The sequence below is a fragment of the Labrus bergylta genome, chromosome 2, assembly GCF_963930695.1.
Source record: "Labrus bergylta chromosome 2, fLabBer1.1, whole genome shotgun sequence".
Taxonomy (NCBI): Eukaryota; Metazoa; Chordata; class Actinopteri; order Labriformes; family Labridae; genus Labrus; species Labrus bergylta.
This window is the reverse complement of record NC_089196.1, coordinates 5,705,148-5,761,793: the sequence shown is the minus strand read 5'-3', so window position 1 is coordinate 5,761,793 and position 56,646 is coordinate 5,705,148. Positions and strand designations below refer to the sequence as shown.

General features: G+C 40.8%; 3 protein-coding genes across 3 annotated transcripts in view; 2 read left to right on the top strand and 1 right to left on the bottom strand.

Moving 5' to 3' along the window:
• Positions 1–1,255, bottom strand: part of LOC109992743 (tripartite motif-containing protein 16-like) — a 2,416-nt gene extending 1,161 nt beyond the window's left edge. Inside the window, exon 1 of the mRNA XM_020645481.3 lies at positions 1–1,255. This exon is cut by the window's left edge and continues 1,161 nt beyond it. Coding sequence (XP_020501137.2) covers positions 1–1,150 — 1,150 coding nt within the window. The 5' untranslated portion in view covers positions 1,151–1,255.
• Positions 1,256–18,313: 17,058 nt separating this feature from the next.
• Positions 18,314–25,106, top strand: ccn1l2 (cellular communication network factor 1, like 2). The gene is made up of 5 exons (XM_020645484.3): positions 18,314–18,602; positions 18,713–18,926; positions 20,945–21,307; positions 22,311–22,513; positions 23,932–25,106. The coding sequence occupies exons 1-5, from the start codon at positions 18,534–18,536 to the stop codon at positions 24,232–24,234; spliced, it is 1,152 nt and encodes a 383-aa protein (XP_020501140.1). The 5' UTR covers positions 18,314–18,533; the 3' UTR covers positions 24,235–25,106.
• Positions 25,107–35,395: 10,289 nt separating this feature from the next.
• si:dkey-90l8.3 (LIM domain transcription factor LMO4.1) lies at positions 35,396–39,915 on the top strand. The gene is made up of 5 exons (XM_020645460.3): positions 35,396–35,705; positions 36,668–36,900; positions 36,991–37,087; positions 37,421–37,579; positions 38,778–39,915. The coding sequence occupies exons 2-5, from the start codon at positions 36,686–36,688 to the stop codon at positions 38,784–38,786; spliced, it is 480 nt and encodes a 159-aa protein (XP_020501116.1). The 5' UTR covers positions 35,396–35,705; positions 36,668–36,685; the 3' UTR covers positions 38,787–39,915.
• Positions 39,916–56,646: the final 16,731 nt, after the last annotated feature.

The window sequence follows — 56,646 nt, the reverse complement described above, 5'->3', positions numbered from 1 at the left end:
ATGAATATTGTAAGAAGTCAGCTCTGGTCATGTTCTCTGGTTGTGACAGTAAAACATCCACTTCAGTCACTCTCTGTGAGATGTTTGTCCATTTCTCTCTCAGGACGTCCTCTAGTTTATCTCTGACTTCTGACACAGCTGCTGTCACATCCTCAAAGTACCTCAGAGGACGGATATTGATGCTGGATGAGTGTGTAGTTTCACAGAGTGGTGACAGTGAGGGGTAGTCGTGTAGAAACTGGTTGTGGTCCTGTGTGTGTGAGAGCTTCTCCAGTTCAGCGTCTCTCCTCTTCAGCTCAGTGATCTCCTGCTCCAGCTTCTCCTGAAGCTCTCTGACTCGACTCACTTCAGTTTGCTGCTGAGATCTGACCTGCTGCTTCACATCAGAGCGTCTTTTCTCCATGAGACGAATCATCTCTGTGAAGATCTTCTCACTGCCCTCCACTGCTTTATCAGCGGAGCCATTGATATCCTCCACCTCCTGTTGAAGCAGCTTCACATCTTTCTCTCTGTCCTGGATTCTCTGCTGGATGTTTTGTCGACTCACCTCCAGCTCTCTCTGCTTCTCGGTCCTCTCTGCTGCAGCTGAGACTGTGTCGTGGCCTTTATGTTCATCCACAGAGCAGAGATAACAGATAGACTGCTGATCAGTACGACAGAACATCTTCATCACCTCATCATGACGAGAGCAGACGTTCTCCTGGAGCTTCTTGGAGGGCTCCACCAGCTTGTGTTTCTTCCATGAAGCCACTTCAAAATGAGGCTGCAGGTGTTTCTCACAGTAAGAAGCCAGACATTGTAGACAGGACTTACAGGCTTTCAGTTTTCTCTCGGTGCAGAAATCACAGGCCACATCTTCAGGTCCAGCATAGCAGTGATCAGCAGGAGCAGCTTGGTGTCCAGTCTTCTTCAGCTCCTCCACTAAAACTGCTAACATGGTGCTTTTCACCAGGACAGGCCTCACTGGGAAGGTCTGCCTACACTGAGGGCAGCTGTAGATTTTCTTCTCCTCCTCTTTATCCCAGTGGGTTTTAATACACTTCATACAGTAGCTGTGTCCACAGGGAACAGTCACCGGATCCTTCAGTAGATCCAGACAGATCGAACAAGAGAAGGTTTCCCGGTCCAGCTGAACTCCTTTCTGCGCCATTTCTCCTCTCAGTGACAACGACTGTCTGAGTTTCACTTCCTGAGAACTGAAACTATTTCACCACTGATCTACAAAACATGTGTTTGTGCTTCAGCTGGTGTTGCTCACACCCATCTGTAAACTGTAGATCTAAAGGGGAGGGAACCAGGAAATACTGGGTCAGAGTGGAGCTGGCTGTGTTTGAGAGCAGGCAGGAGAGGGAGGGGTTATCAAGCTCTTTGAACCAGAAAGAGGAGCAGCACTGTGAATCTTTAACTTTGTTTCCTCATTCCTCGTACATTTAATGGTCTTGTTTGCCTTCTTCTTATTGCAGGACATCAATGAAAAAAGTAGCTTGGCATGCGTTCTTGTTAAACTGTCAGTAGCAGTAGCCATACAGTCCATTTTTTATGATGAGAGGAAATGTTTTTAGACATTACTTTGGTTAGAGCATCAGAGTGGTGCATTTAAATATTTCAATGGTTTATTTCAAACCATCTACTATATATTTGAAGTGTAGAGTGTTAAACACAGATTAAATTAATGAAAACATTTTCCTCTTTCTCTGCAGAAAAAAACCTCTCCTCCTTAGACATGCCTGCTCATCTGGAAACAGGAAAACAAGACGATCAAGTCGTTACATGTTCATGAGGGATGATCGTGACTCAAACACAAATCTGTCATTACTGCTGTGTAAACATGTAACAGCTGAGTTTTCAAGAAAATTAATACATATTTTCTTTCTAGTCTGTAGCAGTTTTAAAAACAGAGAATGACATAAAAAAAATATAAGTGAAGTGATTTATTCTAAATGAAAAAAAATAAACAAAGGAGCAAACACAACTTGTTGGATTTGCAGCAGTTTCTGTTTTATGATTTGAAGGTTATGTTAACTTTGGAGTCCCCTGTGGATACAGTGCTGTAATTACATGATCTCTTTACAGATCTGCATGTCCATGTAGTTACATAGAGGCAGTTGTAAATAGTAATGAAAAACAACAATATATCTCCTTAGATAAACCTGGTGGCTCCATTACAAACACTTACTGTGCAAACAAATATTTTTCCCCAACACAAAATATTATTTTTTTTATGGATAGAAGCGTTTATATTGATTAATTGATTGAAGTTCATTTCGAACATGAAAAAGAGAGAAGAAAGAACACAGAGAAAACAAAGTATTATGTACAGATGATGAAAGACATCATACAAAAGGAGCTCTCAAATACTTTCTACTTTAATTTACACATCTGAACAGGAGTGGGAAGAAGTATAAATTTATTTAATCCCACCTCTTATGACGGAGGAACATGAAAAAATAAAACAGGAAATGAAATCAAAGCAGTGAAATAAATAAAATACAAAACTAAACAAGGACATATCTTGACATAAGGTATATTTCTTAAAGACAAACTATGATTTGTTTGTTTACTATTCAATCCAAACCAGTTTGATTTATAAATCACATTTTAAAAAAACACAAAAGTTCTGTACAATCAAATATAATAACACAATAAAACACAGAGACCAAAGTAAAAAGAGCCAGAAAGTTGAGGAACAAAAGTGTAAATGTGTTTTAAAGGTTTGATATAATAACAGGCAATGCTACATGCATGGCAGTTTGTCTCACTGATTTGTGTTTGAATTCTTGAAGGCACAGTGTTCGCTCTGCTACCCAGTCACAAAACATCTTTTTGTTTTTTGTTCCCAAAGTGCGTCTTGAAACGGGGAAAAGGTGTTTCAGGTACGCTGCGGCCTGGAATCTCCTGCAGGATGATGTGTGTCTGGGGGAGCTGGTCTCTATGAATCTTTTTAAAAAGTAGATTGAAGGTATTGGAGGAAGATGCGTCAGGTTTTCATTTGAATATCGACTTTTCTTCTCTGTGACTCAGGATGTGCTGATCAGTGTCTGTAATTGTTTTGTGTTTTATCTCTGTTACTTGTTTATTGTGCTGCTGCGTGTCTTGGAGGAGACGCTCTGTCTTAATCTCAATGAGGTTTTCCTGGTTAAATACATTTTAATAAAAATATACAAGCAAAATGAAATGAATCCTCTAGCCCATAATCTAATTCTGCCACCAGTTCTAGATAATTAATCAAAATTCTGATTATGTAAGGACACTCCTTGATCTACAGCTCCTTATAGAAGATGAAAATAGAATATAATGATATCAAATATGAACTGAAAGACGTGAAAAGACGGATGTGTTTAATGCCCATCAGCTGTTTGGCATACTGAGTGAAAGGTGATGAAAAGAGAGTCAAGAGGTTTTTTATAAAGACTGGCAGTCTGGCAGTGTGACGGAGGAGCGTGTGTGTATGTTTGTTTGTGTGTTGATGTTGTTGATGTGACGGTTGCTGTGGGTGGCACCATGATGTCACTTTCTCACTGCTGTCGTCTTCGTCTGTTTTGCTTCGCTCCTTTGCCAGGTGATGATGTTGTTATGTTTGATGTGTGCAGAACACAACTCCAGGTTTGTGTGCATGGTGTTATGCTGTTTTATCGTACTTACTGTTTTGTCATCAGGATATTATTTTTTAAACTCTTCTGTGTCGGAGTGTGGTGACTTTGATACTTTGAGTTGAACTGTGTCGCATGACTTAAATTTATTACCATTGCAATTTCAAATGTTGTGATGAACTCCTTTGCATCTAAAGAAGTCAGTTGAGGTGGTACGGGCATCTGATTAGGGTGACTCCTGGACGCTTTCCTTTGGAGGTTTTCCGGGCCACGCCAAACTGGGAGCAGACCCAGAGTTCACTGGAGGGATGATATATCCAGTCTGGCATGGGAACGCCTTGAAACCCCCCAGGAGGAGCGAGGAAAACATTGCTGGGGAGAGGGAAGTCTGGGTTGACTTACTGTGCTTGCTGCCACTATTACCTGACCTCGGATAAGTGCAACAAAATGGATGGATGGGCAATGACCATCACATTGAGACAGAGATACTGTTTATTGCCAGAAGTTATTGGAAGCCTTTTTCAAACCGCATGCATCTTTCTCATAGTTCTAGGAACTGTTTGAACCCTTCCCCTCTATTATTGATTCTGCACTGCTAGAACTATGAACTATTTTAGTTCCTAGAACCCCATTTAGAGGGGTTTTCAGCAACCTTTTTAACTCCTGCTTCAGAGTAGGTACCATGGCAGTGCGAATGCAGGGAGTAAAAAGTGATCTTCCTAGTGATTTTCTTGATCTAGAGAACCAGATTCATGTTGAACAGCTGTGTTGGGGTTAAGGGGGGATAGATGGTAAGGCCATAGACTGTTAATACACTGTGACGTCACCAATCTGTTACAGCAGGAGGCTCTGGAGGTTCATCAGCAGCAGCCGCCATGTTGGAAATCCTGTCTCACCCTAACTTTCAGTCAACCTAAAGACAGGCTGAGAGCTGGAGCTGAGGCGGGTTTTAAGCCTCTTGACGAACTGTTCAAGTCAGCTACACGTCTAACAATACGTTACATGTATCGTTCATAAAACACAAAACAGAGCTGTTTCTTTTAATCCACTGTACATTGTGTGTCCATGAGGACAATAACTAATCAGAACAATTTTCACATAATGTTCCTTTAACATCATCAACTATAATGGTGATGAAATGGGGAGGTCTGATAATGATAATCATAGCAGCTGAAGTTGAGCAGCTCTAAGATTCATGTGATGTTCATGGATGTAAGCAGATTTTATTGTTGGAGTTGGCCGGTACACAGCAGCAGGTCGTCCACCCTAACAATCCAGAAGAACCTATGAGACAATGGCGCTCATGAACTCCCAGGAAGATAGAACTATTAGCTAGCTCAAAGAACAATTTAGCTCGCTGTTGGTCAGAAGGCTAACGCTAGTCTGATTCAGATTATGTTACATTGCATATTGTGTACAGTTTAATCTGAGCGGTTTTAACAGAGAAAAGGTAACTCACGAGTAATGTAATTGTCTTAACAAACACCTTTAAATAGAGCTGTGTCGTCCAAAAATGGAAGATCTGCTCCGTGTACCCTTTGGTGTTATGTCAGACTCAAACAGCAGACACCGCATGTGCAGCCTGTGCACAGACCTACATACAAACAGCCATTTTAATTGAAATGATGAAGATTTTTCTATTACAGTCTGTTCTTGTCAGATTTTTACAAGCACTTCAGTTCAGGTTTATGTTATTGGGATTGCAGAAATGTTTCGAGCCTATAGTGAGCACAAATTGAGGATGTGACACATTATTAAGATTCATGGATAGTGAAGTGATGTTAAGTTGCCTAACCATGTTATTTACCTGACCTGAACCACACTGTGGTTGTCATGTACAAGTGTTGCACAAAATATGCTGTTGAAATGTTGCAATTTGATGTAATTTGGCAAAAAAGAAGATGTTTTTGGTGCGTTTACATGGACTTGAATATCCCGGTTTTAAGCCTTATCCCGGTTGTGACCATATACAGGGTATGGCGTTTACATGCACACTGAGAAACCTGGTTAATCATATCCCTGTATACATGATAAATACTAGTACTAGATATGCAACACAAACCACAGCAATTGAGAAATTTGAGAAAAATGAGACCACTGTGGTCTATATTGTGGACTATTACAACAACATCTTGCACATATGACATTACAGCTGGTTAAAAAAAAATCAATTAATCAATGCATTGCAATTATTATTTTCCCATTTCAACATCGATTCAGGGAAATCCTGAGATCGATTTTTGTTGTTGTAATGAAACCCCTCTCCACAAAGGGGCACTGTGGGTGCTGTGGTCAGGCACAATTGTGCACTTTAGATCATTCTGTACTTTAATGTGTTATTCTTTGTTTAGAATAATGCAATGATAAAATACATTTTTGAGTAAGTTTGTTTTAAACCTATACAAACAATGCACACACAATTATTTAGCCAATACCAGAAGGTTCTGTGGTGAGTCATCTGGGTACTTCTTACATCTGTATGAATTATTAAATCGATTTCGAAGCATATTGATCAATATCGAATCGTATTGTGACCCAAAGAATCAAAATCAAATCGAATTGTGAGGTTGTGGACAATATATGACGTACCCACCTCATTTCCAGCAACAGGAGAAGAGAGTGACAGCAAATATTAAAAATGTCCTCACCTCTGACTGGTGTCAGCCTGTCACTGTCACCTCGTAGGACAAGGGAGCAATGGGTGATGATACACAGTTGTGACTGGACATTACAGTAGTAATGTTTCTTTACTGTTCAGCGTGACCTGACTTGTTCCACTGTACGTGTTGGGAAACCGGCGTCCTGTAGCCTGTTCACCACAGACTTGAAAAGGTCAGCATGTCGATGCTTACAGCCATCTTAACCTCCAATTATATATATACTTTTTTTTATTAGTGAAAGACAAAACTCAGTTTCTTTGTCGTTTAAGAATGAGATGTTCTCGATGCCGCCGTCATGTTTGCTGTCAGAAACCCGGGGTAAGGCGTATACATGCTGCAGTATTCTGTTTTTTTTTCTGAGTTCTCCAGATTGCAAAATCAGGGTAAGGGCTTGTCCCGGTTTCTGAAATCAGGATATGTTTATATGCTCAAAGACAAAAACGGGATACCTAAAAAACCCGATCAAAACCATGTACTGTACTCAAGTCCATGTAACCGTACTCACTGTTGTCTTGGTGATAAAGTTTCTTTAATTGCTCATTCAGTCTAAACAATGGATGCGAGTGATATCAGGTTGCGGAGGCTTTATTATTATTTTCCTCTATCCTGATTTAATCCTGGCACAGACCGCTCTGTGACTAAAATCAGTCTCATTTACAGTTTAACTTCATTTTCATCAGTTGGTGTCATGTTCAGACTTTTATCTGGAGATAGCCTGTCTGTTCAGGTTGGTCCATGTATTCCACTTTGAAATGATTCAGACCTTTTGAAATACTTTTTTCACATCCCAAATCTTAAAGCGGTTTCAAAGAGCTCTTTGAATAAATGACCTCAATCCACTTAAAGATCAGCGAAAACACTCCCTGCCTAAATTTAGACGCCAATAACACTGAATATTTGTCATTGGTTATTGGTGCATGCAGCTCGCTGCTGAGCAAACAAATGATCTCTGCTAGTTAGCTAAAGGAAACTTCAATGAGCTACGTCAACGTTGAGCTTAGGCAGGCCTGTTTCACACTCACACACACAATAGCTTCTGTGCTGTCATTTCTATATTGAAAGTGGCTTAATTCCATTTACTGTATATTGGTTTTCCAGCAGCCTGGGGTACAGTGAGCTTTATGTGTTTGTGTCCCAGTTCTCGTAGGGGAGCCCTGGAACGTTTTCTGTTTACGGCTTTACTGTGATAACATTTTCCCCTCTGAATCACAGGCAGCGCTGTGTAGTGGTGCCACCTTTCCCCCTGCCAGCTAACAGGACACGCTCTGTCAGAGTGCAACGCCGCAAGCTCCCACACTAAAGTCCCTTTGAAATACCAGTTTGTTTATTCTAGTGTACTAAATATGCAGCGTACAGTTTAAGAAACCTCAGGTTCACGGGAGGGAAAGGCAGCGTCTGTGTTGATGGCTCTAGCCTCTGTCACTTTTAAGCTAAATCCTGCTCCCTCTTCAACTCTGCGCAGTGTGTTTTCATGCGAGCAGATTGTTTTGTATCACTGAACCTTTGTCACTCTTTTGTAATGTATCTTCATTTTTTTTTTAAATCTTGCATCATATTTTATGGAGGAAGAATCCTCCCATTGCACACCTTTTTACTTTTACCTTCTTTGAGGCCTTTTGGCATCAGCTTTTTGAAAACAACTGAATTCATATTTTGTTTCATAATGGAGAAGTAAGAGTTTTTATTGTTTTGCATTTCGACAGGAAAGTTGAAAGTTTGGGCAAAGTTAAAAAGTCAGTCACTGCCAATCAGTGGTTCAGGCCGAGTTTACGATCTACTTTTTTTTTTCTTTTATGTCAATCTGGCTGTTAACATCCGAGAACATATAGAATAACTACCGTACATAGGCTATGCTTTGAATATTTATATATGCCTAATAACTTACATTTGACAGCAATTCAATAAGGAGAGACTTAACTATGAGTGAAAAATGATTTATGGTAATTTATAACTTTGGAAAAAGAGAAAATGTGTAATGTCTTTGCCGATCAAAGCCCATCGTGATGTCTTCTTGTACTCTAAGGGGTAGTGAGGCCGACAGCAGGATAGGATATCCCCCTGATGGAGTTTGGACACTGATGGTGGTGGTGGTGTGCAGGATGGGATGAGGAGTGGACTTAAGAGGAGCTGGTCATGGACACTGTTGAAATGGATTGGAGGTGACTGCGGTGGTTGAGGGTTGCAGAAAACAAACTGAAACGACAAACTGTTAGCAACAAAGAGGAGAACAGACTTTTAAAATATGACAGCAGAAGGATGATTGGTCGATAGAGGTCATCATGGCAAAATCAAAGTACTTAAAGAGTAAACACCCCCAACCAGCTGATCACCTGTGCCAGAAGACAAAGAGAGAGGGCATGAATGAATGCTTGTTTGAAACAGTCTTTATTCTTTCACTGAGCTTCATCAAAAACATAGACTGTAAATATTACGAAATATGAACAAAGCCTGAGTAATGTCACTCATCTGATACTGCAGGGGGCTTTGGAGGCCATCGATGGCGGTCTCCATCGCTGGAAATGCTGTCTCACCCTAACTTTCAGTCAACCTATCAACAGGCTGAGAGCTTGAACTGAGGCGGGTCCTAAAAACCGCAACAACGCACGTACCTATAGTAAGAAACTGCATTTAATTTATGAACCAGATCCCATAATGGGGAGGGAGGAGTCTGAGACCACAGGTCGAACGGATTTACACTTACAGGAGGCAATACGAACCAATACGAGCTGATACACACTTATTATTTACTCTAAGTTTTCATCTCCCACTAACCACCCCTCATGATTAGTGATAGCCTTTTAAAATTGTCATATAAACTCAGCTGTAGACATCCATATCTTACACCGGTCACACCCGCCCTGTTCTCCACTGGTTCACTTCACACCACAGCTCAATTTCTCTCCTGTTATTTGTTGTTATTTCTTATAACCCTGCCCTGCACATGGTCTCTTTGATACCACACAGGCTCATGATTAAAAGCCTGTGGAAGGTTTAATGCATATAAATAAACATGTTTTTCCTCTTCACTGATAAGTCTGGCATTTAGAAGTCTGCTTATTGATGTTTAACATAACCTTAATCAGTGGGACTCCCCCATGTTGTGTCAGGTTGTCTGTTTTTATCCAGAAGTAAAAGAAAACGTCTAACATGATTCCATGATGATTTCATGAACATATTTTCCAAACCATTTTCCTGCACAGTGATTCTCTGGGGTCTCCAACCTGCAGGTTGCTCTTTAAATACACGTGCTGCATACCTCAAGCCTCTGTGTGGAAGGGATGTGTCCGTCAGTACCTGCAGCACACCTGCTCCTGCCAGACACACAATGGCCAGGTTATTGCTAGCACTGTGGCTAGTTATTGCTGCACTGTGCTCCCTGCTGTCATCACTCCTATTAGATGCCGTGGAGGAATGTGCAGGCCACAGCTTCCCGCTGCCTGGGCAGCTGCCAGCTCCAATCACGACTCTCTTTTGTATACAGCTGCAGGACAGCCACACCTGCAGACGCCACATATGCAGGACAGGCCCACTTTTTCATTAACTTTTATTCATCCTGAGAGTTTACGAGTTGGTGGCACTGCTTCAGTCTCCTAATGAAAACCCAACCAACAAAAACCTTGTTTCACAAAGCAACAAATGCTTCTTTTTTTTAAGTATCCATTGTCTGTTCGACTTGTTATTTCATCAACATTTAAAAACGTTATCCTCTGTCCTTCATGCAATGCTTTCACAATTCTCAAACACATTATGTTCACTGTAGTGATTTCAAAGCATGTATATAAATATGTAAAGATTTAACTTACAAAGTTTTATACCATCTACCTTTGAACAAAGTCTTCTAATGTATGTCACTATTATTTTTAGTACTATGCATCTAACTGCATCCTGACTGTTTTTCTCTTACCATAGGATATTTTTATAAAATAATAAAACCAAAAAAGTAAATTCTGTCGTACACTTCATCCTTTATTTTAGCTCTCTTTTCCAGGGGTGACCTGCAGCAACAAATATAAACTTAGAAACACAGTTAAAAATAGTGGCATATGAAACACATGAAGCTCTATCGTAAGTTCAGTCAGGAAGACTATGATTTCCTTCACGACCGGGACTTTCTCATTCATCCCTTTTTGCATGCTCACACTGTGAATTGTCACGTGGAACGGAACAATAGCCAATAAGGATTGGTGTTGTTGAGGACCAAGATGTTGGAAATTATACATTATCAAGTTATAGTTTATTCCCACAGTTATTGAAGATACATACCTACAGTGTCCTGCAGAATGTGCTTCTTTTGTTCTAGAAGCTAAACTGAACTAAACTGTTTATTCATCTGACTAAAGAAGCTAGGAGAGCCTGTGGACTGTAGTGGATCACTGCTTGTTAGACCATACTTCAGGTGGATGAGCAAACAGCAGGTGTACTGTGAAAAAGGCCCACTGTCCCACAACAACACTTGTTACATCCATATTCAGACTGCAACAAAGAAAATAATATATGCTATGTGATGCGATAAGTTAATAGCCCAGGTACAGTAAGGTACCAGATAGTGCTTAAGTGCTTATATATTAATAAAAATATTCAGGATTTGAAGTTACTGAAAAGTCAGCACAGACTCCCTGGACTGTAAAATAAACACAGTAATAACATAAAATAAATAATAATAAATAAAATAAAAATAAAATCAATCAATTAATCAATCAATCAATCATAACCACTCAGCGAGCCAAATGACTAAAATTTACATGAAAAAAGTTGGGAATGGGAATAATTCACTTTTAGACAGCCTCAAGTGGCCACTCAAGGAACTGCAGTTTTTTTACACTTCTACATTGGTTTCAAATTTCAGTCCTGGAGGTTGGTGCCTGCCCTTTACAACGACCAGCATGGATTAAAAAAAGCATTACAACTCATTTCAAAACTCAAATCCTTTAAAATATTGTATACAACTTTTGTTGGTCAAACTTCTGTTCTTTTTCAAATATTGTTTAAGTTTAAAGTTGTTGAGTTTAAATCATACATTAATACCACATGTTGTGTTAAAGTGTCATAAGAAACAAATTCAGAGGTGAACTCCATTGTGTAGATGACTTATTGAAGTGGATCATCAAGGCTGAGGCTTTATACCTGAGGGCACCACACAGCGGCTGTGCAGATGCCCGCTGCCAGTCATGGGCATCCGAATGCACCACAGCTCATGACATAATCTGCTCACACTCATCTATGAAATCTAATACTGGGCTGGTGCTCAGCTCCTGCAGCTCACTATATGAGTGTGTAGAGGACAGACAGTGTGTGAATGGAAGCAAAGTGGAACCCATTGGGTAACGGGGGGTTGAGTGATGACTGCAGTGTACCAGGAGCTTATTAAGGACACCAGCATGAGGAATGTGACGGAAACGTAACCTGTGGAGGCGGTGTCATGACTGGGGGCTTCACACACGTATACAGTTTAAACACACAGACACTCTCAGACAGCTGATTCCACGCTGAACGTGCATGTATACTTACAAAGCTGCATGTCAGCTGGCAATGATAAAATGTATACCTAGTGCCTAACATACACAGGAAGACTTTTGAAAAAAACTTTGAAAAGACTTTGAAGACTTCTATCTCAAATCTAAAAACAATGTGTCAGCCACTCAGAGTTTTTAGTCCCAGACTAAGACTGGGTCACTAACTGCAAGACAACAACTTTCTTCAGAGATCATTTCTTATCATATGGTTGTCTACATAAATACCATTTGGCAGAGTCATTTAAATGAAGCCTTTGTGCATGGGGGGTGCAAACTAGTCACTGGGCCACCAGCACAATGCATTTCTTATCTTTTTTTAACATCTCATTGTTTCAATCTGATGTTTATAAGCTGATTATTTTTTTAAATCCATCTAAATAAAAGCCACTTCACAGTCAAGTAATGTAATAAGTAATGTTTTCAAGACTGAAGAGTTGTTAATTAGATGAGGTAAACTTTTCACATTTTTCTGTATGAGGCTACTTTATTTTTATCTCATTTAGAGGCGTTTAGGTTTGTACCGGTTACAATGTGGAACTTTTATGTCCAGAGGGTCTACCATTATGTCAGGTGTTACATCTGTTAAATAAGCATGGGTCGGTATATACCAAGCGGCAACCACCCGTCTTGAAAAATGAAGCCATTGCGGAAGTGCATAATCCTGCAGTTCTTCGAGTGTCCGCTTGAGGCTGGCTCCAGGAACACCGGAAGTCACACACACATCACAGGAAAACAAGCAGTTTTTACAGCATAAATAAACATGTTTACAGTAGTTTATAGTACAAAAAACAAAACAGGTCTGATTAGTTACTGTCGTCACTGGCACACACTGTACGGGCGGTGAATTTTTTTCAAACAGCTCCGATTTGATTTTGAAAACTGTGTCCAGGCTGAGTCAGCATTTCCAGCATGGCAGTGGATGTGATGAGCCACCAGAGCCCCCTGCCGTAGCAGATGGCTGACGTCTCTTAGGCTTCGTCCAATAATATTTTCAGTCTATGGTGCAGACTCGCTGTTGAAGGACTTATAAGCCCCTCCCACTCTGCACTCAGAGGTTTTGCACGGCACTCAATGATGATTCCTCGCAGGTTTGAGAGTGAGAGGAGAAAAGTCAAATCACTGATATATACACAGGATCCATCCACATGGAGATTTAAACCCTTTACAACCTGCTTCTGTGTGAAAGTCAGTGAAAAAAAACTTATTTTTAAAAAGACTGAATTCTCAATGATTTGTACAGCGAGTCTCCATGGACACAATACTTAAATGTGTCTTCTTCAGTGAGACTCTGTACAGGTATTTAGCTACAGGACATTTATTTTACATGTTTCAACGATCTGTGGTATACATGGTCTGAACTGTCAGGGGTGATACAAATCCGTCGTTGCACAACTACCGATAACGATCTGAACTCTGAAAAAGAAAGAAAAACAATATATTTTATTCTTTTCTTTTTTTTGTAGACAGACCTGATAGAGAATAAGTTTATCAGAGAAGTCCTGGAACTGATCCTATCGCTAACAGGTCATCAAACTGGACATGTGTCAGCCTATAGCTGCTGGAAGCTGGACGAGCATTTATCCAGACACATTTAATGGAGAAGGGAGGCTGGATTAATAAAGCTGTGTGCACCTCAAGATGATGTTATGGGCCCATGTTTTTTTTTCCAACATATCTGTACAGGTGAATATTTCAGGTTGTGTTATACATAATATTCAATATTAGCTTCTCTGTTTGTATACAGCTTAACAGGTAACCTCAAGGCGTCACCTGCCATATAAGGAACAGAGCAGTCTTGGACTAATTTCTTAGACTAAAGTCTATCAACAATCTGGCCCCTGAATCTCTCTACAGATATGTTCAAAGACAGGACGGAAACAGGGAAACAAGAAGCACAGTGAATGGAAACTGTAGCGTACAACAACCTAGATCTACATTCAGTACCGATTCTAGAGTCTGGGGCCCTGAAAGGCAGAGATTATGGGGGGGCCCTCCAACTAGTGTTCATCACCATTATGTCTGCAAGTGTCCTAGCGCTTACTCCTCTTCCTCTAATGTTTCTTTTTTTCTCTCCTATAATAGACAGATCATTCCTCTTAATTTTTCTTTGTTTACTTTCATTGACAAACTTTGTTTTTCACTGCAATAATGCAACGCTTAGCAGGGCAACGAGAGTTAGTGCTGTCAGATGGGGCCCCTTAGGGAGGTCTTCTACTGTCTTTGGCAAATTTGCACATTTTGGGCCACTGCTTTAGTTTAAGTTTGTCAGCCCTGAGGGGCCCCCTATACTGGTCTGGGGCCCCAAGCTCTGTCTTCATTTGGACAATCAGCTTTCTCGATCAAAGGCTGTGAACTCTGGAACACATTACCACCTGAAATAAAATTAATCTCAGACTTAAAATCTGTTCCAAAAAAAGTGAAAAGCTGGCTGAAAGCAAACCAGATCTGTACCCACTTTTAAATTGTATCTCAAATCTGTAACTGGTTTATAGCATTTTGTATTGTCATATTTTTCTACATGTATTTTAATGTATCCTCATAGAGTGTTGTGGGGTTTTATGTGATCGAATGTTGTACATTTTTACTCTGTTTGTTTACCCAAAGGCCCAACTAGGAACAAGAGTTAAAAAAATAGCTAATCTTTATGCAGCACATCAGTATCATGCTTTGTATTGAAACTATGTTAAGTTGCATTGTCCCTATCAAACATTCAAATGCAATTCAAACAAGGACAAATTGGATGCCAGCATAATAAAACTAATCAGAAATCATCATCTGGGTACTTTCTTATATCAAGCCTTCATTTATCTTTTGTACATCCTGCAAGCACCATGATCCCCTAATCCCTAACCAGACTACAACAACAGCAAACATGTTTTAATTAGTCTGACTTGTAATGGCATATTCAGGCTGGGATCTCCTTGTTTATTTGTTGATTTTGTCTCACAGCTAAAAGCTACAATGTGGACACTGTGGAGACTTTCTTCTATGAACCAGTTAGCTCTTTGTGAGCGTCTTTTTAATATACAAACTCATACTCTGCCTTTCATGAGCTCTTATTTGAGTCCAATGTAAACTCTGTCTAATCCATTCACTGCTGTTGGTCCTGTCTGGTTCCTGTTGTGTCTTCTTAGCTCTCTGTGGTTGACCCAGGCGTTACTGCACTCTTCCTGCATGCTGCACACACTTCCTGTTTATCCTTTTGGATAGCTATGAAAGTGGGATTCAGAGTTGTTCATCTGGGTTTTGGTGCTACATATCATGGAAATTGTGTCATGTCTGTGGCTGAAAAAGAGCAGATTGAAGAAATGTTTGTTTGCTGCGTTTTCACGGACATTTGCAATACAATATGTTAGGAACACTTGATATGATGAACGTTTCAGGCTGATTTTAGGTGTCAGGTATCAAACTGAGAAAACAAACATGTTACAACAGCTTGATGAATCGCCCGACAACTCCTGACCTCCGTGTGTTTTGGAAATGTTTGCCGGGTCTGACAAACAATGGCTGGCACACTGCCAGGCAGGAGGCTGCCAAACTGGCAACCCCTCCAAACCCTCCCCGACTCCCCACTCCCCCCCACTCCTCCATCAGTGTCCGACGCAGCGTGGCCAGTACACACATCCTGCCTTTGTGGGCCAGGAATGTCAAGAATCCAGACTGCTGCCCTCCTCCCCGCCGCTGCCCAACAAGGTGCTCGCACCCTCACTCCCCCTCAGCCCCCGCCTCACCCCAGCGACCGCCCCACTGTAGCGTCCCGGTGGTTTTACAGCCCGCCGGATGGGTGTCTGGGTGGTTGTGTGTTGGTTTGATGTTGTATTTACTCTCTGGAGCTACAACACCTGCTCTCAGGAAGTGAGCTGTGTGTAAAGGGTTTGATGAGGTTTTTCACATCTTTAAATGCAACTTCTTTAATGCCAGAAATTGTTGAAAGACTTTGAAACCCCATGGCATCAATGTTTGAAATCCACAAAAGTATTCCTGCATGTCCCTGAAACGATGGTAATAATAGTTTTCTATTGACTTTGATCAATTGCTCCCAAGCTATCTGGTTTGCGGCTCCTTAAAAACGCTATGGTCTGTACTTTTATGATGGTGGTTCTTTCAGGGTTGCTAAGGTCCCTTTAGGCCACTCATTGATTTTTGGATTTATTTTGTGTGTTTCAGTTTTTCACTCTAATAAATCATGAAGAAATTGAAACTCCAGGATACCAAAAGCATGATGGTTCAGGAAATCAAATTATACATATGGGATGCTAAAGTGTTAGCTGTACCTTGTGCACTGGTTGCAACTGGAGGAACCCTAAAACTCAGGAAAGCAGAGTGCTGGTTTAGCTCAGTAGGGAGAGCAGTGCCCCATCTGCAGAAGCTACAGTCTGCGAGTCGTCACCAAGGTTTTAATAGTTTTCAATGTCAATTTCAGTTCAGTTTGAATTGGTTTTCAATGCTTAATGTCTGCTAGTTTTGTTTTTATTTTGAGAGAATCCTTTTAGTTTAGTTTTTAGTAGTTTTTGGTAATTGGCCCCTTGTGATACTTGTCAGGGTCGAGACCTATGAGGGCCACATCATATTATTTTCAACCCCCTGCATAAACTCATCCAAAACAGAAATCAGTGTGCCTGAGACAAACCATAAAGAATGTGACTCTCAGTTTGCTTGTTTTAAAGACTAAAACAAAGAATTGTACTTTACTTTTGTTAGCTTTTGTTAACACAAAGTACAGATTTTGATTTTGATTTTCAGTTAACTTAAATGTTTTTACATTTTAGATTTCCTTATTTCCTTATCTTTCATTAACGATGATAACCTTGCTCGTCGCCCCAGTGGACGCAGTCTCAGTGACGTTACCAAATGGGTTCTGAAGCTGAGTTTTGAAAGACGATTACAGACTACCGCCGCCTGCTGGTGGGGAGAGTTATTGCCTCTCACTCCAGACGCAGAACGTTGTTGTCCACAGGCAGCCTTCGTCACCACTAGTTCTTTGACGTCTGCTTGGTGTATCAGGGCCTCAACTCTCTGTAATCGTGTTTATTTCTGCTGTAACATTTTTGTAGTCTTTATAATAATTGGGTGTATATGTGACTTCCTTGCTTTTGCAGTTTTTTTTCCACTTCTGCATTGGCTTCATTTTTCAAAACTAAAGGTTGCCGATTGGACCTGATGCTATTTACTGCAAGTCCTCCCTGACTGTCTCTCCCTACATGTCCTGTCTCTCTACAGCTGCCCTACCAATGAAATACGAAAAGCCAAAAAAGTCATCTTAAAAAAAAACAAAAGAATTCAAGAAAACTCACTGGGCTCACAATTAGTAAAACCCCTGAGTCCTCAACATTTTAAAATCTTGTTTAAGTAAATCACAAACTTTAAGATAGCATTATAAGAGACTTCCTGTCATTGTTGGGCACAAACAAAGCATAGGTAAAGATTTATGCAAGGTGTGATTTAAAAGATCAATTAAACATCTATCTATCACCCTGATGCTCAAAGGAGCTTAAGTGGCTTTTTTAAGACAGAAGCTGAACTTTGTGCTGCTTAAGGGGACAGTATATGATTAATACACATTTTTTGACGGTGAAGAGCTGTCGATCATGCTAAGTTGATTTCGCATTGTAGCTGTTTTTTTCAATTATGCAGAAAAATGGTGCAACGGGAAAAATCTATTTGCTGGAGAAGAAAATATGATATAATGAAAAGCTGTGATGTTGTATTTGGAGGAGGTCAGTCTGTTTAATCACTTGGTACACTAGATTTTAATCACAGTTAGACCGATAATAAACTGCTATACAGAAAGCTACATTTATATATTTGTTGTGTCCAGTCTCAGTGGTCATACTGTACACATCGTGTTGTTTTCAGGGACCCAAGAGAGACCCTCTAAATAATGATATCAAATGCACTAAAATACATTTCCCATGTTTTGTAACAGCCGTGCCAAAGCTTAATGCGAGGACCTTCCTGCTCTCCAACAAAACACTTTCTACGTGCCCTTGGATGACAATGGGAATGCAGAGTTTTTCCTACCGATCATGGGAACCTGAGGACAGGCCCGTGTTTCCTGGAATGAGGCCCGTTAGGAAAGAGATGGAGGGAACACAGGATGTCCTGAGAAACTGTGTCCCAAAGAGCAGAGCAGGCCAGAGCTGGTGGAGGAGCTGTTCACAGGGATTTTCTCCACATCACCACTTCCCCTGATGGAGTGGGATTCCCTACTTTGGGTTTCCATTACACCTGTCCCTAATTGTTATTTTTCCTGACTTTTCTATAACCCCTTAAATATAATTCATGAATCACAACATGGTTGCCTGGTTTATCTAGTCATTTTTTATCCAATTTTTTCTCTTGCATACATTTAGACATTTTCCTGAAGGTCACATGTTCACTCTTTGAGTCATGTCTCTGTCACTATTTGACACCAACAAACAGCCCTCTCCTCCTCCTCCTCCTCCTCCCTCCTCTGGACACCCTCCAGCCGTCTTGAGAGGAGTTTTGATGATGTCACAGCGAGGGCGGGGGCATGTGTGTCTATAAGTACAGGCCCCTGCACAGGGAAACCTCTCAATGAAGTAGAGCTGAGCTTGAACTGACCTGTGCTGACACCAGAGCAGACGGGTGTACCTCTGCACGGTGCACAGACGCTGAACTGTGGATACCTTTTTATCCTGCAGCTGAAAATCAAGACTTCTCTCCTCTTTGGACCGTGGAATCCTATTTTTTATTTCTTTATTCTTTTAAAAAGTTTTTTCTATTTTTGTTAGTCTGCTGTTTTCAGGATGCTTGGCCCTGTTACTTTGCAGCAGATCATTTCCTACCTGTTCGTGCTCTGCAGCGCTGCAGTGATGGTGAGTTCTTTTTCTTCTCTGTATTAATTTTTGTCTGTGTAATTTCATACAGATAGGTATCATTACTTGATGAATTGACACACACCCTGACTTTTGACCCTGCTCCTCAGGCAGAGGGAGAGTGCCCTGCTGAGTGCTCCTGCGCAGCCTCACCCCCGATGTGCCCGCCGGGCGTCAGCTGGGTGACCGACCACTGCGGCTGCTGTAAAGTTTGTGCGAGGCAGTTCAATGAGGACTGCAGCGCCGCTGAACCCTGCGATCACATCAAGGGGCTACGCTGCCACCTGGGGGCCGGAGGGGACCCTGAGAGAGGACTGTGTCGAGGTGAGGCTGAGAGAGGGGCATTATCTAACTGAGCAAAATAAACATTATTAGGCTGACATTTACATTTAGGTGTATCTGGAGATGTTATAGTAAAGGGATTAGATATATAGTTATTTGTTTGGTTGTTGAGCATCTTGTGGATTTTATGACTGCATGTTGCAAAAATGTAAAATAAATGGAAATGATCAAACACCACGACAAAGATCGTTTGATTACCATTTTATTTTGAGAACAAAGTCCAGACATTAACGAAGACGTGTCGAAATCAAGATTCAATATTGAGAATAATGTAAAAAATAAGTATTGCTGCAGGAATAATAAATTACCAATCAGAGAAGGTCAATTTATTTCTGCATTAGAAAAAAAAACTAAATGTCAAGTAAAGTCTCCAATGTTTTAGTCAAACATTACAAAAAGTCATTTCTAAAGTGGTCATTCTCTTAAACAGATGATTTTTAATATTTTGATTTCATTCTCAAAAAGTGAACCTTTTCTCATATATACATATATCATGTTTATTTGTTTCAACCCCTTTCATATTGATTTGCGTTTGACAGTCATGACTCTTGCACAATATTGAAATTTATACTGATCATTTTAAACCTTTGCATTCGGACTCTATTCTTGAAATGATTTATTTATTACCACTCAAACTGAACTCATGCCCCTACTTGTCTTACTTTCTCTCAAAGATGTATTTCTTATCGCCAAACTTCTTTCAGACAGAGGCAAAATGAAATCGTCCTTGTGTGAGCAGCTTGATGAGGAGTGTCAGTGATTTTCATCATTTTTTAAAAGGTGTTGATACTGCTGGACCAAATACTGTCCCTCATTTACCATAATGAAACAGCTGGCAGCCTTTCAAAAGGCTGAGTCAAGTTGATGTTTGTAAAAATATTCTGGCCCAAATGAGAACAAATCTGGCCCCAACCCAGTATGAGTTTGACCCCCTTGTCTCAAAGGAAGGTAAAACAATGGCACCCGGTATATATTACACAAGTCATAACCTAAACGAAAGAAATATTAGATTTTAAAAAAATCATTGTGGGCAAACAGTGAATGCATTAAAGCTGTAAGCCTTCATCAGCAACAACAGAAGTCGGACATTACGCAGGCAAGTGAAATCCAGCCACCAACCAGGAGAGAGTAAACAATGACATAAGGGGATCCACACGGGAAAGAACCACCCAGTTAGTTTCTTTGCTTCAATCCCTGATAACATGCATTTAACTTACCACTTCAGATGTGAAGCTGCGTTCACTGTCAACATTATTAAACAAACTCATTAAAGTACACGCTAAACATTTTTCTATAAAGATCTTTCTACTCTGTGTAAGTTATGTAAGTAACTAACTAATGTAAGTTAGTTAAAAAAAAAATGTTTCACTTGGCAATAACTTCCGTCTCCCTTGTTTGTAAAAATGATGCCGCTAAACATTTTTTCCCAGTGTTTTACATGAGATTAAAACAAGTTATGCAGGGGGAAAAGAAAAAGATGTAGGGGACTGAACATTTTAAATCAAATTCTTAAAATGTATCACCAGGACTATTTTTCTCGCACGAGGGCGTCCACACAGAACTACTGAGCTTTTAGAAACACTTATATGAGGTCTTTCTGCACTCTCTGAGAACTCATTAAGTCTGGTTTATCATCCAAGGAGATGTCTAATGAAAAAATTTGAAAATCTGGGAGTTGTAAAGGTTTTCAAAGATGTTGGTGTTTTCCAGTCAGTTAAGGTGAAATAAACGGTGCTCCATGTTGCATCACAGGAAGTGTAGGAGCTTTTAGGGATAGGACTGACAAACAAAGCGTTCTTTTTTGAACATATTTTGACGAGAGAATGAATTATTCAAAGAGCATATTATCACAAAATATTCTGCACAATTCATATTTATTGCACAGCCTGGTTCTCTGGTCTCTCTGTGTACAAACTCAGGTCTCCCTCTGTTCCTCTTGTATGAGGTTAAAGGTCACTCCTCACAGCTCTGTTTCCTGTTTTCTGTCTGCGTGTCTACAGCTGAGGCCCAGGGATTGCCTTGCGAGTTCAACGGACGGGTGTACCAGCACGGCGAGGACTTCCAGCCTGACTGCCAGCACCAGTGCACCTGCATGGACCGGGTGGTGGGCTGCATGCCCCTCTGCCCACAGCGAATCCCTCTTCCAGACTGGCGCTGCTCACGGCCTCGGCTGGCGAGGCCCGAGGGCGGCTGCTGTGAGGAATGGGTGTGTGATGACAACAACCACATCAGTGAGGAGCCAGACGAGCTGACACACACCTCCATGCCAGACGGACGGCCCCTCCCCAACCACATCAGTGTCCTGCTGGAGCCCCAGCCGCATCCCCGACACCCAGCTGCCACCGGAGGGGCCACGCTCAGAGGTAAACATCACAGCAATGCTTTTTAAGATCACCACAAACAACACCAAAGACGGTCTGAAGGAGGTTTTTCATGGTCGTGTGCAGGAGATGAGCCAAAACCTGAAGCTGTAAATAAAAGTGGACGTAGCCTCTGTAGTCTGAAATTTGCAACCAACAAGGAAGTGCTGAAAAACTGCATTCCATTTAATGGCCAGCAGGGGGCAACTCCACTGGTTACATGAGGAAGTGTAATTGTGTAAATGACCACTTTGCCTTCATTGCCTCAGTAAAACCTTTCCAGATGACTTTTTGGTCTAAATTAACATGATGTTTATTTTATAACATATAATCCATTGTGAGTAAGCATAGTGAATTTAGAGTCAAATAGATGATAAATCAAGGTATGCTTTGGTCGTGGCTACCGATGTTTGAGAGGTCACCAGCATAGTGTGAGGTTGGACCAAATAATGGACAGCACAAGAGAAGTGAAGCCAAAAGATTTAGAGCTCCCCCTGCTGACAGTGTAGGCCATAAACCCCGCCTCCTCCATGTTAACAGATGGAACTTGGAGTAAACTTTCAAATTAAAATACTCGTCACATAACATTCCGATTAAAGTCATGGTAACCCTGAATTATCGATCAATCAATTTTAATTTGTATAGCGTGTGTTATCTCGAGACACTTTACAAAAAGAAGGTAAAAGACCTTACTCTTTGTCTTTTAACATTACAAAAGAGCAGGTACAAAGACCATACTCATTGTTGTGTTACAAAAAGCAAATAAAATATCTTACTTTATGCTATATTACAAAGACCCGGCCTATCCACCAGGAGCACTTTAGCAAAGCAGCAAATTATAACAGCACCTTGTTAACAGAGCTTGTGCTAGTGTTAGCTCAAAAAGTAGCCTCTGCTAAATCTCCAGCTTTAACCTTTTTTTGGGTCCCGACCCATCAGTTGAGAACCACTGATCTGAAGAATTGCAGGGATTCATTTGTAACCATCTTTTTCATCCTTCTCACAGAGATGGTGTCGTTCCCCATGTCTGAGGGGTTTCTAGAATCCCGCTGTTTCCCACAGACCACAGAGTGGACCCAGTGCTCCACCACGTGTGGGATGGGGATCTCCAGTCGAGTGACCAACAACAACCCGGACTGTCAGCTGGTCCGAGAGACCAGACTGTGCCAGATCCGGCACTGTGAGCCGCAGCTTCCTCTCGCTAGCAAGGTATGTTGAAGAAACACAAATGCATAGAGAGTAGGGGTAGTTTGGATGTTTCTTTGTATGCTGCAAAAAGCAAGATTATCACTTACACTACATTTTGGTCAACAAGCCCCCGTTTGAAAAATTTGGTGGGAGGACTGAAAGCTAAGTTCTGCACAACTGTGGATCAATTGTTTTAAGCAGCCTAAAAAATTATGATAAAATCAGTATCGCAGATATAGCCTTTATTTAGAATATTTTGCTGCTTCACCGTGCTGGACAAGTGCTTCATTTCAAAAGTTTAAACATGGTGAGGTTATGGGAATAACCAAATCTGCCATACTAATATTAGCCTTACAAACTGGCATTGAGATTATATTGAGTTACTGGGATAGCACAAGAAATGTTGCATCATTATAAAGTTTGTTTCAAAAGCAGATGTATTGGTCAAACATCGATATCATCCAACATTGGCCCTGAGACAGATATCATCCTTCATATAATGTGGCGAGCAGCGATGTCAGTAGCCGATGCGTATCTGCTGTGTCACATGAAGTTAAACTGGCAAGCTGCTGATCCAAAGAAGAGTTTTTTATTGGACAAAAGAAGTCACCTGTTGGTGTTGGCAGAGCAGGAGTCTCTGAGAGAGGTCAGGGATATGGAGTTTGTAAAACATGTTCCAGAGACATTTCAAGAGGAGGGTCTTCTTAATAACACTTTAAACACATCAAATCTCACAGCTCATTTTTAAAAACAGACATGAACACTTACAAAGAAGTGTTGAGAAAAGAAACATCAGTATCGCAATCTGCTAACCTGATGTAAACATCGATGTCATTATCCGCCATGATTCTACCAGTTGGTGCATCTCTTTTGGAAAGAGTTTTTGTTTCTTCTCATCTTGCAAAGAAGATGATTCTGTTTTTGCTTTTTACAAACCTGCCTCATCATGAAGTTATTCTAGCATCCGTTTAACCTAGCTATTGCAATTTAATCACAGCAAACCACTGCAGTAAGGCAGATTGCAGCCAACATGTGAAATCATAGTTACGGGGAAGTTGCCACCAACTGCAAAGAGATGGACAGACGCTCTGCAGCTGAAATAGAAAGCCAGAAAGTGGATCAGTTAGAGAAATCCTGACCGAGTTAACAAGTTCAAACTGGAGATTGATCAGCGCCAGGTTGCTGGTATCCATACTAAAGTTTTTACAGAGTTTCAAGAGAAGGAGGTGAAATCTACTTTGGCGTGTTTTCCTCCAGTTGATGTTATGAACTCAGACATGATGCACCAGTAGTTGGTTTTCTGAAATACTGTGAAGGAAGAATATTCCCCTGGTTACATGTTACCTTAAGAAGGATCAAATGATGATTCAATCAAACCAAATCAAAAGAAATTCATCAGCAGATTAATGATGTTATTTAAATGTCGTCTCTTTTTCCAGAGGGGGAAGAAGTGTCAGAAAACAGTCCGCCCCCAGGAGCCAGTCAGGATCACCTTTGCTGGATGTTGGACGTCACAGAGGTACCGCCCTCGTACCTGTGGGACTTGCACAGACGGCCGCTGCTGCACACCCTCCGTCACCCGCACTGTGAGGCTCCGCTTCCACTGCTCTGACGGAGAGGGCTTCTACAGAAACGCCATGTGGATCCAGCGCTGCAGCTGCAGTACAAGCTGTCACTCACACAGCGGGTCCTCCATCCCGTCGGTCAGTCTCCACAACGACATCCACACCTTCAGGCACTGAGGAGGAGGACTCATCAGACCCAGCCCGGGGCCTTACACAATGACTCTGCACCTTCCCCCTCACCCAAACACACCCCCCCCCCACCACCTGTCTGTCAGCTGGGCGAGCTCCTGCCTCCCCCTCCCACGACCAGCCAGGCAATATGTTCGCTTGCACTTTAACATTTCCTGCCACGATGATGTCACAGTTTGTCGACACTAAAGGTGTGTGACTTCTCTTGTACCAAGGAGCACTGAGGAGCACACACTGTTAGCAGAAAGCTTTAATCGAAACGTCTTTAATTTATTTTTATAACTTTGTGTCCTCCCCACAGAGATCGAACAGAGAGAAGGTTGTTTTAGACGAGAAAAAAAGACAACATCTATAAGAAGTGATGGGAACAATGGCGATGCTAAATCAATGATGAAGAACTAAAAGACAAATTATTTAGTAATAAGTGTGGTTGTTTTTCTTTAACACCAGTCATTTGTGATAAAATGTTTTCTTCATGTATTGATTTGTGTGAGTGTGTGTGTGTGTGTGTGTGTGTGTGTGTGTGTGTGTGTGTGTGTGTGTGTGTGTGTGTGTGTGTGTGTGTGTGTGTTTGAAGACAACCTTTCCTCAGAGAGAGTTCAGTAAGCTACATCGATTGCAGTATAAAGTGTATATAGACTTCACTCTTAGCTGTGGAGTGGTAAATTCTAGGATCACCTCATTTTTCGGGGTGTGATTTATACTATAATATGTGTTGGTGTTCTTGACAGTGTACATACGATGCTTTATTTCTAGGGATGAAACGATGCTTTATATTTGAAAAGAACTGTTACATGTGTTCAGTGGATGTTTAACCTGTAAACTCCAGTACATCAAATAAAAATGTATCAACCTTTAAAGTCTTATTTTTCTAGCTTATGTCCCTCTACAAAAAGCATTATTATAGAAGAAAACAAAGTACCCACAAATACAAGTTTTTTATCTTCAGTATTGTTGTGGTTAAATTATTTCTACCATTCATTCAGCATACGTTTTTATCTAAAGCGACGTACATATGAGAGTAAGTACAACACAAGCGAGGATCTAGAAAGAAGGAAACAACGTCAGTAGATTCAAACGAGTTTAGGTCCAATCAGACACACAGGTGCTGACAGGCAATGCACAGAGGTAAAGCACAACATCCACAGCTGATCTTCAGAGTTCTAATCAGCATCACACCCTTCCTAAAATTGTCATCATCAAACAAAACCACCGGCATCATTATAATCAGTAAGTGCATTTATGAATGAGCTGGGTCATTTGTTTGGAAAATTATTCAGACATTTCCAATCCTACGAGCTAATCCATGATATGAGATTTTCTCTTTCTTTTTTTTTTTCAGAAACCAGTTTCTCTACCTTAAAGGTTTTCTCCACTTTTAATAATTTAATCCGATTTCATTGTGTACATCCCAGGAAACTAGGAAACAATTTCATAAAAATGCCTCCTCTATTACCAATTCATGTTTAACTAGCACTTAAAATGGCCTAGTTTCCTGGGATGTACACAATAAATTATGATTACCATCCTAAACCAGTCAGAACTACTTGATACTGAACTGAAGTTATCGGTAATAGTGGAGGTTTTTCTTTGTAATTCAGCTATAGTTTCCCTGTAATTACCTCCTTATTTCCAGTGGTATTACACCATAATGCCTGTCAATCACCGGATAATGACCTGGTAATTAGGGTACTATAAAAGCAAGGGTTACCTAGCTTTTAGGTAGGTATCCTACTCTTTTTGATTCAATATAAAAACACAATGCACCTATAGTCTGCATATAACACCATTTGGATAAATTGTGATTTCAAATACCTAAACCTGGAGCCTAACAGCAAACCAGTTCTTCTGCATGACTGTAAGGTGTGGTGTATGAACAAAACATACCTCTGAGCTACTAACACTCACTGCATCAGTGTGAGTTAATCACCTGCTGAGTCACAAATGTGTTAATAAAAGAAGAAGTTTGTTTTGATATGTTAAATACATGATAGACCATGTGTTTTTTTCACATTTTAATATTTCTGGTGGTTTTCGCAGCCAGCTTGTTTTACCTAACCCTCCATCTTTTTCCACATCTTTGCTTAACAGTGAAGCCGTTTAACCCTGAACACTGAGCTCCTCAGTGCTCATCTTCAGTCAAAGCTCTCTGCTCGTGTTGTCTCGTTGACTTACACAATGCTCCGGCTGGCTCTGGAGCACAAACATTACGCTGGACTTCTAAATTCCTCACTCTGGCCTCTGCCTTCCTCTGAGAGGACGGAGGAACGTTCTGACCCCCTGACTGCCTCAGTCGGTGTGGGCTTTATCTCTCACAAATCACCAGTCTCAGATTACAACAAGAGCAGAGATATTCAGTGAGGCGTTGTGAGAGAATCCAAACTGAGTAGCACCTCAAACGGACTGCGGTGAAAACATTCTGAGACCGGCTGGGAAGCAAATGTGGAACAGTTCATAACTAAATGGACACATAGTTTCTCAGAAGTTGTGCATAAATAAAAACTTGAATAAAAAAAGGGGACTATTGGGGGGCGCCAGTGGCCTAATGGGTGGCACAGGGTTGAATCCAACCTGTGGCTATTTTCCCGCATGTCATTCCCCACTCTCTCTCTCTGACTCTATCCACCATCCTATCTCTAAAAATAAAGGTTTAAAAAGCCTCAAAATAAACCTTTAAAAGAAAAAAAGTTGACTATTAAAGTTGATGAATACCACATTTATTAGGTGGACACAATCATGACTTTATTTAAGTATTTTGACGATTGGTTTACTGGATCCAGAAGTGACCATGTTTGGACTAGAGTTGATCTGGGGTTAGCTAAGGGAACATGTTTAACAAAGTTTAACAGCCACTTGATACCAGAGGTTCACAAATAAACTTGCTTATTACTGTTTAACAATATTTCACACATGACATTCTCTTATGGTGGTAGCTGACAAAAGTTACAAAAAGAGGCATCAAGCCTTAATATGATTTAAACAGGTGGATGACTGTAAGGCTGCGAAGTAGTGGGATGCAATTGAGACCCCGGGTGTCTTTAAAGTCATCCCCAGAGGGATAACCACAAACATGGCAAGCGATTAAATAGGAGGGGGAAAAAAAAACAAAATAGTTACAAGCCAAAAAATAGGCTCCCCTTTTCTCAATTGCCGTGAGATAAGGAGAAACAAAACCACCGCTGCCGAGCAGCTGATGAGAAACTCAGCTATATTTAAAGCAAAGAACTACAAAACTCTCTACAGGCCCATGTTTAAACAGAAACAAATAGGCTAGGTCAGAAATTCCCAGCCCAGAAAAAATACACCTGTTGAGCTACTTGAAACAGTATATAAATCAAGTGGTACTTGCAGAATCACACACTTCAAAAACAAACAAAAAACAGAGTGCTACAACTCAAGGGAATATATAGGCTTAACACACCTGGGCCAAATCAGGGCCAATCAGTCACACATACACCTGACACTGCATTGTGTTACCTCCCCACACTCAGAGGGTGCTTCTGAATTGCAAAGTGCCAATCTGACAGAAGACAGTCCCCGACTGAAAAGTCTGCACTCCATAAAAGCCACAGTTCAGTATGACCAGTGTGAGCTCCATCACAGGTGATAGTGACTTTGGGTGGCTGTAGCTCAGTCTGTAGAGACTTGGGTTGGGAACCACATTTGGAAAGTGGTTTTGATTGCTGGAGCGGTGACAGTTCACTTCACTAGTACTGCACAGATTCCCTTGAGCAAGGCACAGGAGCCCTAGCTGCTCAGCCCTTCACTCTGACATCTCTCCATTAGTGCATGGCCATAGGATCCTGTATCTGCATGTGTGAGTATTCCTGTTCTATGTGTTTGTAGTATGTCCAATGACAGAGTGAAAAAAATTGACTGCCTTTAGTTGTACCAGATAGAAAACTATAGATACCAAAGCAGCTTGTTGTAAACACTGTAAAAATGTTTTTTTTCTGATGGTTAATGACTCACTTTTTGAGACAGCAAATCAAGGGGTGTCCAACTGCCTTAAAACCAGCTACCTTATCTGGTCCAAAAAAATCCAGACCATTCAGGACCAGAATCTAAACCTAGAGGGAGGAAAAACTGGCTGCTGCATTGTCAAAGAAGCCAGCACTTCAACATAGCATGTTTCCTTAATGTCTGATGATACAGTAAGGTCATTTTATGATTTAATTAAATATATACCTTACATATTGCTCCTTTAATAGGTGTTCTTTGGGCTGGTTACAGTATTGGTAAGTCATCTCAAATTTAACTCAAACGGTTTTTAGTTTTCCTCTGTGTCCTCTTTGAGCAGGGTGAGTTCTTTCACCATCCAACCGACAGGCAGGAAACAAAAACAACACACGGCATACCAGCTCACCATGGAGACATCTTCACCATCTGCTGTCGTCACAGAGGGCGCCACTGGTTCCCATTAGACCCAGACTGTTCAACATCATCACCTTTGATGACGATGTTTGTCTTCTTGGGCTGTTTGGTTGGTGTAAATTCGGGGAAATGATCACACCAGCGGAGTTGTTGTACACAAAAGCTGGTGTCCCATGACAACTTTTGACTGCTCATTTGTTTAAGAGTCATCCAGGAATTTTGGCTAAGTACATGGCATTGTAAGAATCACACATTCACATATATTAGGACCATTTCTCAATGGCTAATTTCTCATTCTATCTAATAGTAAACAGAGTGCATCTTCATTTTCATAAAGACTCAGTCAGTCAGAAAAGAGCTGGAAGAATTGGCAGCTGCTGATTCTGGATTCAAGCTGAATTTAATGCCTGTCTGTAATTTATAACCTCAATAAAAGGCTCAGTTTAGTATTTTTTTGCCAGGGCTGATGTGCTCTAAGAAGAAGGAATCCCTAGCTGCTGATAGAAATAAATGAATTCAAGTAGAACTTCTTTCCAAAACTAAAAAGGAAAACTCTTCGACCTGCATGCAGAAAAAACTAAAACATTGCCTTTAAAATAAAGTTACTTCATTTCAATAGGTGTTACATTGCATGTTAGATATTAAAATATGGCTTACTATTAGGCATGAGCAAAACAGAAATTAAAATTGTATGCAATCGAAGCAGCTTTAAGGTCACTCTATTGACTGGTTCCCGAATTGAGGTCCTGGCCCTCCCAAGGGGGCGCACAAGATCTCAGGAGGGGGTTTACAAGGCTGTATCTGCTCTGACGTTGACAAAAATGAAACTTAAAAACTAAAATCCTGATAATGCACTAACTGGATAGTTGATACAAACTTTGGAACTATTCTGTAGAGATTTTATAAATTAAAACTTTTAAGATGAATGACCATATCATTTTCATTTTTTTTTCTGATTGGGTCTTTGGTGTCCCAGTTTTCTAATACAATTACGAGTATATAAAAAAAGGTCAAGAACCCCTGCTCTAAATAGTATTTTAGAGCACATTATATTTTGGGGATGTTGAGCTTTAACTTCTCTTATAATCAGAGGCGCGGCATGTCAACAGGCATGGCAGCCAACCGCTTGGGGGCTTCAGACCAGTAGGGGGCCCCTGAGGGCTGACAAACCATAGCAGTGGCCCAAAATGAGCAAATTTTGCAATGACAGTCGGAAACCTCTCTAAGGGGGCCCCATCTAACAGCACTCACTCTTGTTGCACTGATAAGAGTTGCATGCACTATTGCCGTAAAAACCAATGTTTGTCAATGAAAGTCACCATATGAAAAGGAATCGTCCGTCTATAAGAGAGAAAAAAGAAACAGGAAAGACAAGGAGTAAGTGTCGGGACACCGGCAGACATGATTTTGAAGAACGCTGGTTGGGCCCCCAATTGATTTTCGCCAAGGGCCCCAACAGAGTCTAGAATCGCCACTGCTTATAATTAATGGTTTACTTAATGAACTTGTGCAAATGAGTAAACAAAATTGTCAAGAGGGAGAACAACTCAATAAAGAGAGAGCTTTCATGGTAACATCATGGCTAAGACCAGCCACCTGGTGTTTTTTTCTGAGCGCCACCTTCTTTTTTTCAATTGCAGGAGCTTTAAGTTGTAAACTTTCAATGCTTTTTTTAGTTGTCGATGTAATTATTAGAGTTTTCATTAGTTTGACCTGTTCCAGTTCAGCTCGTGCTAACCAGTAGCTGCAGACGGTCGTCTTTAACTCCATGACAACCTGGTGACTGTGAAGGCATCAATCATGACTCATTTCCAAAGTAATACCACTGAACTCATTTGACACAGAGATGTTTACCCTCGATAGAGAGAAAATAGAGCCTGAGGTGGAAGGATCTTTTGACATCACAGTGAGGGGGCTTCATAAATCTGATATCTTGGCAGCCTGCGGTGCTGCGATGCTCCACAGCGGTTTGATTTGGCCGGGAACCCAGACTGGAAGTTACAGGTGTCTTCCAGCCTCACGGAGAGCCGTGATTTTCAGCATGGCCTCGACAGAGGAACAGGAAGTATGTCGGAAATCAACGAGGCCTCAGTGAGCAGTGGAAGTTGGCTACGGAGGAGGAAATCCCCCAAACCCTCTAAAGGAATTGGTCCAAAGGTTCCTCTTTACCACAATGTGGGATAATAACAGATGTCTGAGTGTAAAATGTTATTGGCGCAAAAAAATGAGTGGAACATGACTCATCCTCTTGAAGAGTGTCACAGCTCACACCTTTATAGATGGAAGTCAACATTTCCACAAAGGATCCTGTTTAGACTGAGAGCTCACAGCAGAGTAAACACTGTGACGTCAGCGCTGATTCTAAGGACTACAACTGCCTTCATGTTCAGGACCTCTTCTACTATTTCTACGTAAGACTCGCCACTTAAATATTTTTTACATGTCCCACCTTAAAGATTTATTTTCCCACCTAGTATCCTGCACACTACTGTCATAAACCATTTAAATTCTTCAATAGAGAAAACTAGTCTTTAATAATCACCATGACTGACTGATTCTATTACCTGCTTAATTTAGTTTAGTTTGGTTTATTAGGATCCCTATTAGCTGAAGCCTTGCTGCAGCTATTCTTCTTGTGGTCCTCAACAAGCTGACAACTTAAGATCAACATAACAGTAATGAACAGGATGTCATTTAATATAACAACCACATAATATTAGAAAACTTAAGGGACATGACAAAACATCAACACAGTAACACACTAAGTACATCTTCTGGCAGCAGAATTTAGACCATGTTTTACTTCAGTGACATCAGTAAATAACAGTGATAAACAATAATCTCTGGTGTTGAAAGTTAAGCCAATGTGGAGGTTTTGCAGTTCCTAAATCGTCCACTTGAGGCTGGTTCCAAAAGACATGGAAGTCCCATACACACCCCCATATTAAAATGTTTGTTTTAACAACAGAAATAAACATGTATACTGCCAGGTACAAAAAATGATTTTGGTCTTAATTGTAAATGTCCTTATTGGCACACACTGTATTACTCACTCATTCTGATTTTCTGATGGCAGCGAGTTGTGCATGGTTAGGGACGTGACAGATCTGACTGCAAGCTGCCGTGTTGTAGCGGTTTGTCAGGAGGCTTAAGGCCCGCCTCAGCTCCAGCTCTTTGCCTGTCATAAGGTTGACCGAAAGTTTGATAGAGTAAGCATTTCCTATTTGCCAACCGCCATGGACCAGCTTCAGAAACCGATGGGTGACGTCACTCACGCTTCGTCCATAATCATTATCAGTCTGTGGTAACAGCCAGTGTTGGGTTGTCCATTGACCAATTGATGGTACAAAAGAATAATGGCAAACTAACTACTAATTAACCATTAGTGATGATATCCAAAAATCCATGCAGGCATAATTGTCACTTACGACCATACCACCCTGAACACGCCCAATCTCGGGGCTAAACAGAGTCGGGCCTGTTTGGTATTTAGATGTGAAAACCCATGGGAATACCAGGCACTTTAAGCACAGAGCAGTTAAACTAACAAGTTGAAAAACTACTATAGTTGCGTATAATAAAAGCTGCAATACTATGTATCATACATTTGTTTTAAATGTATAAAATGTGATGGAGAGGTAGAAAAATAGCTTTAAAAAATGTTAAATGAATGTTACAGCGGTGCTGATATGAGTATTTAGTATCATAAGTTTTCCCTCCAGAGGTCACATCAGTACAGCAAAAATACAGACATGAATAAAAATACAAGATAAGACACAAGTACACAAAAAGCCATGTAAACAAGGTAATTTCTTTTATTTCACACCTAAATCAACCGATTAATTTTTGTATGATGGAAATAAATTGAGAGTAAAGTAAACGGCAAACTCCAGTCTTCGTCAAGAAGCTTAAAACTCGCCTCAGCTCCAGCTCTCAGTCTGTAGTTAGGCTGACTGAAAGTTAAACTGAGACAGGATTTCCAGCATGGCGGCTGAAGGTTGCTGCCAATGAGCCTTTAGAGCCCCCTGCTGTAACAGATGGCTGACGTCACTCAGACTTCCTCCATTAATATTTACAGTCTATGGTTTAAAGTATAGACATTAAACTGAATATAAATATATGATGTAAATCACAAGTTATGGTCGTATGTATACTCTGCACTGATAATTAGTATTCACTTTGAAGAAGTGTCTAATGTTTTCTATATTTATTTTTTGCTTGTACTGTTTATTTAGATTTAATCCAAATAAACCTTTCAGTTAAAAAAAACAAAATCCAATATATAGGCCGATACCTACACATTTTTCCTCTAAGGTGAGTTTGTAATTAGTCCTCGAGAAACTTTAAACTTGTGGTAAACTTGACCCTGAATTTTTGATACCACAGTGCTATAGTTTTCATATACTTCCACAGACATATTGTATATATCACAGCATCAGACAGAAAATAAATAAGAAGTATACAATGAAAAAAACAAGGGAAGTTGTTATGAGATTTGTCCGTGCAGTTGTGATAGAAACTTCAGATGGAGATGGAATAGGGGCTTGCTCCGTCCACTCCACACATGTACCTGGTATTGCAGTACTTCCAGGAACGGTGCACCCCCCTTTTTAGGGGCGGCAGTAGCTCAGTCTGTAGGGACTTGGGTTGGGAACCGAAGGGTTTGTGTGCATGTGTGTATATTTCAGCCTATGTGTGTGTTGCATGACTACAGAGTGTAAAAACTGAAATTTCCCCTTGCGGGGATCAATAAAAGTTCATCTTAATCTTAATCTTAATCTTCATAAACAAGGAGACACATTAAAAACCTTCAGTGTCTGCTGCTTGAAACATTACAGGACACTGCCCTCTAGTGGACGTCAGCTGGAAGTACAGCACAGTGACAGGATTATGGTCCGACTTCAATCCGTATTATTTACTTCAGCAGCGCCCTTACTGCCCTTAATGTGACATGAGGGATTCACATGAAAAAGAATGATAGACTTATAGCTTTTGTATTTATTTACATTTCTTTGACATATATGTAAAAAGACTACATTTCTTTTAGCCATGTAGTAGCCTATATGCATGTATGTAACATACCAGATAACAATACATTCTGTATTTCTACTCACTTTTTTGCAGATTATGCAAAATTCTGAGAGAGAAACTTCAACATCGTTTTCTGTCTGTAAAGATTACTAAATTATTATTTGTATTTTGTAAAAAAAAAAAGGCCTGTTTTTGGAAGGACTGTACAGTTTAATTATGCGTTGTATGAACACAATGAAATGTGATAAATTCAATGTACTTGCGTCCATTGTATTTCAAACTGATAATTCTTTGAAAAATTGTAGTGCAAATGGTTGGATAAATTTCATGAGTGACAAAAAGTTACATTTTTGATTAATATGAAAAAAGGTCTAAAGTTTATTAATATGTTGGTTTAAACATAGTTTTAGAGAAGGATTGTAGTAGCAATAATACATGTGGGCATCACCTCCTGCATGAAGTTGGATCATAATGTTTTGCAGTTATTTTCCCAATACTCGCCAATTTCCATTTATTTCTTCCTATTCATTCATTTTCACTGTCATCTAATTCATTTTCCCGAAATTACATCAAAATCATAAAATTGAAAATTGAAAATGAATTGATGGTCTTTCTGTAAACTGAATTCCTTCCGGGAGTAAATATGTTCCATCAATGATCATGGAAATCAATCTAGAAACCTCTCCACATCTTTGTCTAGCTTTAACTGTGGGGGACTCTGTACTCTTGCTTTTATTGCTGCTAAAAAAATGTATTGCTGTTAATTGGAAGGAGCCCTCCCCACCAACACTGTCTCAATGGAGGTGCAGAGCTGTCAAGTTGTGTCCCACTTGATAACCTGTATTACAAAATGAGAGGAAATCTGGTGATACATGAAAAAAACATGGACACTCTATTCGTGTACTTCATAAAGAACAACCCATAATTGAACTTGGTATGGTAACAATGTTATCTACTGTCAGTGATTAATTTAGTGGTACACTTTATGTCTACGGGGACATCTAGTGGGGAAGAGACACTTTTGTCAAGTGATGTATCTGGAGAGCTGATTGAAAATTGAATAACACTTATTGTTGTTGTTTTTTACTAGCCTATTAATTGTTTGTTTTTGTTTATATGTATTCCTCGCATGGTTTTGTTGGTCTTGTCAATTTTGTTCTGTTTGTATGAGAGCATTGCACACACACAGCACTGATCCTCACTCTGCAGGCCGGAGACTGGGAGAGGGCATGGTCCTCTGTTATCTGTGGTAGAGAGAATACTTTGCAAATTGACTTCATGGAAAAAAAATAAAAATCTTTTACTTAAAAAAAAAATGAATTGATGTTTTGTATATTTTTCTATATGTTATGTATTTTGTACCCGTGGTATGTTTGATGATAAATAAATAAATAACTTAAAATTATAATAATTATCATAATAAGCTATTGTTGAACAGTTTAAAAGAGGAGTAGAGATCTACATGGATGTAAACTATTACACAAGTACCCCATAACTTGTATTTAAAGCTCTCTTACAACATTAATAGCTCACACACGTTCAGTTTTGGCCAATGGGGGGCTAGAGGGATGCGAACGTGAATATTAACCATAGACTGTAAATATTAAGGAGCCAATATAAACTCATAAATCATCTTGACTTCGGACACGCCCCCTGTTCTCCTATTGGCTGCTCCGCTCTTCATCTGCTGCGCCCCCCCCCCCCCTCCCTTCAGTAATTTAAATAGCCCCTTGCGCAATTTGATGAATAGTGTCGCTGTCAAAAGCGTCAGAAACAGATGAAGAGTCGTTAAGCGACAGACAGCTGTGAGAGAGCAGAGGGAGAGGTGCTGCGTCATGTCTACTTCTCACGGCTACATGTAGTTATTGTTTATCCGCGGAGGCGTGCCGTCCTAACCCGGGTTAATGTCAGCCGTGTTCTGGAGAACTATGGAGTCCACAACATGTCAAGTCTGAGCGCGGGTTTACAACTCTAATCCTGTCGAGATTCTTGTGAATATATTTCTTCCATCTTTTCAAACTTCAACGCAGGAGGGACACCTTTGGCTCGTGAAGGTAACGTCTCTTCTTTTTCCTGTTTTTCCCATCCGCGCGCGCGTTTCACAATTTAAACCGGCATCACCTAACTTAAAACTTAACCTCATAAAAAGAAAAACCCTAAGATTATCCCCCTTTATATGTAATCTTAAATTTAAATAAAGAAAAGTGTACTTTTATTCTGCTGTTTATTAAAATTTAAATCGTATCGAGGTTCCTGGCATTCTTCCAAAAGTGCCAAAATCAAAAACACATCGCAGGATTGCATATGCATATAACATTCAATCCATTTCCAATTGTTCAACACTACTTTTAAAATCAATAATAATATTATCTTAAAAGTACTAAATATCGAGGGATAAAGGAATTAAAATATTAACTTGCACGTGCTGCTTACTGTGTACAGGAAGTATGAAACTGAAATTGTCTTACTTGTTGTTAGTAGGCTACATTACCTGTGTTTAACCTGTTACAGCTCCAACAGTAACACTGATATCAATCATTAACTGTCATGCTGAAGCTATGGAGGTATGTCTGGGCCAGAGGAGATGACTTTTGTGTGTTTATCTTACTTCAGATAAGATTAGAAAACTTTACTAATCCCCAGCAGGAGAAACTCATTTGCTACCTGGTCAATTCAAACACACAGCAAACAATGAGGACAGCACAGTCACAATACACAACAAGTAAATAAATAAATAACAAACACCATTGAAATAAATATAATAATAATTTTCAGCCATGAATTCAGACACAGCTAAAAATGTTCATTAAAAATATGATCATTATTGCAAAGTAAATATTAAAAAATGGAAATCAAAATAAGCTTCTTCTGCACACAAAAGTCAGTTCAAGACTCATATCAGACATTTTCCAAGATGAAGAAATCTGAGTGTAAAAATGTTGCCTTTAACAGGTGATTAATTGTAAGAGGTTAAAAACCTGTGTCATTTGTTAAACCTGTTTTCTTTGTGTCAAAGGAGTATTCTGAGGGCATCATGGTGAACAGCCAGGCGTCGGGCGTACCACCGGCCCCTAGGTCGTGTGCAGGATGTGGGGGGAAGATTGCAGACCGCTTCCTTCTCTTCTCCATGGAACGCTACTGGCACACGCGCTGCCTCAAGTGCTCTTGCTGCCAAGCCCAGCTGGGGGACATTGGCACCACCTGCTACAGCAAAGGGGGCATGATTCTGTGTCGGAGCGACTACATCAGGTGAGAGGCAGGAAGAGGCAGGGAGGAAGCTGCTGGTTTCAGATTGGGAGGCTGTACACACTGAGCAATCTGTGTTTTCTGTGTTTGCAGACTGTTCGGGCACAGCGGGGCGTGCAGCGCCTGCGGCCAGTCGATCCCAGCCAACGAAATGGTGATGAGGGCACAGGGAAATGTTTACCACCTCAAGGTAAATCCCCAGATCTGACATCAGCACACTTTGTCTCCCGCTGCTTGTTTGACAGGAACATCTGGGATTTGTTGGGGGAGAGACAGCGAAATGGGAATGTGTGTCCCCTCTATGTGTCAGGAGAGAACAGAAATGTGCCCTCCATCTTTTTTCTTCTCCTACGTTAGCTGCTTTACTTTGAAGGAGGCCAATTTTTAAGGGACACTTTTGGTTTTTAAGTGCTTATTTATCCAACAACGTTTAATTTTATTTTGATGGTGACTTTGCTCAGTAAACTACAGTTCCCCGGATTCGATCAACACCTGACCCTTTGTCTATTTTCTTCTTCTGCAGTGTTTCAGCTGTGCCACCTGTAGAAACAGGCTGATGCCTGGCGATCGCTTCCATTACATCAACGGTAACATCTTCTGTGAGCACGACAGACCCGGCGCTGCCTTGCTCAGCAGCCACCTGCCTCCACTTCAGAGCAGCTCTGTCCTGACAGACCAGAAGGTGAATTAAAGGGTTTCTGATCGGACAATACAGAAAACATCTTTGGATACAGCAGAGCATTAATTCTCCTGACATGAACATTGCTGTAGTATAATGGGATTCATAAATTTATAGGGGAAAATGGCTGCAAAACACAAAAATGCAAAATTGGTACTTGTAAATATGTGATAAAAATCTGATCAGCTATTTTCATAATGTGCCTGACGGCGTCAAAGAAGTCCAAAAAATAACAGTTTAAAGAGTCGGTGAGAAACACATGAAGAGACGACATACAAAGACACAAAAGGCCATCGTTGAATATAACAAATACTTTTAATCAAGTAGAATTTATTGGTAGTAGTTTGAAGTTTGTAATTTAACCTGTAGATAATTTATTTAACTTCACTATGTTTTCCTGAAAACATAAATCACTATTAACTTTACAAATTCAAATTGATATCCAAACATTGAGATCAAAATAAGATTTAAACTTTTTCACTCCAGCTCGACTTTCTACAACACAATACTGCTTTACATGTTAACGCATCAGTATTAATGAAATATTACAGCTCCTAGCCATTAAACCTTTTATTTGAGCTTATATAGCACTTTTCTAATGTCCTGATTACTCAAAGCGTTTTTACACCTACACATTCACACCCTGATGGTAGAGGCTGCTATGTAAAGCCACTGACGAAGCAGTAGGAGCAATTTGGGGCTAAGTGTCTTGCCCAAGGACACATCGGACATGTGGCTGAAGTAGCAGGGGATCGAACCCCTGACCAATGTGCCCACTGCTCCATTTGATTTGACATGTTGTTAAAATTTGTTCACCTAAACATGATTTTGAATGCAAAATATTTTTTAATTCAATAGCACTTTTCTTGACGAGGTTACAGAGTATAGATATTTATACTTTGAATACATCATTTAACAACATACCTCTTGTGCCTGTTGTTTAATAAAAGTATGTTGTTTTTTTACTTCAACTTAACAGAAATCTTCACTCGTCAACTACTGAAGAATGTATGCTTTTCAAAACCCAAGACTTTGAAGAACAAATCTGGAAAATGTACTTTGACAAGCTATTACAGAAATCATAGTGTCCGTTACAATCAGTGTTTTTATTTGTCTTCAAACTGAAGACACAAGTTAGAAATGAACATAAACTTGAAATGTTTTGACCTTGAATCTAACTATTCCCTCTCTTTACTTACAGGTATGCTGAGCAGCAGGTGTCCTGTGTTTCCCTTCACTTCTCTTCAGTGCAACTTTTCCTCTCCTGCTTCTGTCGCCATGATGTGGACCCTCATCATCACAGTGCCTCTCTTTCTCCAGAGAGGATGCAGCTTCTCACCTACGACATCCCGTCAGTCACCATATCAGAGATCCTATATACGGCTTATAAAGTCACGTTTTTGTTGTGTTCTGTTGAAGTTGTCTGTGCATCATGCAGAGACTTGCAGACTATGTGGACTATACTGGCAACAAGGCTCATTCAGGACTAAGACAAACATGGAGGAGAACAATGAAGATGAACGCCTGCGCCAACTGGAAGAGGAAACAAAAAGGCGCTTGAGTGAACGTTTGATGGACTGCTGTAAAAAGACTGTCACAGCTTTGCTAATGCCATGTGAGCATCTGTGCTTTTAATGAACTCTTGATCTCTTGTAAATGTTGTACCTGATATACACGCTGAGGATTGGATATAAAAATGATGAAGTGTACAGTATGCAGGGACAGAAGTGTAATCTGAAAACTGCACTAGAATATTATTTTAAAGTCTGTAGGAAAACAAAATGTTTCTGTCACCTGTAACGCCCTGCACAAAACAACAGAAGCCACCCAGTCAAGTTTTTCTCTTCTGTAGAGGTTTATCAGATGCCTGTTCAGTGTGTGAAAAAATGTGGAGTAAAAAAAAAAAACCTATTAAAACGTTTTTCCCGTTACAGCTGAGCCGAGGTCATTTTGAAGCCCCTTAGCGGCATTAGAGAGACGTTGTATTGCATGGTACCTACTAGCATGGTGGATGTGACTGTCTCCCTCACTCCGTTTAGCCCTGTATGGTGAAAACATGCCTGATTACCCAGAGGAATGGAATTAGGGGGCTTGAGCTCTGACCATTTACAGAAGCAATTAAACATGAGCCGTGTATCTGTGCTGCTGGAGCTCCTGGGAGGCTGAACTTGGGGCATATCCCGTGGCTGACTGGCTCGGTGGCTGCCTGCCTCTAATAAAGCCTAATCTGAAAGCAGGCTAATTAAAGGGGAGTGGCCCCTTCTACATCCAGGGCATTTGAAACAATCTGATGTATTTACTGTTTACCATGTTCCAATTAAAGCTCCCACACAGCCTGATTTGTTTCCCATCACAGCTCTTTGTTCTCCGCCACTCTCTGCACCGCTTCTGAAAATTATTTTCCTAAGCTGCATCTAATTTGCTCTAACTCGATGCCTTTTTAATGCTTTGTAAAAACTTAAGAGTCTCTGCATACCATCGCAGGTTTGGAGTTAATCTTGGTGGTGAAGTACGCAGAGTGCAGGAAGCTCGAGATATTATCTGCTCTACTTTCACCCCTTGCCTGGGAGCATGGCAGCCATCAAACTCGCACCTTAATGCGCTTAGCTATTTCAAAACGTCCCACTTGTCATGGTAGGTGCTGATACTGCATCAATTATTTATTCCACGTCTGATCAAGAAGCGTCACGCAAATTCATTAACGTATGCAAATGATCACAATTACAATTATCTTTGTATCGTGATGATGAAGAAATAAAACCTCGGCACATTCCCGAATCCCTCAGCACCACAAGTTACACTTTGCATTCAAACTAATCAAGCCTCATCTGCCTTTTGCTAATTAGCCGGAACGTTTTCAGATGCCAATTAGCAGGTCTCATGAAAAGGCTCTTTGCCATGAGGCGTTGTCTTTTATCAGAGCTTCTGCAGGTGTGTGGCTCACCATGTAGCTTGTGTCATAGGAAAGTGTTTATTCCCGCTAATTAATCATATTAACACATGCAGATGAGTGTAATTGCCTGAGCTCCTCCACCTCACACTGTGTGAAGACACATGATGATGCCAGGGTATTTTTATATGCTTATGATGAAGAGAAAGAAAGCTTCCTTCTTACCCCGACACTCCTGTGATATTGATCCAAGATGGCTGCCTTCCTTCAGCCCAGTTCTTCTCTGATGCTGATCCGCCGGTCGGTCAGCCAGAAGCTCACATGGATTCGGACAATGTGCTGGCTAACACATCTCTGCGACCATCCAGTTTGCTTTGTGTCACCAGATGTGAACAGCGGGAGAATTCAGGTCTCAGTTTGATTGACAACAGTGAAGGTTTCTCAAATGGAGTATAGTCTACCTGAACTGTCACAGTTTTAACTCTAATTTTTTACCCTTTCTTTGATGCTAAATTCTCTTTGCTTTGTTTTCTGGTGCAAAATTTATCATATTCCTTAGGGGAAGATATTATATAATGTAATGGATGCAAGCTGTTTAATGCCCTGCCCCTGAATGATCAGCAACAAATAAACACAACTGATCGCTGAAACAATACATTGGTTGAAACATATTGCAGCTAACATTTATATTCAACTCCATACTTGCTGACATTGCTGTTAGCTAGTGTAACACTATTAGCTTGACGCTATGCTAATGGGCATTACTTGTCAAATTAAGCAGAGCACTGGTTATTATTCTTCTGCATACAGCGACACTTAAAAATAAATGTAACACATGCCTCCTAATCTGAATCCTGTCATACTTGTTTTTCCACTTGTGTTTGGTTTTACATGATTCATAATTGAGAGCACATAAGGAAGTCATTTGGAAGACTAGAAGCAACACTCAACATGGAAATTACAATAATGGGAACAAGTTGTAAACACTGTGTTTGACGCACATTTGCAGTGGTGATTCTGAAGTCTGTTTTGGAACTATAGGGAAAAATCCAAAGGAGAGTCCCCCAAACAGCATTCATCAACATGATGTTGTAAATAAACTGACACCAACAAAAAAAGATTCCCAAAGTTCACTATAGAAACCATGTTTATTTCTGTAAGATTGTGCATGACCAATGATTATGAACTGTTTATACTGTAACTACTAGCTCACGTTCTGTCAGCCTGCTAAGCTAGCTAGTCGACTGCCAATGATCAAACCCTGACTCGACTAACAGTGTTGGACACATTAGACTGATGATGACACTAGACAAGCTCAATAACGTTAAATGTCAAAGAACATAAAAACCCTAACCCTAGTAATGCTTGTGGAAGTTATGATATTCCAGTGACTCTCCTACTTTGTAAAGGCTAGACCATCAGCGTCATTCATTCATTTATTAAAGTAATCGTCATCATCTGTTCATGTACCGCTGTCTTGCTTTCTGTTGTTGAGCAGCACCTCTTCACTTTTGGTAGCCCACTAGCATAAAGGTTAAAAACTTAAAAATAAATTTAAAAAAAGGAACATACGAAAATGCAGGAATAGCTAATGAATCCACAACTCTGTAGAAAACAAAGAAAAAGTAGCTCCATACTTGAGGGCTAAGTAAAGCCACATTACAAGAGTTAAGTGATATTTCAAAGGTAGAAAATGGTCCTAGCCAAAACCATTTATTTTTAAAAGTAGGAAGTTATTCTCATTTGTTTACATTTTGTATGCTGAATTTTTACAACCAAAGTTCTGTCTTATCTTCATTGTCCAGAGTGTGGAGGCATTCAAACATAAATATCTCCAAACGTAGCCAAAAAACACCAAAACTATCTGCCGTGACATCTTTTCAGGGTAGGTGAGAATTGTGGGTACGCTGATCTGTGCAGGGAGGTTCTGTGAAGAGATTTTTGACCATCGGCATATATAACTGTCTATTTATTTTGTCTATTAAACAGAATGCTGTGAAGAAGTTCAGTAGAGAAACATACCAATGTCTGTTTCAAGGCAAAATCAACTTCTATCTTTATGTTGTTTTGTATTCAATGATCAAGTTTGAGTTGGATTAACCATCAAGGAGCTATTTGTTCAAAGAAGGAAATAGCAGTAACTAACATTAAACTGACTGATGTGGTTATGACACATCTAGGTGAGATACTGCATTCGGAGCACTTTAGATTTTTTATTTACTCATGAGTCATCCATAAAAGCTCCCATTTTACACCAATTTTAGAGAAGACAAAGCTTTAAGATTTTTAAGAAGGCGTTGAGCGTCTAAGAATCGTGACACTATTCTTGCAGAATAATAATTTCTTCAGTTTCAGCACAATGTTTGCAGTAGTTGGTGTTGGACAGGCTTATCTTGGCGATATGGACAAAATTAGTTTAAATCCTAAATCACTTTGTAGAAATGAGACTTCCTGTCTCATTTGTTATGCTACTTATCATTACCTTTGCTCTGCTAATAAACTAAAAGCAAATTCAAAGTAGGCCTACATGCTTTCTGTGTGAGTTTTCCCAGAAGAGAGTCAGAGACAGTAGTTAAAACAAAATAAAAATGTTTTTCCTTGAACTGCATACTGCACATTGTGACATCGATCATCAAATATAAAATTTAAAACAGATCACTACTTTGAGCTCTGTTTTTGTTCTTCAAAATGGATCCAACACTTTAAGTACAATGTTTTTTAATAAGATACAAATGATTCGGCAGGCCAGTGAGCTGACATTGAAATCAGAGAGGTTCAGTGTGTACGCAGTGTGTAGATGAATGCTGATAGACAGGTCTTGTCCACCCTGAGGCATTTAGCTCAACATAAGTATGTTTGCAGTAAAACCGCCATCTGCTTGTCACCATTTTCAAAAACCTAAGCATGTAAATTCAATGGTAGTGTGTGTAGAAAGATGGCATTTAGCTGTGCTGACAATCCCTCTGAAAGCTGCTCGGGCTGCCTAAGCTATTTATGGTAGCTCCAATCCCCGAGCACCAGATGACAACAACCAGCACGCCGCTAATTTGTGATAACCATAGTGTGTTAAATGTTCCAGCGATTCCTGAATCCTCTTTGAACTGGCTGAGGCTGCACTGCATACCCCGCATTGTATGCGAGTGAAACATGAGACACTGCTGGAACATGTAGGAAACGAGGCATGTTGTAGCCATAACTCACCGCCTTCAGCGTGCGAGCAGAGGAGCGTAATGACAAAGAGAGCGACTTTACAACTCCGAGCCTCATACAGGAATGTGAGGGAGGGGAGAGGGAGAAAAGTTCTTCTGGCCAATCGGAACGCTTTGAATAATTAAAGTGATCGGCTTAATTAGCTCAATTACGTTAATTTGACCACGGAACACGGCCATATGGTGAAAGGAAACAAAAGAGGGGGGAACTAATTAAAAGTAAAATAATGAGGATTTTAATTAACTGGCTCCCCAGACAGCAGAGCGCAGGGATCAGGAGCCTGCTACCATAATTAAAGTGCTGTAACGCTGGCAACATCTCTCCTCTCTTTCTTATATCTGTGAGGGCTCTATCCATCTAATTAAATCTGTAAATAAATTAGCAACATTGAGGGTTCCTGCTTGACTTAACACCGCCTGCAATCCACCCCCCACCTTCCCAATAACACGCTCACCTTACTTTCAGCACACCCATATGTAGGCAAAGGTTGTGCTAAGGTCTGTCATTAACAGAAGGATGTGGGAAAGGATTGTGTGTGTGTGTGTGTGTGTGTGTGTTCCTCTCTATCATGTTTGTGCAGGCAGATGCTCATGTTTGCTCCCTTTCATAACCCCGGATTCTGTTTTGAAGCTCAATCTGCTGAGAACACAGGCTCACACCAATCACAGGAGGCCAGGGCCGAGGTGACAGCGCCATCACCTCCATGTGTTACACATGTTCAGGCTGCAACCGGCCGCCATGCATGTTCAATACGTGCCATCTGGGCCTCCATTCTCGGCTTTTATAGACTGTACCTCTTACCTCGATCAGCCAAGCCTTCACCCTGTGCTCTCCTCAACCTGCTATGGCCTCTTTTCCCCCCATCTTCCCCTTGCACTCACTGTCAACCTGCAGGAGCCCCCGCCCGGGCGAAGCGAGAGCTTTTTCATTAAAATGCATTCAGATTGACAAGAGACTTATTTGCATATTAAATTAACAAGCACTTAAGAGTTCTGAGCGAACTGTTTCACTGCCAGCTCAGAGTAAATGAGGAGCAAGCGAGCGTTCGACTGTCATTACCCATGGCTGTCACCGTCGGACACGGTTGAGGGATGGTGTGTTGGAGAGATAGAGAGAGACAGATAAATATGATAGAGTCAACAAATGCATCGCCTCTTCCACCTCAAATGTCCCAAAATGTGTTTAGAATGGTGCATCAGGATGATTATAAGGCTGTCATTGTTTTGTTTTTTAAACCACAATAAGCGAGTATCTCCCATATGACGGAGTCATTAGCAAACTGATGAGAGTAACCTTGGTAGGATCAGAAAAATCTTTTCTTCTAAGGATCTTCTATTAGTAGCAGTAGGAGTGATAATGATGATTGATAATGCCTTGAAGTACACAAACAATGATTCAGTATAAAACTAGGCACCTTGGCCCTGATCTATAAATGCAATTTTAAATGTTCATGTTTCGGTTACAGACTAACCCGTTGGTTTGTGGACTATCATTGTGATCTGGGATTTTGTTCGTCACCATCTTGTTTTTTGGAGCCAGAGGAGATCACATTCAGACGAGAAGCTGTAGCTGTGGAGAGAGGTTAGAAAAAGTGAGCTTATCCTCCAACACAAGACCTAGAATTTTAATTAATATGTTTAAATGATTGTGCTGCTAATTTTGGTTTATATGTCCTAAAAGAACACCATAACTCAGATTAAAGGGACTATATGTAACTTCCAGAAATTTGGTGAACTTAACCTATAAACTGTTTCACTTTGATTGTTTGTATGTTTTAATATCTCAAAGCTATGACTGTGCAGATTCCAGGGCTGCAGAGTGGTGCAGTAGTTAGCCTCACAGCGAGATGGTTCCTGGTTCGTATGCCGGTTTGGACAGGGACTTTTTTTGCAGAGTTTGCGTGTTCTACCCATGCATGGGTTCCCTATGGGTACTCTGGCTTCCTCCCACAGTCCAAAGACATGCTAGTCAGGTTAATTGGTGACTCTAAATTGCTCATAGGTGTGAGCGTAAATGTTGGTGCTGTCTGTGCGTGTCAGCCCTGCGATTGGCTGGCGACCAGTCCAGGGTGGCCCCGCCTCTCACCCAATGGCAGCTGGGATTGGCTCCAGCACCCCCTGCGACCCCGCACATGACAAACCTTATAGATAATGGATGGATGGATTTACAGATAATAGCAATATGGAGATAAAAAAAAACCTCCATAGATTCTTATGGAGGCATAATGTTCCAGATCTCCATAACAACTGGCACATTATGTCTTTAGCCATGTCTGTCCATCGTTACTTGTAGCACACTAGAGAGGATGGTCCTCTGCTCTGTGTGATTGTTCCCAGCAGAGCCCCCCTGTGTTAGGTGAGCACTCTGGGGTGTTGTATGGATACAGACCTGAGCAGGCTGTGGGAGAGGCCTGAGGGAGCGCTTCTCACCGCAGAGACTCAACATGCTGCTGTTCGTTAAGTGATTGAAGCACCAGTTTACACCCTTCTCCCTGAAGTGTGACAGAAAAACACACCGTCAGCCACGCTTCCAGACTGAAAGGAATGACAGAGTTGGGTTTATCTTGTGAAAATGCTTATGGTTTTTATTGCAATGGAATGCCAATTAATTAGAGAAAGAATCCTGCAACATGCTTTATGGTGGAAACATGAGCAGCTCCTCAGCAGGACAGCAGCTCTACAAATTCTTTCACTTCCTGCAAACCACATCAGAAACTTTTACAAACTTGTCTCCACTTTGTTTTTGAGTTTGATTGATTGCTATCATCTTTCTGATTGTCATTTTAATATGTCTTCATTTTATTACTGTTCTCTGTGATCTATAATCGGATCATTTTATCTTTGCCGTTTTAGCACTTTTCCATTTTGGTTTATTGCTTTTACTCATGTGCAGTGGCAGCTGGTGCATCTTTCTCCAGGGTGGGTGAAATATCTCAAAGATGGAAGGGGATGTACATCTTGGTTCGTTAGCTTGATGCTAACTAATGATGGAAATTGCCATTAACTGGCTAACAGAATTAGTACCACGTTTGTTGTAGTTTTAGCCTAAGATACGATCTATTATATGATTGTTTCTTAAGTTTAGAGTACTGACTTTGTTTCTTGGCATCTCTACAATCTGTGAAGCTACAGTTGTGTCATCTGTCAAAAGTGGGAGGCCTATGGGCTGAATTAACTTAGCCCAAATGAAGTGAACTCATGAGAGAAGTCAATCCTCACTTCCTGCTCGCCAGAGTGACAACGCCCCCATTTGAGTGAAAACAAGCCCTATTGGTGTTTGATGAGAAAGCACTGGTAGCAGCTGATTAAGTGCTATTGTGTTGCATTTTGTCCTTAAAACTATTTAAAAATCCCAATTAATAAATTGTTTTTCACTGACAACGGAGTGTAAAAGAAGAGCTCTGTAGCTTTGAGCTGAAACTAGAGAGGATTAAAGTGGTCAAATGTGGGACTGCTAATGTGTTCCTGCTGACTTTAAGGCAGCGATCACTCTGTAGCCGTTTTCACCTACACACTCCTGAAAATATATCTAGATAACATATAAACATCACTCCCCTCTCCCATTGGCTCAAGCTGAATTCTCCGGGGAGAATATCCTGCTTCCCATTCGGACTTGCTGCGCAAAAAATACTAGGAACAGGAGAAACTCCGGGTAAAGGAGTTTCAGGAGTTTTCTGCAAGTGTGAAAGCCTTATGTGACATCTGAAGTCCGTCTGCCTGTTACCACATTCTGCAGACATTCACTCACGTATTAACAACGTTTTAATTGTCACATCTTGTTAAAAATGTAGGTAAGTTTGTCTACAAAGGAACACTACACCAGATCCTCTTACTAAACAATACATCCTCGTCTCAGAGCCTCACCTGTCATCATTTCAGTTCACGTTTTAATTAAAAAATATATTACTATCAGCCAGGTTACATTACATAATTTATTATTTTCTAAAACAATTCATAATCCTGAGTTTTTTTTCAGGATATTCTTGAGTATTCTATTAATTTATTTTTTTAAAACTGCAGCTATGATTACGGCAAAATTGCAACTATGAAAACAAACACAATTTACAGTATGATCTGATACGATACACTTTATTGATCTTATTTATTACATATATTATAACTTAAAATCTCAAACAGTATAAACAAAATGATAAACTATATTCTTCAGGAGGATAGAGACAGATTTTTCAGGATGTCAGAACTGTGCATTGATATTCATATTTTAGAAAGCCAGTAAAGATCTGTTTACCTTTTTGGAACTATTAGAAAACTTAGGATAATTTTGGTGCCATTTTTCAATGGTGCTGTTCAGACTAAGTCTTAGTCATAATAGACTGGGCATCATTTAAAGTCACCTGTTATAAGCCTTCAACTACATTCCCTTTTGAGATTATTGGGCGGCTGTGGCTCAGTGGTAGAGTGAGTCCTCTCCCAACTGGAAGGTCGGGGGTTCGATCCCCAGCTCCTGCATTTATTCGTCCAATGTGACCTTGGGCAAGACACTTATCCCCAAGTTTCTCCTGGCGTATGAATGTGTATGAAAGGATGAGTTAATACTGATGGACACTTTACATAACAGCCTCTACCATCAGTGTGTGAATGTGTAGGTGTGTGAATGTGTAGGTGTGACCTGCGGTATAAAAGCACTTTGAGTAGTCAAAAGACTAGAAAAGTGCTATAAAAGCTTAAGTCCATTTTCCATTAACCATTATGCTCCTGGCAGAAATTTACAAAATGGGAAACCACCTCTGAGCAGAAACAGAGGCAGCTTTTGGACCCATTAAAACCGACAGTATGTTTGCGCTGGTTTTTGTTACCTGCAAAAGCTGAGGTTGTACCTTAGCTCATTGATCATTATGATCAACTTACCCTGAATTAAAAAAGAGTTTGGAGTGTGCAACAACTCCAGCAAAACTCCCATGGTTCAATTCAGACTTGAATTGACAGAATTGTCTGCAACAGGGAAACCCAAGTTCCCAAACTTCAGTGCCATTCTGCTGACTTCACTGTTCATGACTTTTTAGTTTCAATGTGGAAACAACATGGACCCTGCAAAGATCAGTTCAGCAAGAAAAACTAAAATTCACTCTTAAAAATCACTCTAAAATCCAGAGTATAAGACGGAACTTTTAATACTTTTCCATCTTAAATGTGGGCTGACAAGGAAGTCCTCTGCAGAACCCTCAAAGAACAGACTACTTTTTCAATACCAACTTATAGACCTATTCCTGATTTTACTGCAGATTTTTGAGTTAATATAAATTGCTCTCAGCCCAACGGTGACATTAATCAAGCTTCTGCATCACGTGATGTCAGCTCGGAAACTCCAAAACATCAACATTTTCTCTGATTTTCTGAGTAGCTTTTTCATCTTGAGGGCGCTTTTTAGGGAACTTCACCCGTCTGGAACTCATTTTTCTGGTATTCCATATTATGCATGCAGGGTATAGGACTGATAAATACTACAACAGATGTCAATGAAAGCGCCTCGATCCAGAATTATCCAAACAAATTGTAATGTCTCTTGTCTTTAATCATTTTTACCAATGTCCGACGTGTCATAAACCCATAGAAGTCTGACATAAACTGCACAAGTAATTCACGCACACGTTTCCCCGACTCTTCTCTCTGTAATGGGAATCTTTTTTCTTTTTTTTTCAGGTACAGTCACAGTCCTGCCCAGCAGGGCCGCCGCTGAGCATCACCTTCATCATTAGAGGAGGAACCGCCAAACTGTTGTCAGATGAGCGTCTGGGGATCGAGCTCCCTGTTTGTCTTGAGACAGGTTTTTACGATGGCAGAGCTGGGAAAGGCCAGGCCCTCATCAACCCCCCACTCCACCAAACCAGGTGGAACACACGTGCGTTCATTAGCGCCCTTTAATGAGGAGCAGATGCAACAATGCCGCCTCTCACTCTCTCGCTCTCACACACAAAGAACTGTGCAGTAACACACCCACCCACACACACACACACACTGCACATGCTGTGAAAACACTGTCACTCCTGCTAATGCTGCAGAAATGATAACGTGTATTTATATTCATGCACACCCAGAAAGCACAAGGAATTCATACAGACAGACACTTTTACACATGGAAGTACATACTAAATGTGAGTGTGTGCACTTTCTACACTCACCCCCTTCCCACAAACATACACACACATTAGTCCATTCATTGAGTCCTATCGAGGGGGTCTTTCACAGCTCAGACGTGTGGGCCTCATTTGTCCAATTTAGATGAATGACTGAGATCATATATCATTCCCCTTATGTCAGACTATTTTTATCCCAGAGGAAGTCGATGCAAGCGAGCTGCCGGAGCCAGAAAAACGGCCCATCTGTGGATCTGCTGGGTTGAGCTTTTTTGCTGGTGTGAAAGGCTGAACTTCTCATCGCTGACAACAAAAGCAGATGGGAGGTTCAGTGTTTTACTGGAGGAAACATGCACAAACTGCTGATCGACATGTTGGCTGTTCTTGTCACAACTTTATGTTAGAGCAACATCTTTAAGCCTGGAGGTAGTTTCATGTTATCCAGAAGTTCTGGAAAAGTCAGGGCTTTGAATTTTTATAGAAGCGTCTGTGAGGCTGTTCCCTAAAGTTGACATAAGGACGCTTATAACATAATGTATAATGCAAAAAACAATCCTTGAACTTATGTTTTTTATGTTCTCGGATCAGATGATTTAGTCAGTGCTGTCTGCATCTGAATATCTTTGCAGTCTTATCAGGACACAAAAAGTTCATAATACACAAAGTTTCATTTGGCTGCATGCTGTATTTGTTATCTCTGCATATCAAAAAGCATCTATGTCTAAAAAATCGGATCTCTCTGATGTTAAACCTACTTGTTTTGTGACGGCCCTCCCGCCAGCAGGGCCTGCTATTGTGTTTTGCCCTTCTGTCTGTGTGTTTGTGTCCCCGCAGGTCGCTGGTGGGCGGTGTTCCACCACACCTGGGCAGACATGGCCAGTCTCCCAGGTGTAGGCTATTTAAGACCGGGCTGTCAACCTCTCATTCCCTCTCTAATCCATCCTCACCACAGCTCCTGAACTGCACCATGTTTAATTGTATTGTTGTGGTATTTTGGTAATAAACCTTACACCGATGAGTTAAAAACTGTACGTTTCTTGTGATTTTGTCAGGCCTTAAGAGCTGGATTGTGACAGTTTGAATCGCGTCGATGATTATGTCATTTGCGGTATTTACAGCACGCTGTGGAAATTCCTGGAACTTTCAATTTTACTACAGTGTTTCTTCACGTAAAACCAAATATCTATTCAAACAATCTATTTCACAGTCATTGAGGTATTTCATTGTGAAAATGACTCTTGAATCTACTTTGTTGTCAAAGTGAAGTCATCAGGTTTGTTATTATGGTTCCAGTTCCAGTTCCAGGACAGAAAAAAAAACTGCAGTTCCTCGAGTGTCCACATGAGGCTGTTTGCAAAAGCTTAAGGAATCCCCATAAGGCCTTACTTAAAAAAAAATTAAAAAAATGTACAGCCTGGTTTAGAAAACAGTTTTAGTCTGAATAACTTTGTCTTTTTTGTTACACACTGCACTGGTTCTTTTACTTTAGTGATTATCTGTTCTGAGAGATAGAGTTCTGCATAATTAGGGGCGTGGCTGAGTTGACTGACAGGCGGGTGAGTTGTAGCTGTTTGTCAGAAGGCTTAAGGCTCACCTCAGCTGCACCTCTTTGTCTGTTTCTAGTTTGGTGAAAGTCAGTTTGAGGCAGCTTCTTCAATGTGGCGACCGACATCTGCTTCAGAAAGCAATGGGTCAGGTCACTGAGACTACGTCCATATTTTATACAGTCTATATGCCAGGTCAAATCCAAACCAGCTACATCTGGTAATCCTCGCTTTAGCCTGTACTGCACAGAAGCAGCTTTATTGTCCAAAAATCCAACAGTTACTCAATTTGTTATATTTAATTAACTATTTTCCCAGCCAACCTTCGATTATTAAACTTTATTATTAAACAAGAAAATCAATCCCAACAAGCATTAATCCTCACTGTTACAGACAAACACATCTGTTTTCTAAATGAGTTGCTTGTTTAGTCTAAACTCTCCACCACGTGAGGTTTCCAGCCCGACTTCTTAGAGGGCCAGGCTTTAAAGCAACTATCCCCTTATTGCCCATTAAAGTTAACTCACAACATCCCAGCCTTGTTCCCTAATTGAGGTCTCTGAACTGGGGGAGCAGGTGGGGTTCAGACTGCCACGTTGGGTTTAGACTCAGCATGGAGCTGCAAACTCCCTCTGAAATAAGCTACACGAAGAACGAATGAAACGTATACAGTAGTTTGGAGAATCATGTGTGAGATGCATGCATTAGACATGCTAACATGCTAACCCAGTGCTAACAAATGCTGGACCTCAATAGAAATATGTGACACACTTTTTAGTTCATATCAGTGTCATTACAGATGAAAATATTTTCTGCTGCACGAAGAGAAGACCTTGATAACAGTATTGCAAGTTTAAATCAGATCAATCAAAAAGTCAAACTTTCTCATTCAACGAGCCACTGAACGGATCAACACATGTTTGTGACAATGAACAAAAGTTACCCGTTTCCACGAAGATGCGATGTTATAAAAGTTGAAAAAAAATCTTGTTTGAGATTTGAGATCTCGTTTGTTTTGCATGAGGTGGTCATAAAACATATTCTTGCTTTTTCTGTATTTTTCTCATCTTGGCGTTATGATTAAATCAAACATGTTTGATATTACTGCAGGTCTTTAGACAACTTTAATGCAAATTGTCTTGTTCAATGATGTGACCATTATCAACAGCCAATAGGAGCGGTAATCAGAAAGCTGCAATCTAGTAAACATGGTGGGGAGGCATAGAAACGTTTACTTCTCCTGAAGCCTTCCTCAAACAACACCCTTAACCCTTTCCCTGCACTCTTCAAGCTCAGTTTGTGCGCTCGTGTGGAGGGTCCGCCACACTGAGAGGCGCCTAAAACCTGAGTGTGGAGAGGGAGTGGGGTGTTAAACCCTCCAACAGCGAGTCTGCACTGATGCTGACTACTGAACAGGTTTAACACCTTTCACTGTTCGTCATGGGAGACTACATAAAAGCACAAATTTAAACCCCTCTGAATATGATTTTTTTTAAATAGTTGTATTATGCAGATTTAAAAAAACAATCTTATAAACATCAGCTTGAAACAATAAGTTAATAAAAACAAAGAAATGCAACCAAATATGCCAGTTGTTTTTCTCATATGTTCAAGGGACAAGTAAACGTCTGTTTTAAGTACACTTCAATATCCGTTTCAAGGAACACTTCAGAGTCTGTTTTAGCCTTTAGCATCTACTATAGGGAACCTTCAACTTTTACAAAACATCTGGTTTGAAAGTGACAGTTTAGCATGTGTTTCAAGGTACCCATTAGTGACTGATTCAAGGTACTCTTCTGTGCAGACACCTGGTTTATGTGAATTATCTGTTTCAACAATTTTGTTGCAATAAACTACCTGATTTGGTTAACGCCTCTTTTCCACATATGTATGTAACTGTTGTCCTTAGATCTGTAAATGTACGGATGATGCCTCCTTGTGTCCCACGCAAGGAAATACATGTCTTTACCAAGCCATGGGGGAGAGGCTAATTTTGTCCGTTTTGCCAAACTGATATAGAGGATGACTGTATTTCATGTCAAACCCCCAAATCTGTATATAACCACTTTTTATCAAATTAACATTATTCAGATTCACAATGAGTCAAAACTTGATAAAAAAGCTATTTCTAATCACACAAACTCGCTTTACAGTCAACATTGGCAACTGAATGGAAGGAAATAGCCTGTTAGCTCGTTAGCAGCCTCTTAGCTATACGCACTGTCATACCATCTCTCCGAAATCCAGCGCAAAAGTTCAATTTTTTTCTACTTACTCTGACCAGCACATATTCCGGACCAAAAAAATACAGTGGGGAGGAGTTCCACAGAATCATCAGCATGTCCAGACTTTTTTGACTGAGATGGCCCAACTCGGACATTGACTTATGTAGGAGTGGCCACAAATAAATGTCAATTATTTACCCTTTCTAACCAATAACATCTACTTAATAACACAAGATGATTAGTTTCAACATAAGTCCCACCTCTGACAGAGGTAATGGCCACACAACCCAGTTTAGGATTTTTGGGGTCCTAAATCCTCCATGCCACCACTGGCCACCCCTCTGGACACGCCCATGCACATCGGACATCACTGAGATGTGCTATGATTTAAGGTACTATGTCAACACTGACTTCTTGTTTCTCACTGAAACCTCCGGCATTCTTTAACTAATTACCAACCACTTCACCAAGCAGACTCTCGTCCTCTACTACGTCCAACAATGATACAGTGTATTATATAATAGTGTATGATGCGTAAACTTTGTCTTGACTGGAGTTCCAAAGTGTTTTCAAGATCAGTATTTTGAATCACTCACTCAGAGCTCATTTCTGTTTATGCAGACTTCTGCAGGCTGCGACCGAAAGTGTCGTCCATTATTTTTATTTTTTTAAATCTACTCGGGTCTTCCCATCCTTGAGTTTGCCTTGTTTTTCAGCCTTGCTTTTACTTCTGTTATATAAAAAATAATTTAGTAGACTGCATTTCACTCTGTCTACAATCATCACATACATTATATAAGACAGAAGTGCCACACTTATCCACTTACGCTGATGAATGCTGGCAGTCTTTTTTGCCCTTTATAAAATATATATCACTTAAAAGTGTCCTTTTGTTGATGAGTGCGACCTCGTTCTTCTGATTTCACATTTCATAGAGGATAACTTAACACTCCACCTACAACCTACAACCACTTCAACCTTCTATACCGTCCTGAAGAGCCGAGTGTGAGCGGGCGAGGGTGCTGATCGTTGGAGTGCAGCTGAAATGTCAGTGTGTGGTTTCTCTGTATGTCTGTGTGTGTGTATGAAGTTTGGCATTTTCAGACAGAGATATCATAGCAGAGCAGGGTGAGAGGTGTGCAGCGTTGTTGGTCTCACCCTGAGAGTGGTGGACTGTGGTTTTCCTGACTCAAGCGGGGCCCCTGCTGCCAGGGGAGATGCTGAGACGCAGGTTACGAGTTCAAGTCCCCGTGGCGCTGCCGGGGCTCCTGGTCCTCAGTCCTTGGTTTGATAAGCAGCGTCACTTCTGCCCTCTTTCAGTAGAACCTCCCCCCGTTTGAAATGCCAACGCAGGGCCGAGGGCAGAGCTCGCTCAGCGTGGCCTCACCTCCATGAACCACCGGCCACCTGCGCTTCTTATCAGCACCCATACACCTGCACGTTCACTACAATAGGAGGCTGGGGATGTGTGTCGCCGTGGTGAACGTTTATAACGAAGGCAAACAGACACAGCAAGGCCTGGTAGTCAGGGTGGCCTCGACTGGTTTGTTGCACTCTTAGATCTCCACCAAGCAGTCAAGATGCTGTTCACATCCATCAGAGTTTCCAACAGAGTGACAGAATAACCTTTTATTGTCCTAAAACAACCACACACTTTGCAAATGAAAGGCTCCTGGTCCTATATTCACAGCAGGGCTCTAAATCTTTAGCTAGACTCTTGGAGGGGGAATGAATGATCCAACTGTATTCGATCTGCAGCGTGTCTTAACACCTTTAAGACCCAGTGTGAACATACACACACTTCATGATATTGTTGCAACTGATGATGATGACCATGAGGATGATATTGTGGATATTTTTTGTGGTCTGTTTTTACTGCATTGCCTCTGTGCACTGCTTGTGTCTGATCGAACTTTAACTGTTTGTTGGTGCTTATTTCCTCCTGTCCAGATCCTTGCTTGTGTTGTACTTACTCTCAGACGTATGTTGCATTAAACAAAAGGGTCTGCTGAATGAAATTGTAATATTTTTGATATTAGCAGCTGACAGTTTGAGGTTTGTGAGGTCTGTGTGCCTCCGACTGTATCCGCTGTTGAACTGAACTTTCCATTCTCAGTGGAGGTTAGCAGAGGTGCTTCAAGATAAGAGATCAGGCCAGCAGCCTCCACCAATCTCGAGCCCCCATCTTCTGCTCTGTTTGCTTTTCCTGCTGGTCATGACCTCAGAAATAGGAGGGAGCTGAAACAGAGCACCGATTCCGCGTCTGGAGCCGAGCGCCGTGATGGACTATTTGTAATTAAACCAGCGTACAGAAGTTGTCGCTGTCTGTGAGGCCTGTAAGCCTTCCGCTGCAACTCTCGGTGCAGCCACTCTGCTGCCTGGAGGAGGAGGTTAGGTTCATCTATTTTAGATTTAAGTGGCCTGCTGAATGCCTCTTTGCATGTGTGCACACAGCCTTTGAGTGTGTGTGTGGTTGCACACTTTTGTGTGTGTTTTCTGTAATTGTGTAAGCCAATGAGAAACTGATAAGCCTGGTGGAGCCAGACGGCAGACACTTAAAGATGTCTGCATTGATAATAAAGGGAGTATAGGCAACCTCTCCTCCAAACACAAAACACTCGCTCTATATCATCTGTAACCTGGGCTCTGCATGACGATCTGTATACACAGGGACATGTGTCTGAATAAACATTCCTCCAAAAGAGCAGGTAAACAGATTACTCTCATCACTGACGGGATGCCGGGTAGAGCTCAGGTTGAATCCTGGTCCCTGTGATGTTATCAGGACGCCATTTGATATCAGAGCACAGTAACACAACGAAGAGCTCAGCCTGAAGAGGAAACGTCATTTTTTCTCTTAGTTGAACGTACATCTCCATTTTGGGAGAGGAAACCTAAGAATTTGATTGTGTCAAAGTGGGATTATCTAACACTGTGGTGGTGGTGGGGGGGGGGGGGGGGGGTCAGTAAGAACAGCTATGATCTCAGTGCTCATTGAAATGAATCCTCCTTGGCTGAACCGTGTTCGACTATGGCCTTGAAAGAAGACTGGCTACAGAAAGGAGGTTAAAAGCTAATTGATTGCATGTTGTCAGAGTGCATGAATC

Bases quoted from the DNA above. Each gene is read 5' to 3' on its own strand.
- ccn1l2 (XM_020645484.3), top strand. From the start codon at position 18,534: ATGCTTGGCCCTGTTACTTTGCAGCAGATCATTTCCTACCTGTTCGTG. The intron at 18,603-18,712 runs GTGAGTTCTTTT...CCTGCTCCTCAG, and splicing joins TCTGCAGCGCTGCAGTGATG to GCAGAGGGAGAGTGCCCTGC. The intron at 22,514-23,931 runs GTATGTTGAAGA...CTCTTTTTCCAG, and splicing joins AGCTTCCTCTCGCTAGCAAG to AGGGGGAAGAAGTGTCAGAA.
- si:dkey-90l8.3 (XM_020645460.3), top strand. From the start codon at position 36,686: ATGGTGAACAGCCAGGCGTCGGGCGTACCACCGGCCCCTAGGTCGTGT. The intron at 36,901-36,990 runs GTGAGAGGCAGG...CTGTGTTTGCAG, and splicing joins TGTCGGAGCGACTACATCAG to ACTGTTCGGGCACAGCGGGG. The intron at 37,088-37,420 runs GTAAATCCCCAG...CTTCTTCTGCAG, and splicing joins GAAATGTTTACCACCTCAAG to TGTTTCAGCTGTGCCACCTG.